The sequence below is a fragment of the Tasmannia lanceolata genome, unplaced genomic scaffold (genome assembly GCF_043159265.1).
Source record: "Tasmannia lanceolata isolate RefF3 unplaced genomic scaffold, GAP_Taslan_0.1 ptg000015l, whole genome shotgun sequence".
Taxonomy (NCBI): domain Eukaryota; kingdom Viridiplantae; phylum Streptophyta; class Magnoliopsida; order Canellales; family Winteraceae; genus Tasmannia; species Tasmannia lanceolata.
In genome coordinates, this window is record NW_027518692.1 from 23053115 (window position 1) to 23124882 (window position 71768).

General features: G+C 39.3%; 3 protein-coding genes across 11 annotated transcripts in view; 2 read left to right on the plus strand and 1 right to left on the minus strand.

The window, feature by feature from the left end:
* Positions 1–12060: 12060 nt before the first annotated feature.
* LOC143845467 (casein kinase 1-like protein HD16) lies at positions 12061–22491 on the plus strand. 4 transcript variants are annotated; one of them, XR_013234418.1, is made up of 18 exons: positions 12061–12604; positions 15325–15462; positions 15572–15645; positions 15775–15844; positions 15973–16028; positions 16139–16210; positions 16385–16479; positions 16572–16638; positions 18253–18382; positions 18468–18686; positions 18825–18967; positions 19057–19231; positions 19394–19484; positions 20155–20312; positions 20412–20600; positions 20690–20995; positions 21846–21998; positions 22125–22491. XR_013234418.1 is itself a non-coding variant. In XM_077353825.1 (16 exons), the coding sequence occupies exons 1-16, from the start codon at positions 12299–12301 to the stop codon at positions 20747–20749; spliced, it is 2043 nt and encodes a 680-aa protein (XP_077209940.1). In that variant the 5' UTR covers positions 12061–12298; the 3' UTR covers positions 20750–21265. The 4 variants fall into 4 exon arrangements, 2 of the variants coding, with proteins under 2 accessions (XP_077209940.1, XP_077209941.1); XR_013234419.1 differs by having other exon boundaries at positions 21955–21998; XM_077353825.1 differs by lacking the exons at positions 21846–21998; positions 22125–22491 and having other exon boundaries at positions 20690–21265.
* Positions 22492–32505: 10014 nt separating this feature from the next.
* LOC143846612 (protein SAWADEE HOMEODOMAIN HOMOLOG 1-like) lies at positions 32506–60404 on the minus strand. 5 transcript variants are annotated; one of them, XR_013234800.1, is made up of 12 exons: positions 59544–60101; positions 56222–56279; positions 55516–56145; positions 55290–55439; positions 54358–55193; positions 54120–54207; positions 53918–54013; positions 53618–53836; positions 53434–53531; positions 53215–53349; positions 43113–43198; positions 42909–42956 (listed from the first exon to the last, which is right to left on the minus strand). XR_013234800.1 is itself a non-coding variant. In XM_077355095.1 (10 exons), the coding sequence occupies exons 2-10, from the start codon at positions 53260–53262 to the stop codon at positions 32720–32722; spliced, it is 744 nt and encodes a 247-aa protein (XP_077211210.1). In that variant the 5' UTR covers positions 53263–53349; positions 53434–53521; the 3' UTR covers positions 32506–32719. The 5 variants fall into 5 exon arrangements, 3 of the variants coding, with proteins under 3 accessions (XP_077211210.1, XP_077211209.1, XP_077211211.1); XM_077355095.1 differs by lacking the exons at positions 53618–53836; positions 53918–54013; positions 54120–54207; ... (3 more) ...; positions 56222–56279; positions 59544–60101 and adding exons at positions 32506–32764; positions 33316–33435; positions 33511–33654; ... (1 more) ...; positions 42060–42123; positions 42646–42784 and having other exon boundaries at positions 42911–42956; positions 53434–53521; XM_077355094.1 differs by lacking the exons at positions 53215–53349; positions 53434–53531; positions 53618–53836; ... (5 more) ...; positions 56222–56279; positions 59544–60101 and adding exons at positions 32506–32764; positions 33316–33435; positions 33511–33654; ... (2 more) ...; positions 42646–42784; positions 60108–60404 and having other exon boundaries at positions 42911–42956.
* Positions 60405–67332: 6928 nt separating this feature from the next.
* Positions 67333–71768, plus strand: part of LOC143845474 (putative RNA-dependent RNA polymerase 5) — a 77740-nt gene continuing 73304 nt past the window's right edge. For both annotated transcript variants that reach the window (XM_077353835.1, XM_077353836.1), the window contains exons 1-4: positions 67333–67367; positions 67884–68191; positions 68485–68602; positions 69081–69210. In XM_077353835.1, the coding sequence (XP_077209950.1) occupies positions 67906–68191; positions 68485–68602; positions 69081–69210 (534 nt within the window). In that variant the 5' untranslated portion in view covers positions 67333–67367; positions 67884–67905. The remainder of the gene's footprint in view (positions 67368–67883; positions 68192–68484; positions 68603–69080; positions 69211–71768) is intronic.

Below are 71768 nucleotides of genomic sequence, written 5' to 3' on the forward strand. Positions count from 1 at the left end.
GGATGATGACTATTGGATTGTGTCTCTTCTACACAACGGTCAACTTCCTAAATGGTGCAATCTGCACCGTGGATGGAAGATCTAGCGGTTACGGAGTTGGAAGGGTTTTTAAATAAGCCAACGGTCACTCCAGGATTGATCTGAACTGTAGAGTTGCGATTAGACGCGATCTAACAGTCAGAATTCAAACCCGCTGAAAGGATGTTCAGAAAGGGTGTTTTCCAATGGGAAAGCCACCAGAAGCTCTATAAAAACAGTAGAAAATACTTATTCTATACAGAATTCGGATTTCCTACTTTGGTATACCCAAAATTACTATTTCCAGCACAATTCTCTCTCTAATCCCCTACAAAGGTTCTGTTTTACTGTTATTAGAAGTTTTGTTCAAGTGTTCTGTTTTCTGCAGAAACAGACACTTGTGTCTCAAATACTTGCAAAATTCAAAGGTGATTCAGGGCTTGATTCCGTTCAGTGCCGAACGTCGTCAAGCAATCGTTTGGAACCAGGCTTCATTGTATCTTGGAGGCGAGTTCGTGGTCCCCTTTGCACACTACTAGTGGGGCGAATATCGTCTTAAGGAGAGCGTTTACGCGCCTTGAAGCATCTTCCTATCTTCTTCTCAAGTACACAACACAGTTTATCTCCAACATTTTCAGCTTAAATTTTTCCTCTTGTGGTAGCATTGCATCCATTGTTACTATTCTTATATGTAATGACTGAAATTAGTGTTCAAATAAGGGGAAAATGACGAAAAAGACTCATTGATATGCATTTACAACAAGGCTATTTCATAGTCTGCCTATGTTAAATATGATACTCTTACCAAAGCCTCAACCATTTAAAGGCGTGTCTATATATATATATATATATATATATATATGCCCCTCTTTGAAATATGGCATTGTGGGTAAAGTTTTCATTCAATCTACTCTAAAAGGCGACATTTGAACTGCAGGAGAGACATTTGTTACTGAAATTGTTTCCTAGAATATTTTTTTAACTGTGGACCCCGATCCGAGGACGGCACGGGAACGGGTCCCTAACACCCTCTTCTGGATCTCCACAAAGTGAAGGAGAGCTCTGCCAAGGAACTCTCGAAACAGGTGCCACCCTCACAGCATAGCATGAGTGGCGATACAAAACGAATGAGATACATCCTGATCCGGAGCCATGGCTCGAAACCAAGATATATCTGAAAATAACTCAGAGTCGCCATCCATGGACATGCCATGGAACCAAAACAAATGCTCTGTTTGCAATGGATAACCAGAGATACAAAAGGTCCGTGCCTGATGACGAATGGAGAAGGTCCGAAGAGCGCCCCCAATTCGCCCCAGTGCGAACACTTGGTCTCTTATGCCATTTTTTATTAACCTCGAAGAGTTTCAAGCGAAAATCATATAAAATGGGAACACGCATCTCTGAGAAAACGTCTATCTAATCATGCATGTCTCGGAGATGAAAATAAACACACACAAAAGAACCGAAATAAATGCCACATAATGATAACTAGGTTATGAGTGACATGCCTAACTGGTGTCTAAGTTCTGGTGAACAAGCACATACATGCTACAGCTAAAGGTATAGGTCTGCACAGGAAAGTAAGAAAACACAATAAAATATAAAATATACAATATAACACAACAAATCCTAAGACTCTAAACGATTTAGCCCGAGTCCTTGGATGGTCTAATGTTCATCCAAAGAAGCCTACGTATCCCCGCCTCCACGAGAATCAAGGCAACGTAGTTCTTCACGCCTATTCTAAGCTATGATGCCTAAGACACCTAGCCCTCTATCCTAAACTCGATCTAAAAGACCGGACCAATTATTAAAGTTTATTGTACGATTATTTAAATTCCAGTGAATTATGAATTTTAGGACACCCTATATGCCCTAACTAAATGCAGGTTAGCCCTAAGCTAATGCAGGTGGTTCCTACAACCTACGTGTAACTAGGCTGTATGCCCTAAGGAAAACAATAGGATTGCTAACGTATCCATGACCTAGTCATCAGTCGGCGATGTGAATCGCCAACTGACCGGATGGAGGCGCTCCTAGCTAGGACAAACTCCTAACTCTAACACAAACACACAACAAGCACACAACAAAAGACAAACTCCTAACTCTAAAACAACACAAACGAGCACACAACAAATAAAAGACAAACTCCTAACTCTAAAACTCTCTATCTAGGACAAACTCCTAACTCTAGAGGAAGATCTTGTTGAAAACAAGGTTTTGAAGAAAAAAGGGTTAAAGCATTTATTTACAAAGTTTGGCTGGACTTGAGATAAGAATCTCAAGCTGCACTACGTACCTCGTGGAAGAGGATCAAGCCAACGTAGTTCGAAACGAACTCTCAAACTAAGCTTCTAAAAGGAACACTCACACTTCAGATTTTTTAAGGTTTTTTATATTTTCAAATGTTTTTTATATTTTTAAAGTTTTCAAATGTTTTTGAGTTTTAAATTTCTAATGTTTTTGCTGTTTTAAAGCTTTTCCAGTGCTCAGGACCTTTAAATGTTTTCAATCTTAAAGGGAACACGCAAGAACAACCACAAACTAGGGCAAAGCCCTAAATCCAAAAGGGGAAACCCCGAACAAGCAACTAACGCCTCAAAGAGACGAACCACAACAAGAAAGATAGTGCCCCAAGAACAGAGAAAACGATCCAAGATCCCAAGCTAGCAAAGCTCTAACAAGACTGAGTTAGTCTCTAATCAAAGTGAAGAAAAAGGTTATCAAGTAAACTCAGATTTCCATTCAATTATTATAAAAATAAATCAAGTGTTAAGCAAAGAAGAATTTTCAATTAAAAAATACACAACCTAATAGCAATCATAAAATGATAAACAACATAAATTAGTCCAGACCAGCCGCTGGATAGCCTAATAAAGCAAAAACAATATCAAACACTTCTATGCCCAACCACAAACACCACCCCAATATGGGGATGAAATCAGATGATGCTAAAGTAATCATCTGATATCATAATACACAAGATAATATTTCTAATCCCGCCTTGAAATCAGACGGTACTCATGTCGATAATATCGAATAGAGTAGTCATCTGATCTCCTTCTTTCCTAAAACAATTTATTTAAATAAAATTAAACAAATATGATAAGCTTCAAGATAATCTCACCTGAACAGTCCATTCATTATTGTCTTCACAACCTAACTCAATGCTTAAGATAAGAAGAGTATTAGAAATATCAAAAGATTATGATAATCCCAATTAGTAAAAATTTCAGTGCATACAGGGGACGTCAACTTGTGCAGATCCAAGTGCGAAGCGGTGAGCCACAAAACATAAAGACGGGCTCCAAGTAACCTTATCATTGCCCTCAAACCGCCAGTTAGCTGAAATCCCGTGCTCTTTTTTTTTTTTTTATCTTAGGAAAAACCAAATGAAGAACAAAGCAATTAATACTTTGCCACAGATTTGAAACTTCGAAATCTTGACCACCTAAGAGGTTACCAAAATGATTTGCAACGAAGGAAGCTCATCTACATCCTTAGAATCTCATTAATCAAGCCACCCTTATTACTCCTTCATATTTTTATCTTAACATTCATATGCAAAAAGAGAAAACTCCTGGACTTATTAAAGGAAGAAATTATTATCACGATAGCAGGTGCTAATGGTCGAGCATATAAAGAAAAATCAAGGGATTAAAATCAGCGAACCCGCAAAATGCAGAATCAATGGGAGGATAAACTGATATAAACAACTTCCAAAACTAATGAGCAGCTCTGTCAACTCAAACTTATGCTTCAAAAGAAAGAAAACTAAGACCAACCTGGAAGACTATCAAATCCGAAATTTCCAACACGAATTAAATCCAAAAAAGGAATTTCCAACACGAATTAAATCCAAAAAGGGAAAATTTAGCAATACCCAAGCCATTTGCATAAGGATCTCTACTCAAGACGAAAATAAAAATAAAATAAAATTGAATCCATATCAAAACATCAGAATAAGCTAAAATCTTCATAGCACACAGATCTCTGCAACTACTAAAAAAAAAAAGAAACCTTACCTTACTTAAGCTTTACGCTACCTTTCAGATGATTCCAATGCCAACAACGAGAATAGTATCGGCTTGAAACTCCAGAGCTCACTGAATTTTGGATCTAAGAAGAAGGCTGAGAGATGTCGATGGGATTTCCAAAGAAAATCTACAGATCTGAGGGTTTTTAAAGGTTTGATATGGGTTTGAAATAGTTCAGATCTATTTTAATGGGTATGAAAGAAAAGGGATTTGAGAGATGAGATGGGTTTTTGGAACGGGTTCTCAGATTTCATGGTGGTGACGATCGGAGAAGAGATGGTAGAGGAGAAGAAGAAGGTAGTGGTAGATAGGGAAGTGCGACCATGGAGGAGTGATTGGTCGGAGATGGTGGGTTTTCCAGAGTGGGGTTTGAGATGAGAAATGGCCAGGGAGATGGAAGAGGGTTCAGTGGCTTAGATGGGGTGGGAAGGAGATGGGAAGATGGGTGGAGGTGGAGATGGAGAAGTGGCGGTGGGGATGGGGATTCGTGACTTACCAGAGAAGAGGAACGGCCGGGGAGATGACAACTCCCTTTCCTCTCTCTGCAAATTTCTCTTCCCTTCTCTCTGCTACGGCCGGATTTACCGGAGGAAAAATAGAGAAAAAGGAAGAAGAAGATGGAGAAGAGGGTTTTGATGGTGGCTGACGGTGGAGATGAGGATGGTGGTGGATTCCGGTCGGAGGTGGCACGGCCGGAGTAGATGGAGGATTGGGGTTTTAGATTTAGGGCTGTGGTTAGTGAAAATGGGATAGAGTTAATGGCAGTGGTGATTGGGTATGGGGTGGTTGTGGTAGTGGAGGTGAAGATTGAAGTGGGTTTGAAGAGGTGGAGGTGATAGTGGCTCCGATGGCTTCGCCGGATTCCGGCAAGCCCACCGGAGAAGATGGGTGGTGGCTAGGAGAAGAAGAAGAAGAAGAAGAAGAAGAAGAAAGGGATTAAAAAGAATGGTGGCGCTGACCAGTGGTGGGGATGAGGCTTGCCGGAGAAGGGAGAAGAGAGAAATGGCCGAGCCTCTCTCTCTCTTTTCTCGGATTTTTCCAGAGAATGAACAGTAGCCCTAATTTTTTTTATTTTTCTTTATATATTGAATGGGGGAAGCCGATAATGGCACTACTGCCCTTTTGATGAGGCGCGCGGATTGATAGGCGCCCCCCACCCGCTTTGTCTTATTAAAAAAAAGACAAAATTCGGCCATTTTTCCAAAAGCACACCCCCTGTCCAGGATATATCACCCCTCTTTTGGATTTATACTACGACACTGACTCGGTCCGTTCGCAAAGCAAACCAACTCGGATTTCGACGAAATTTTACGGGGACTTGAGGGGGATCCTAACCTAGCTTAGGGTGAAATTAGGGACCCTGAAACACTCATCTGATGGAATTTTTATTCAAAATGATAGCTTGGGGTACGGTCAAAATGGGGTGTCTACATTAACTTTTCCATGATTTAGAGGGAAATGGTGTGGTTATGGTTTACTTACAGTGATCTCACTATAAATTGAAGGTCCCAGTAAATAAAACTTGAATTGTGGTGGTTCAAGATACTTTGTTCCATCTGCAATCAAACAAAGGAAAAGCATAAAATTCTAGAAAAGCTCTTCCTTTCGAAGAGTTTCCAAAAAAAATCATGAAATCCAAAACATGGTCTTAACAGAACTCCTTGCTTTTATAAGGAAAATTCATTCAATGTTGCAATCTTGTAATTAATGTCTTCTTAAAGTGGTCCACGTCCCTTTTCCTCTATATGAGCGTTTGAACCTCATGCAAAGTTTTAAGTTTCATTTTCAAAAAACGCAGCGATAAATCACTGCCCTTTCAAAAATTGGTCTTGATGTTCCTTTTATGGGACATATAATCATTCTCTCATGTTGTTTGGTTTGTCTAAACGTGAATAAAAACAAAAGGGATGTTATCAAGACCAAGATTTTATTAATTAAAATAAAATTTTAAAATGGGCGCTAATGTTTGCATTCAGTTTTGATAATAGTACGTAAGTTGTCTGGCATGTTAAAATTAATCATCAAAGGTCTTCAAAAACAAAATTAAATTAAGAGATTTGCTAGGCACCTTTGCAAGAGAGAACAACCGCATAGGCTCATTCATTTAATTCATTTAAACAACTTTGAATTAATAGCTTCTAAGTCACCATCTTGCACAGGTGGAATGAACTAGTCATTTCTGATTTATTTAAACGAAATGGCTATCTCAAAAACTTTGTGGATGTAAATCAATTCGATTAAAGTCTTCAGACAATGGAGAGAGAGAGAGAGAGAGAGTGCTCCCATTTTAAATTTGCTCCATCTAATAAGTAAGTTTGTTCAAGTAATAGGTAAGTTTGTTCCACATTTCCACTCCCTTTGACAGCATTCACACCTCCTTTTTATCTTTCTTTTCACTGGAAATAGCTGCATTTCCACCTCATTTTGTTTGTCTTTTCTTCGTTTTCAGGAATTGACAGACAAAAATAGGTGTGGGAATATCACGTCCTATGAACACCCGAAATTTTCACCCAATAATACCGTTATTTTAAAAGTTTCCGTCCACCCTTATTGGAGGGTGTTTTTGTCCTCTTGTATTCACTTAGGGTTAGGACTCCGTATTAGAAACTATAAATACCTCTTTAAGGTTCTGCAGAACATTATTTTAGCCCTAGTTTTCTCTACAGCCCAGGGAGGAGAAGAAGTCCGATTAGGAGTTAAGGAACCAAACTTCGATCCATCATCTGTGAATCGAGGTAAGACCTATGTCTTATGGTTATTTTGTGAGATTAAAAGACTCTAAAACTAGGATTTAATAAGACTTATTATTATGATGTAGATGGTTAAGTTTTGTGTAAACAATTGTATAAGAATTTATGGATCCCTAAGAAATTAAGAATTGAGTTTTGGAACTCTAAGAATCTAGGTTTGGGTTTATGCCCTAAAAGTCTAGATTAATTATGATAAATAAATTTGAGATCTTCAGAGCGTGAAGTTGGGTTTAATGGATTCCCCTCGTCGATACGAATCCAAGGGATCCAACCACGCGCGAATCGGAGGTCAAACGAGAAAGTTATGAACTGTTGAGGCTTTGATAAAATCGAGATAAATCTGGAATTTTCGTAGAAAACCAATCCGCAACCTTCGGACGTCCGATGAATAGTGTCGGACTTCTTAACCCTGAAAATTTGGAAGTATTTTTTTATTAGGGAGGTTTTAACCACTGCTTTGGCCACCATCCTAGGCCTATTTATTGATACGTATGACATTGTGTGGTTAGAAAGAGAAATATCTGCAGGGATACAACAATGTATTGGGCCTGAATATGCTGGCCCCTTGGGAGTTCTTCAAGCTCTAGCGGATGGGACCAAACTGCTTTTCAAAGAGGATCTTCTCCCATCTAGAGGAGATATTCGTTTATTCAGTATCAGGCCATCCATAGGGGTCATATCAATTCTACTAAGTTATTTAGTAATTCCTTTTGACTATCGCCTTGTTCTAGTCAATCTCAGTATAGGTGTTTTTTTATGGATCACCATTTCCAGTATTGCTCCTATTGGACTTCTTATGTCAGGATATGGATCGAATAATAAATAAATATTCCTTTTCTGGTGGTCTACGAGTTGCTGCTTAATCTATTAGTTATGAAATACCATTAACTACATGTGTTATCAATATCTCTACTTGTGATTCGTTGGAACATGAACTTTTATTTCTTTCCTTTATTTCTAAGAAAGAGGTTGAATGTATTGAATAGATATCTTGATTTTTTTATTCATCATTTGGGTCGATGAACTAAACCAGATAGTTATATGAGTGAAACAAAACAGTTTATGAATTCCCAGTAAGAAGATTGATTCTCATTCCCTATGTACAAGAGGAAAGTGGAAGTAAAGATAAGCAGTGGAAACTGTTTACCCCAAGATTGGTTGATTAGTCATCATGACTTGAGGCGGGTGCAAAATATCAACTGTATGGAGTTTCTACAATTGTTATTATATGCATTACCATACCGGGAATCAATAAAAAATGAGTGGACGGTTAGGAACTCCAACGTATACAAAGGATTCGTCATGTAAATAATGAAAGGTATCCAAAACCAAAGGGATATTTTTGCATAAAAGGAATCATAATGAGGGCTTTAAGTTGGTAGAAATGATCAAGCAGTACTTCCCCATGATTCCGATCCAGAGTATGCTCATATCCACTGATTAAAGAAATGAATATCAGGAATGAAGTAATCGTTTATTTTTTTTAGAATCCCATCTTCTGCGAAAGAAGAACAGAATGAAAGAAATGGAATGCAATAGGAAACATAAATATTAATAGATCTTTCTTTACTCTTTCTTTCCTCCATCCCATTCGTATTCATACAGATGGATTTCTTGTCATGATTCATGAAATGAACTAATGTAGTGTCTAATTCTTTTTCGTAATCGAAAGCTATGGGTCGAAATATCTATTGATACAACGAGTATTTTATTGAAAGATTAAGCTATTACTGAACAAACATGTGAACCTTTGAATAGAATTTCAGATCTTTACTTGGGTCTTGCATACTTAACCATTTTTAAGAATTGAACTCTATTGAATCTTGCTATTTGACACACACATATTGGATGTATTTCCTATAACTTGGAATCTTTGTGAAACCCTTGTGGAAAACTATGTGAACCACCACTATGAACACCTTTTTGGACTATGTGTTTTGGACACCTATTGGGAGGCTTAGGTGTATGTGAACTTTTGGGCCTACACCAATAGGGAAAGTACGTTGGCTTATATGGGGCTTGTCAGTGAGTTTACACGCTGACCCTATCGCCATGTATGCGAACCTAGGAACTAGTTTCAACACCGTGGGCGGTCGGTGTAAGCAATAACATGCTTTTTGGACTAAGCCGATGACCTCGGGTGGTATTGTACCCATTTTGATTACTTTCAGTGATCCCTCAGGATTTGCGATTTCCTTTTTGTTGTGACAAAATGAGACATATCCTTATTGATTTTGCTCCTCGCTATTGCACTTGTGCTAACCATTTGATGTGCAGCTTTGTACCCTTCTTAGTCACTTATTGACTTTGCTTTTTGTAGCATGTATGACCCCACTTTAGTAGTGTGTTTATTATGTATTGAGCTTTCAGCTAACTGTGGTTTAGTAATTTTTCAGCTTTTGAATCCTCATGGGATTCTCAAGGGCATGTAGTTGCATCATCAGCTATTGGAATCTGTTAAATATAGCATAGTGAGTATTGTGTGATAGTAAGACTTTGTTTTAAATTCATGTAAGGCAGTATTGTTTAGTTTACGTTATGAGTTGTTTTGATATTGTTTTGCTAGCCTTTTATACTTTTAGAGCTTACTTTGCAGGTATACAGCGCTGTCGTGTCCCCAGGTCTTGGGTGTGCGGCTTGGGGGCGTGACACTTCCCTTATATTTTGTTTGTTGTCTATGCTCTCCTCCATATCCATCAAAAGAAGAAAAGGTGAAACTCCCACAATTTCCTTATTAAGTGCATTATTTTTTCATGTTAAGCGCTTACATTGGGTTATGGGTGTCAATGGAGACACACAGTCTGATTGAACATATGAAACATCACTTATCCAAATAGGATAATTAGACACGTTACTAGGATCAAAGGACACATTTCGGAACCCTATCATAAGATTGTTGGTGTAGTCTTGTTCTGTCTAGAATACGTGTGTATGCGGGCTTGCCAGCCTCTCTCTCTCAGCAAGAAACTGGTCGAGGGGTGTGTTGATCGAAACCTTTTCATCCCCTAGGATTGGATTTCAGACGATCGAGAAGAAGAGGGGAACAACACTTCTTCCTTCGGTTCCTCTGCCTTTGCAAAGATGGAAAAGACATTTTAGGTGCAGAGAGCGACACTAAACGTAAGGAGGTGCCGACACGCATGGAGCGTGAGCAACATTCAGGGTCGATAAACAGTCCGACTCAAGCTACACGACAAAACAGACATAGATCAGACACCAGTGTGAGGGATAAACGAATTAAATAGACGGACTCACCTAAGAAGATGAATTCATTGCTTCCTTGATCCAGATACAGCTAAAGCTACAAAAAGTAAAGGCCACAAGTATTGGAAAAGTACAGATAAAATGCGAATACATGTTTGAATTTGGTTCTGGGACCTCTTTCTTAGAGACAGACACCTCCTTATATAGCTTTATTTGGGTAACCGTTCCCCATCACCCCACGTTCTTCTTGGAGGGAAACTTTTTGGTAACTACCCACAAAGGGTTCCCTTATTCTCATGTCCTCCATAGTCTAGGTGGCTATCAGTCACCTTCCCACGATTGGCAACAGATGTGATACATCTCTTTGAATCATCCCAAACAAATAGTATCTTGATAATCTTGTCTCATTCAACCGATTATCTCTTTAAGACGAACGTGCTTTGATAAGCTCTTCAATAATTGCCCATTCCTTTAGGTTCCGATGCATACACATTCTCTCACACGTCCATTCGGTGCCAGCACGTCATATAACTTAATTGACCCATTCCAAGTGGACTGTCACTTAATAACATAAGGTCCTGCTCATTCATAAAAATCATGAGGGAATGGAGTTTTACTTCCTTCCATGGGCTGCATTGTTTGCAAATATGAGAAAGAGATCAAGTTTTCCCTACCAATACAAGTTACCTTTGGAAATGCAAGCTTCACTTCAGAATTAGCTAGGCTCACAAGCTCGTCGAGTAAACAAAGAAATTAGGGATGAGTGGATCCCAATTCTTGCTTTTTTAGCAACCAAACGCGGCTCTCTCTCTCTCTCTCTCTCTCTCTCTCTCTCTCTCTCTCTCTCGTGGTGTGGGATGGCTAAATACATTCCTAAGTTGGAGGTAGATGGGGTCATGGGGTGGACCGACCGACCCTCTAATCGTCTCATTGCTTCTCTCGCGCGCCCCTTTGCTGGTTATATAGAAAAATGGAAAATACCTTATTATATTTTGAGTAATACTAAACTGAAGGCCCCAAAATCAGATCAGTTATAATTCCTTTAATTTTAAATATTTTTATTGACATTATAAATGTTGGGTTTTTTCGGTTTTTTTTTTTAAGGACACTCTTTACTTTAGCATTCTACGTGTGTTACCCACCCCATTTGGCATTGCGTCTCTACTAAAAAAGTCCTTTCCATCTCTGTGAAGGCAGAGGAGCTCACGTTCCCCTCTTCCTCTCAATCGCCTAAAGGGGACAGAAACCACAACCACTCGAATTGTTGCAACGTACACACTCCACAAGCGGTGCACTGACAAACCGCGCCGGAGCATTTTAGATCGGAACAAACCCTAAACCCTAACTATGTGCAATGTAAGTAGGAATTAGGTCACCTCAATGGACGGTCAGATTTGAAATGGATCGTGATCTATACTAAAAAGGAAATGATCTGAAAAGCACTTTGAAAAGGATCGTAACCAAAGACATAGGTGGATCGTGACCAAGACATATGTGAATCCAATGTGAACCGGATCTGATGCTCTTATCCCAAAACAAACCCTTCACTTACCCATCCTTCAAGCCGTACCCGGAACCAGTAAAGAAAATATAAATATGTTGTGCCCTGTATAGTCTAGTATTTTCCAGAAAGTACTGTAAGGGCCACACAATAGGATGATCCAAACCGTCCATTTGATGGGTCACAAAGTAATTAGGTTGTGGCCCTAAAAATCATTTTCATAGGATGATCCTAGCCCTCCTATCTGTAGAAATTTCTCGGAGGGCTAGGATCATCCTATGGAAATGATATTTTGGGCACAGCCTATTTACGTTCTGGCCAATCAAATGGACGGTTTGGATCATCCAAAGATGTGACCCGTACAGTTCTATTTTTTAAAATAACACCTCACTATACGGGCTTACACCATAAAAATCTCAAATAAACAGATACCATTTGCACGGAAAAAATCCATACCGTTGATTATCTCCATCATCGGACGGCTATTTCGGTCCGGATATTAAAAAAACAGCATACATGTTTTCGAATTTTCATATATACCCCTGTTTTCTCTTTCTACTCCAGACCCTGTTTCTCATCTACACCTGTACAGATCCCTCAAATCTCAATCTCCATCTCCAAAACCCTAAAATCTCTTGATTCAACGATCAGTGAAGAGAAACTTGATATTCTTTCATTCGATCAGATTTTATTTTTTTTACTAGTCTCTGTTGAAAAAGTTTCTAAAATCTATGATTTGGGGAGAAAAATTAGGGTTTTCAGGTATGAGGTTTAAAGGATGAAGGATGCCAGAACTGCGTAGTGGAGTGCGAAAGGGCAGAGCGCAAAAGCCGATTTTGCAGGAGAGATTGAAGCCGAAAACTCGAAGGAGGAGGAGTGGGAAGAACAAGGAACCTGTGGATGAGAATAATATAGTGAAGGAGGAGGAAGTTAGGGTTTTGGGAGGAGGGGGTGATTTTGTAGATTTGGTGGGGGAGGAAAAAGAAGAGGTTGGGGAGAAAAAGATGGAGGATTATGATAGTGGAGGAAGGAGTGCTGATAAGGTTCAGGGTGGAGAAGAGGAGGGGAGTACGGCGCCGATTCCTGAGAAGGTGAGGGTTTTTTTTTTTTGGTGGAGAGAGGGTTTGGGGTTTTTGATTTGTTTGTTTATTTGATTAGATTGGAAATGTTAGAGTTTTTTGGTTTTGTTTTAGTATTCTTATCAGGTGAACTTAGAAATAGGGTTTTAGTCTTTTGGGGTTTGTTATGCTTGTATACTTTTTTTGTGTGTTTTTGGTAGAGGAGGTTAGTTTTTTTTTTTTTTTTTGGGGGGGTATTTAGTTTGTATATTTGATTAAACTGCAAATGTTTTTGTTTTGTTTTACTCCTCTTATAATATGAACTGAGAAATAGTTTGTTAGTCTTTTGGGGTTTGTTAGCCTTTTATGTTTTTTGTAGTTAGTTTGCATTGTATAACTTTTTGGGGATTAGTAGAAAAGGTTAGGGTTTTATGTTTTTGGAGAGAGAATTTGCGTCTTTGATTTGTTTGTATATATTTGACGAAACTGCAAGTGTTTTTGTTTTGTTTTACTCCTCTTATCAGGTGAACTGGGAAATATTTTGCTAGTCTTTTGGAGTTTGTTTGCCTTGTATATTTATTTTGGTTTTGCTATGTGTGGGGAGAAATGCATGAAATTAGGAAATATTCCTTTTTTTTTTATTTCTGATGTTTTTAAAACTGCAAACGAGTGTTTTTATTGTAACAAACTACGAAATGGGAACCTTATTCTCCATATTAGAAGATAAGGACGGGAGAACAAGAATAATAAAGCGCATTATTATAGGGTATACTTCGTGTAGAAAGATGAATAGGTACACTTGCTTAGTTCTACATTCCTTGCACACTTATGAGGGGGAAATTCATGAAATTAGGAATTTTTTATTCAGTGCTTTTTATTTCTGCTGTTTCTAGAACTGCAAATGGGTGTTTTTTTAACGAAATGGATTTTGTTGATTTTTCTTCTGGATTTGGTGTACTTAGGAGAGAAACAACATATATGGAGATATTGTACTTGATTTCTCATTCTTTAAGTTGTTACTAGAACAGTAGAGGAGCCTTCTCTTTCCTTTATTAGGGGGAAGCTATGATTTGGCTGAGACTTTGAATTTCTTGTTGACATGCATGTCGTGTCGTGTCCGACACGACACCCGTGTCCACACGTGTCGACACTCCTTAGACACTTTAAATGTACTGCTTAAGTTTTAGTAACTTTATATGTATGCACGTGTATGACTGTGCCACTATTTCTAGATTTTTAAGGATTTCCATGTCAGATACCTCATATCCGTGTCAAAACTCGGCACACGAATCCGTATCCACAAATCATGATTGTATGTACTTTCTATTTTAGTTGTGTCCCCGTTTCTAAATGTTGGGAATTTGCCGTGTCCGACACTGCATGTCCGTGTCAACACGCGACACTCGTGTCCGTGTCCACAAATCATAGGGGGAAAGCTATGATTTGTGGACACGGACACGAGTGTCACATGTCGACACGGACACGGAGTGTCGAACACGGCGAACTCCCAAAATTTAGAAACGGGGACACGCCTAAAATAGAAAGTACATATAATCATTATTTGTGAACACGGATTCGTTTCCTGAGTTTCGACACGGATATGAGGTATCTAACATGGCAACCCCTGAAAATCTAAAAATAGTGTCACACTCATACACATAAATACATATAAAGTTACTGACACTTCTAGTAGTACACTTAAACGTGTCTAAAGGAGTGTGGACACGGGTGTCGTGTCGGACACGACACCTGTGTCGGCAATAAATTCAAAGTGTAGGCCAAATCATAGGGGGAAAGTCTACGTTGATCCGTGGACTAAGACTCTTCATCTCTCTGTCTTTTTGAATGTCCTTCTCTTTCCTTTATTAGGGGGAAGTCTACGTTGATCCATGGACTAAGACTCTTCATCTCTCTGTCTTTTTTAATGTTGTTGATGAACTTAAACTTTTCTGCATTAGGAAGGTTTGTTTTTATTTCGTTGTTTGATGACTATGGCTTTGTTATATTTTAATGTTTGGAATTCTTCACAATGATACCTTTGTTTGGAAAACCATTCCTCTGAATTGACCTTTACTAGGATTGTTGTAACTCTGGGAATAATAGAAAATGTCTAATACATAAACCAAATGATTCAAAACCTTGACAACTGGATCTTAAAGCTCTTGAAGTGATAATTTTTCCCAACACTTCTCTCGATTAGGATGGTGGAAAATTTAACGGAAAATTTGGGGAAAGTAGCCATCTTTTATTTTATTTTGAAACCCCTTTACTAGCTCCAGCAAAGTATGCAACATCAATTCCAAGAGCCCATTAAGCTAGTAGACCCAAAAGGAGAAAGAGATGTAAACTTATAATTCTGTAGTTGACAGTAAAAAACCGCATATATTGGAACTTTCTTCTTCTTCCTTTTTTTTTAGCTAGGCTTGTTAATATGAGCCTATAAAGATGATGATATAATTGATTTCAATGCAGATTTACCTGCTTATATGCATATCTCTTTTTTAGGTAATTGCGGATTTACCTGCTAATATTGGTGTCTCTTAGTTGTTTTTTAGTTTTGGCTTCATATTCTGAATGGATGATGAAATTCCCTCCCTTTTTTAGGAAATTCCTCTTGGTCAGAATTGTTTCTGCTTATAGTCCAAATAAAGATATCATTGGTGAACTTCCTTTTTTTTTTTTTTTCATAGTTTCATGTATTTTCTGTAGTTTCTTTTTGTCATGTATCTAGTTTTTGATTTTTTTGGCCACAGGTCCAGGTTGGTGGTTCACCAACGTACAGAATTGAAAGGAAGCTGGGGAAAGGAGGCTTTGGACAAGTTTATGTCGGTCGCCGTATTTCTGCTGCTCCTGGTGGTGTAGATAGGACTACTGGACCTACTGCTATAGAGGTATACCCTTTCTCCCTTGGGGTTGATTGTTTAGTTTAGTTGATCAATTACATCTCTTTTTAATAATAAAAAAACTCTTGTTAATGTGTTCTCCATCCCTGGCATTTAGGTGGCTTTAAAATTTGAGCATAGAAGCAGTAAAGGATGCAACTATGGCCCTCCGTATGAGTGGCAAGTCTACAAGTGCGTTTCAATTTTATTTTTATTTTTTTTTTTTGATATCTTTGTGAATCTTACATGATTTTTTATTGTTGAGGTTGGATTTTCAATACGGGATATTTCTTTGACCCACATTGTCTTGTGTTTGGACAGCACTCTTGGTGGCAGTCATGGAGTTCCTCGGGTCCATTTCAAGGGCCGACAAGGGGACTATTATGTCATGGTATTATTTTTTATTTTTCATTTACTGTCACTAATGTTCACGTTGTGATAGTTTCAATGCCTGCTATTTTGTTTGTTTGGTTTTGCATGGTCGCATGACATATTGTTATCACAACACAATGTATATAGGTCATGGACATGTTGGGGCCAAGTTTATGGGATGTTTGGAATAATAACTCTCATTCGTGAGTCTTCTGTTAAAACTTGGTTCTTGAAATCCTTTTTTTTTCTTTGGCAAAGCTTACTTGAAATCCCTTATTTTTTTCTTTTTCTTTTTTGTTTTGTTTTATTGCAGGATGTCCACTGAAATGGTTGCATGTATTGCTATTGAAGCAATCTCCATATTGGAGAAAATGCATTCTAAAGGGTCAGATTTTCTCTCTACGATATAAGCTCTGGTTATTTTCTTTGGTTTTGTTATATTGTTGGTCCATGTGATTCTGTTATGCTTCTCATGTATCATGTAATATGGGTTTTCTTACGTATATAGGTTTTAAATTGTAGTTATGTGCATAAACATGATTAGTATAACGTATTGCAGATATGTGCATGGGGATGTAAAACCCGAGAACTTTTTGCTTGGTCCACCAGGGACTTCTGAGGAGAAGAAACTATTTCTTGTTGATCTTGGATTAGGTATTTTTTATTGTTTTCTATGTTGAGCAGTTCACATCGCTGGGTAATATATCTTGAAGTGTCTCATATTGTTATTGTTGGTTTCTTTTCAGCCACTAAGTGGCGGGACAATTCAACAGGTCAGCATGTTGAATATGACCAACGTCCAGATGTTTTCAGGTATATTCATGAATCATCAGTTTTTTTTTTTTTTTTTAATGGTCAAGAATTGCATTAATAAAAGACTGAGATGGTCCAATAGAAATACAACGAAGAAAACAAACATAAAAGACAAACGGGAATCACAAGAAATAATAGAACAAAGAAAATAATAATCACAAGGAGGAAGGAAATCATAATTCTCCAAAGCCGCCAACTGAATTCCTCTACTTGCAAGATTATCCGCCACCCCCTTAGCTGATCTGCTAACATGGTGAAAGCAAATTAGCAGGGCTAACCAAGGACGGTTTTAGGGGTAGCCGAACCCTTTCGTACGTACCTCAAATATTTTCTAGATTTTTCTTAGGCCTATCTATTAGTTAAGGGGTGAGCTAGGATCAACAGGCTAGATAAAGGAAATTCAAGGCACCATTTCCCGTCTTCAACAATAGATGATACAAAAGCTAACTGATTTGGGCACAAGAACCTCTCACGAAAAATATTTACAAGAGTACCAACAACCAAGACTCTCAGCATGGGACACTCGCAGCCATCATCACTTTTCTAAGAGAAATAATAAAGGAGGCAAACGCGAAAGACCAAAATGTAATCATTGGGGTTTGATGGCAGGCTTGACCCGATTGAAGAGACGGTTACAATGTCGGGTGTATCATACATTGGTTGGACTTTCCGAGTTCGGCCCAGGGTTCGAAGAGAAACCCAAAAGTTTCCCAGTTTTCCTGCCAGGCCATACATCCGCCCAAGAAGACCCAATTTCACCATAATCTTACTAGAAGCATCTAGTGAAGTTGTGGCCTCCTTAGTAGGGTTTATCCCTAAACAAGATACCGATTCAAGCCCCTTGTATAGGTTGGGCGAGTGTCACAATGAAGGGATTCCTCGAAAGAAGCACGAGCTGAGCGTCTGAAAGCAGACACGCTTTGTTTGCGATGGGAATTGGTGAGATTAGTTGCTTTTCTATGTTGAGTGAATCGCTGTGGAAATGAAATGGAAGAAGTGACAAATGTTTAACAACCAATGAGTACACCAAACACATGAACTTTCACCCAAACGCATACAGTTGAGTCCACAGGTACCACGGGCATGGTACTAATGCCTGTTGGACCTTGCAAAACTTATTGCCTTACCTACTGGAGGAAGGAAAAAATCACTTAGCAACGATATCACGCATCTCATCAAAAAGCATAGGAAACCGCCATGGGCAAACTTTAGAACCACACAACCAATGGATCACATTAAGGGAGTCCCCTTCCACCACCACCTTATCCGAATTTTCTCCCACCAACAATTTTAGACCTTGGTGAACCGCACGCACCTCCGCCGCACTAGAGTCAGTCACGCCTAGGGGGCAGCAAATACCCATCTAACTGGACCCGAATAATCTCTGAGAACACCCCCAATCCCAGCCGGTCTGGGGTTGCCCAAACTAGATCCATCGAAATTGAGCTTCAAGAATCCCAAAGACGGAGGTTCCCAACTTTGCACAATCATCAATTTCTCTATTGCAATTTTTTTTAGTTAGGTAAGTTGATTATATAGGATTGGCACCCTATAACCTTATCTTTCATCGAACATCTTTTCTTTGTGTCATTTAAATTGATTGTAATCTTGCAGGGGAACAGTCCGTTATGCTAGTGTGCATGCTCACCTTGGAAGAACTGGAAGCAGGAGAGATGACTTGGAATCTCTTGCTTATACGCTTATTTTTCTTCTCCGTGGCCGTCTGCCTTGGCAAGGTTACCAGGTATGCCCATTTTAATCTCTATTATAAATCAATGTTACTGTCTTTCATCTACTCTATTCATAATTCTGGGTTGTTCTGCTTATAGGGCGAGAATAAAGGTTTCCTAGTATGCAAAAGGAAGATGGCTACATCTCCAGAGACTCTATGTTCCTTCTGCCCACAGCCATTCAGACAATTCATCGAGTATGTTGTAAATTTGAAATTCGATGAGGAACCTAACTATACAAAGTACATATCCCTCTTTGATGGGATAGTTGGCCCAAATCCAGATATTAGACCGATAAACACAGATGGCGCCCAGAAGGTATCTCTCTCTCTCTCTCTCTCTCTCTCTCTCTCTCTCTCTCTCTCTCTCTCTCTCTCTCTCTCTCTCAACTAATAATAGAGTTATTTCTCGTACAATGTTTAGAATACATCTAATGTATAGTTACATGTTGTAAAGCTTATATACCAGGTTGGTCATAAAAGGGGGAGGCTGACAATGGAGGAAGAGGACGACGAGCAACCAAAGAAGAAGGTTCGAATGGGGATGCCTGCAACACAATGGATTAGTGTTTACAATGCTCGCCGGCCTATGAAGCAAAGGTATATGCCTCACATAATTCTTACTGTTATATCCATATTCCAGATTGCAAAATAACAAGAAAAGTTCATGTTGCCCATTTCGGTTTCAGGTATCACTATAACGTTGCCGATGCAAGGCTTGCACAGCACATTGATAAAGGAAATGAAGATCGGCTATATATCAGCAGTGTTGCTTCATGTGCAAATCTATGGGCTCTGATCATGGACGCTGGCACTGGTTTCTCTGCCCAAGTTTATGAACTCTCACCCTTTTTTCTTCACAAAGTGAGGATTTAATTCGTTCTTCCGATTGTATTATATGTACTGTGGGCTATTATGCCACTTAAGTTGCAGATCCTGTATTGCAAGTGCTCTAAATGTTCATGCACACACTAATTTTATCATCTTTGAGTTGCTAATGTACATCTTTGTTTCTTCTATTTGAAGGAATGGATTATGGAGCAGTGGGAGAAAAACTATTATATTAGTGCAATAGCCGGGGCAAACAATGGGAGCTCTTTAGTAGTAATGTCTAAAGGTAATTTTTTTTTGAACGCCAGCAAATTTCATTCATAGCAAAAGGGTCGACTCAGGGAGTCAACCCAAAATGTACAATGAACTCAAAAAAGAAGAGAGCAATAGAAGAAAATACAACGAGAATCCCCAATCAAGGAGGTAAAAAAATCATACAACTCCAAACCCTGCTAATCTACTCCTTCCCTAGCTAGACGACCTGCAATCCCCATTGGCCGATCTTCTAACATGCAAGAAAAAGATTGACGAACCATCAGTTCTATCATGGATCTCATCAAAGAACTGAGCGAATCTCCAAGGGGGGACCGATGATCCTCCGAGCCATCGTATGACATTGAGAGAATCACCCTCCACTACCACATGGTCCAGGCTATCCCTCTCCAGATGAAAAATCCCCTGGTGAACAACTTGAACCTCCGCCTCACTAGCATCTGCTATCCCGATAGGCCTGAAAATGCCCAAATAACTTCAACCATGGAATCCCTTAGAATGCCTCATATGCCAGCTGGCCCAGGATTTCCCAACTAGAACCATCAAAGTTTAGTTTCAACAACCCAATAGATGTTTTTTTCTTTTTGAGATTTGTCTGAAGGTAATTTTCACATTGATATTTTTTATCGCGGCACTTTGTTTCGGAGGACTTCTCTGAAATGCAGTTGGATTGATGACTCCAGGTACACAGTATGCGCAGCAGTCTTACAAAGTTAGTGATTCTTTTCCATTCAAGTGGATAAACAAAAAATGGAGGGAGGGCTTCTACGTCACCTCCATGGCCACTGCAGGAAGTAGATGGGGAGTTGTCATGTCCCGCAGTGCAGGATTTTCAGATCAGGTTTTCCTTTTAATTTATGTAATTATGCTTCTTTCTCCGTTATCATAGAATTACAAAAAAGAATTATATTAGACTGAATTTATTATCTTTAACCTGCAGGTAGTTGAACTTGACTTTCTATATCCTAGTGAAGGTATTCATCGTAGGTGGGATAGTGGTTACCGTATTACTGCCACCGCTGCAACGTGGGACCAGGCTGCTTTTGTTCTGAGTGTACCAAGAAGAAAACCCGCAGACGAAACACAGGAGACACTAAGGACCTCTGCTTTTCCTAGCACACATGTGAAGGTGAGTTGGTCATGTGCCTTTATTTCATTTGCTTATATGTTTCAAAAAAATTTGATGAAATCTAAAAGTAATTTCCTGACTTCTCGCAGGAGAAATGGGCCAAAAATCTTTATCTTGCATCTGTTTGTTACGGCCGAACAGTTTCTTAATCCTCCCAAGTTTTTTTGGGTTTTCCCGACTTAAGTGGAGATGTTGAGGCTATAAAATTCTCATTTTGCAAAGCCAAACCGCTCATTGGGGAACATGAGCCATAGAAATTTTGATGTGCAAGCTTTACTTAATTTCTAGCAATCCTACATATCAGCCATGACTATCACCTTGTTCAGTGTCGCATTCAAGTGTGTGGAGAAGTTCTTGCACGGGTATCCATGATATGCCAAAAGTCAAATAGGATGGTGGGCATCCTTACTTATTGTTAAGCTTGTATAGACTATAGTGCTTAATAAATTATTACTTGATTAAAGGCATATATTGTATCTTGTTTTCAATGCGATGGTATTCTGAGCCTCGTGGACTTTGCGTTAATGTTGCATTCGTACACTGGTTGTCTGATCTGTCAGACTGGTGCCAGATTTCTTGAGCTATTCAATCTTTTGGTCTGGGATCTGATGCAATCTTACAAACATAAGTAGAAGTTGCTAATTTTTATGAAGCAATTCACTCTTTATGGCCATGTTTTATTATTTTTATTTATGTACTTCCTGAGTTTTATGATAGTCTGTATTTGCATGCATGTAGACCTGACCTGCTTGTGTGCTGGCTTGTTGCATGGGATGCATTCACAGAGATACCAAAGAACTATCAGTACAAGCACCATGCTTGTACTTAGTGATTTTCCCATACTTTCATGTGTTTGCATGACATTGCGAGAACCACGCTTTCACTTAATGATTTTCACATACTAGTATCTCATTTTCTTTTTGAAAGTAACAAAATTTATTGGTAATCCATACTCCTCTACATCGTGTACACACTTGGTTGATGGTTCCATCTTTAGGTCTGTGAATATAATTTGTTATTTTAAGAGAATGGAGTGATCCTGACTGGCAAGATGCATAATCTGCATATGGAGTGATTTTTAACGAAGGCCCATCAAACACGGGTCATGTTGAAGTGGTATATGTTGTATCACAATGTTACCAACAAAGCTTTCACCATCTATATTTCAACTTTCAGGCTGTAATCCCCTACTCAAACAAACATCTCAAAGTTTGATTGAATTTCCTGGCTTATGTTTTATTTTAGGATGTAGATATGGAAGGTTTCACTGCCAATTTGTAGTGTCTTAAATGTTACATGTTTCCCAACGACATACTGGAGGGGTAGAGATAAAAAATTGGTGGCACCTGTGCAGGTGTTTGATGTACCAATGTTATGAGGAGCTGACATTGTCACATGGTAAATTTTAAGCAGAATCTGTTTTTGGCTATTAATGGATAGCGATTAATTTATTATGATTGCAATTTTGTGAAAATTAGTCTAATTGTGGTTGTTATTTCTTGATTTTTTTTATTTTTTTTTCAGGACTCCAGATCCAATGATTTTTGGAGGCAAAGTAGAGTATATGCCTATAGTATATGCAAAGTAGAGTGTATGCTCACTTCAGTACTCAATTTATGTTGTTATTTCTAAGTTTTAGCAGTGACAAGAATGCAATGCATGTGTTTGTTTGTTTTTTAAGTGAATGCCCTACCTTCCTAGAAAGAGCACTTACAGCATTGAACAAAGGTGTCATGACTCTTATTTTAGAATTTCAAGCCACCACTGGAGAGAACTATTATTATTGCTGTCTACTCATTCATGTAACTAAACTACCTATACCTTGTTATTGGTTGAAAAGTAAAGGCGCCAACTCTGACCCAATATCATATTCCATTTGCTCTTGCATCTACACTGGCTTGGAGGACTGCATTTTCTTCATTTACCGATTGACAAAATGCATAAATGCTTCCAATCAGTTGCATGTCAAATTTATGCTGGAAAACTTAAGGTTTACCTAAAAGCCATTCACGGGCTCACCCACTAGGGCAGGTTTCCACTTACAATGAATTTTTCACATTCTGATTGGTGATGACTTAGAAAACCTAGTCAGTGTTTAAAAGCACAGATGCGACGCGGAACGCAGGCGAAGAAAAATCCTTGTCGACTCAGTGCGGACGCGACTAAGAACGCATTTGACGCGACTGAGTACTCGGATGACATGGTCATAATTCAGGAGAGTCAAAGGACTTTTTATTGACTCCGTAGGGCAAAACGCGGAACGCGGCCAAGGTAAAAGGGAGTCGACTCGGGGGAGCCAACACGGATGGGAGCTTGTTTTAAAACTATGAACCTAGTAAAAATGTTATGTTGTGTCTTGGAGTTTGAAAACATCTTAGTTGCTGCTGCTAAGCAAGAAATTAAATCACAAACAGACAACGGTGTGTTGTCACATGAGGAATTCTGCAGCATTTGCATATTGTAATATGAATCATAATTAAATCATAATGTTGGATTAGCAAGATTTTATAGATCAAGCAAGGGCATTGTTGACATTAAAACAATTTGTACTATTTCAAAATCCTGATACGCCTTCATATTATGGAAGCAGCATGTGCAACCATGCTTGGCTATTGCTTTGTTTTCAATCATTAGCTACCAGAAATGGCAGGAAACTGGAGCGGCAACAAACCCTAGATCAATCATTAGCTTCCGGAATTGACCGGAAGCTAGGAGAAGTGCAAAGGTTTCAGTTTTCGTAGTGGGACGCCAGAATGAGTTTGTTACCTTGGCCCTTTTAGTTGTCATTTCTTCGACTGGGAGGTACCTCAAGTTCCTTTACAGTTGGTTCGTTCCATCGCCGGCTTACTTTGACTAGTGACCTTGGCCTTTCGCTAGATTGTGCCATTGTGGCATATACTAGTGCCCCTAGTTTCCTGGCTTTCTGGTGGAATGCCAGCCTCCATTAGATCTTGCTGGTAACCACTACATTCATTAGTATGGAATCATCATCAGCCATTGCTCGATATGTATTGAAGACATAGAGTTGATGGATCATCTCTTGGTTCATTGCATATTTGTCTTGTGTGTGTAGAGATTTGTTAAACTCTTTGGGATTTAATGGGTTTTTCCAAGATCCACCGTTGAGGTGATTGATTCTTGCACTTTTTTTGGGATCTTCGAGAGGGAAGACTTGTTCTGACAACTTCCATTTGGTCCTTGTGGAAGGAGGGGAATAGTAGGGTGTTTTGAGGTGTGGTTAGACCAAGTAAGGCGATAATATTCAGCTTGGTACTATTGGGACTCGTCGTTGAGGCATGTTTGGATTTTTATTGGTGCACCTCGAAATGAGTTGATAGGTTGTCTCCTACATGGAGCCTCCCCTATCATGGATACTTTAGTTAACCTGAACTTTGATGGCTCTAGTTTAGGTAATCCCGGTTGGGGTAGTGGGGCTCATTTGGGATCATAGCAAGGCAACACGAGTGGCTTATTGAGGGCTGATTAGGGTTACTGACTCGAGCATTACTGAGATTTTGGCTCTAAGAGCTAGTGTTAAGGTGGAGGAACACCACATATGGCAGTTGGCAAAGGAGAGGGCTGATGTGCTTGCTAAGGAGGGAGTTCAGCACCCATTGCTGGTTACTTTTGATGATATACCATTGGACTAGGGTGCTTTTTTTCGTTTGGATTGTATTTGTCTTTGCAGGATCTCCTTGTTCTACCCATTAGGTGTTACATCCCTTAATCTTTTGAATATTTCTATTCTACTATTTAGAAAACCTAGAGTATGATGCAAAGAGTTTGAGTTGTACCTTTTGTAACAGACAACGAAATATCGCAAGCAGAATATAACTGTAACAATGGATTGATTGCTGCTTTTGTTTGTGACTTTTATTTGCTGTTATGAAACAAAAAATTGACCCTGGTCAAATGGAGTTGAAATGAGACCATATAAATGGGTTATTAAAAACAATGAAACTCATATAAATAGCACTTTGGGTGTAAGTTAATGATTTATGTTTGGATTTGTTTGTAGAACTTGAAGCATTGCGATTTTTATTTGCTTGAAGAAGTTGTTTTCCCATCAACATGGCATTTAGTCTTGTATCAATTCTAAGCATGATTGAAGCTTTAAAAAAAAGCAATGTTAAGCATGACTCTTCAATGCAGGATGATCGAAGGCAGAACTAATGCTTTGCTCGACGATCGAGGCAGAACTAATACTTTGCTATGATACCAAATCTGATTGAGGAAGGTATCTATGGAAGGGATTTTAGGGATGAAAATTAAGAGTTTGGGGTCCTAAAATAAGTGATTAGATTGGGAAAAATATTTCTTCTAGGTTTTGGGTAAGCTTAGAAGGGTACAAACTTATGCCGAGAAGGTGCAGACATATGCTGTGAAGCTGCAGATGTATTTTGGGAAGGTTCATGTATTCCAGGAAGGTGCAGGCAAGGATTTTGGAAAAGATTAAGGGAGATAGGATCCAAGATGAGATGGGATGGGTAAAACAGTAAAAAAAACAAATAGGGTTTTGAGATTTTAGGCGAGAGAAAGGAATATTTTCTGTTCTAGGTAGATTGTTTTTGTAGAGGAAATCAAGGAAAGAAAAAATATGAAAGAGATAAATAGGAAGATTAGAATCTCACCAACCAACACCCTGATCCAATGGGTTCCTAGGCATTGTACCGTAGGGAAAGTAGACTTCGCATCCATGATTTGCAAAAAAGCAAGAGAAAATGTTTTTCATTCATTCATCCATAGCAGAACATAGAATAAAAGAAAAGTGTCTTGAGGCTTACAATATATAAGAAGAAAGAAGAGAACTGGAAAGTTCTAAAACCCTAAAAAAAATACTTTTTGACCAAAATACCTTTTAATGACTTAAAAACTCTCACTCAACTCAACTCAACTCAATTAAGCCTTTGTCCCAAACTTAAAACTCTCTCTCCCACTTCTCCCACTTAAAATTCTTGCAATGCATATGTGGTGCCTATTTGAAACCCTCGTAACTTAAGAAACCAAGTGATATTAGTGGGAAAAGATTGTGGTACCACCCCTACTATAACTTAAGGGACTTAATGGAGAGCTAAAATTAAAATTTGGACCTTAGAGTGGTCCCCGCCACTCTTCCTATATTTTTTTTAAAGATGAGATGCACTAAATTTTTGATGTGATTTAGGATTAGGATTATTTGTTTCATAGACAGATTTATTCATTTTTATGTTATCAAAGCTTTATTTAGGCTTGCATTTCATATTTTACTAATCGTAAATGTGGGAGATATCCATATCAACTTAATGTCCACTTTAGTTGCTGATTACTTATGACCCACTGCCCTGTACACAAGCCCACTCCCACTTAGAGATTCTTATAACTGAGGTTGTAACTTGGGCCTGGTTTTACCGGACCCACATCGACCTAACCTGAAACTACCCTGGGTTGGGTTCCTAAATCATGAGTCACAGGTTGGGTCTGTTTTCTTGTTGAAGAGGAATTTTGTTGCATGCACAGGAAGAAAATTTGGGTTCAGGTGACCACCTATTTATATTAAGATTGAGACACAAAAACTAGGTGGACATGATCCCATGGAACCCATAGAAAACTCAACACGGTGGCACATCTATACAGTCACATTATGCTATTGAAATAATTTTATGCATGTTTTCCCGAACCCGGACCCGACCTGAGATAGTTTCTCAAGGTAGAGGGTTCTGGAAAATTCAACCCGCCCGACCGACCAGAGTTGCAACTCTACTTATAACCCTATTGATCCTCTACCATGGGCCACCACTTAAAATCTCCTAAACCTAATCCGCCAAAAACCTTCAAACCTCATCGGTTGCTCTCATGACCCCCCACTTATCAACCTAAAACCTTTAGACCCCATTCTTATAGTTGCCACCGCTATGGCCCGCCACTTATTTCACTTAACCCTGTTGTTTCTCCTTTCTTTTAGCCTACTACTTATCTCACTTAAGCATACACCCTCCTTACAGGGAGCAAGCTTCCTGCCCTCCTCTCAGTCCTTCTTTCGTCTTCTTATGGTCTCCCCACTCTCTTACTACTCGGTGTAGCTGTCCTCTTCACTCTCTTTACTCATCCCTTCTCTCTTTACTCATCCCTTTTTTTAATGGTATATTTTCTCACCCCTTATCTCTTCTTCCTCTTATATTTTTCTCTTTCCGTTCTTGGCCTTCTATAATTTCTTCTCTCAAGTCTTGTCTTCTACTATCCCTACCTTAAAAGTTGGGTTTCTAAGTTGCCCCTTTTACCCGTTCTTCTCTCTCTCAATCTTTACCTTGACTGTGAACAGCCCTTGTTACCCCCTCTGCCTAGCTTTCTGTCTTTCCCTTCCCGGTCATTACCTACAACGAACGATCAAGGCACAAAGGTCGATATGTCATCCCCAGCTACGGATTTCATTCATTTTTATTTCAGCAGCCTAACCCATATTACTTTACCCCTTGAATCATTCTCATCAGCCTTGCACTCATGGTTTGAAATTTCAGGTTCGGCATAAATTTCAGACCAAGCCGAAACCGAAATTTCAGCCGAAATTCAGTAAAGACACTCGAAATGTCGATTTTTTGCGCCGAAATTTTGGTAATTTCGGCTGAAATTTGGGGAAAGGAATAAAAGAATAATATTATTTTTTTTCCAAATTTCGGCCGAAATTTGGTACGTTTCGCCAATTTCGGTTTCGGAACGTTTCAGTTTAGGTCTCGACTGAAATCCGAAATTTAAAACCCATGCTTACACACTTATTTCACCCTAATCAACCCCATCCTGGTCTCACCATCACCCATCATATATTGCTACCCGTATTGGTCATCATATGGGTTATAGTTAGGTGAACTTGATAGATCCGATTTTTATGATAATTTTAGTTGAGAAACAATTTTATTTCACACGAGTTAGTTATTTCTTGTTGGTACTTATTGTATGGAACATGGTTTTGAAGAATTATTTTCTGTTCATTATTCATGTTATGTTTATGCTGATGTGTGGGGAATACATGTTACTGTTTTTATTGAATTAGAACCCTTTTATTGCTCCTAAATTCCCAGAAAATTACTTGCGAACCCTAGATTTGCATCAATTTTGCATACACACATGAATCCAGAGGGTTGAGAGCCCAAGTTCTCTTTGAAGAGGAGTTATATGGTCCTTGGGCGGGCAAAAATACATGTGAACGACTACTTGGTCACTTACCCACACTGTTCATTTGTTGAGACTATAGGTAGGCCATGCTCCAAAATCAAACTCCATGGGATGATGATCCTTAATTCCTTAAAATTCAATTTGTAGTGACACCCTCATTTGTCATTTTAAACTTTGCCAAGGGCTGGTGAAACTGAACCTTCTCTGTCTTGTAGCTGAATAATTCACAATTTTTCTGCACATGATTGTGTACAGCCTGATTCTCATTGATCAAACCCGTCTAAGGTTGATTGTGACTGCTATTGGTTGGTTCAGGATTAAAGCCTGAGACTTCCTTCACAAAAAGGGTTGCCCTCTACCACCTGAACTTGGCTTCCTCCTATGCTCTTAAGCAGTTGAGGAATTCCATTTCCACTGTTATTTCGATGACTGAATCCTTCCAAACAGATGCCACAATTCATTTCACACCATCTCAAATGTATACTAGTATTTACTCACTGTTTAAAAAACCAGACCTGTTGTCAACAGGAAGAGATCTTTCTTTGGTCCAAAGCTGCTCCGACTACGGGGCTGAACCACAATGCTATTAATAAATTGATTTTAATTTTTTACATACAATATTTAAAATAATTTAAAGAAATTGGAAATTGTTTGAAATAAATAAATAAACATGATTTTAGCTTAAATCCTAAAAAAAAAAAAAATTTTATTTTTTTTTATTATTATGACACCCCTTTAACTTCTACTTCAGAATGTTAAAAGAAAATTATGAAATCAATAACCTAAAATTAGACTTTCAGTTAATAAGATGATAAATGATAATGGTAATTGCAATTTTGCAAGTGTCTCCTACAGCCACCAGCACCTATAAAACCTCTTTGCATTCATCTCCGTTACATGTCTCTTTCGCCTTCACATCTTGATCTTGTGCATTTATTTTTCTCTGACCAACAGCCAACCTTTGCTTCCATGCCCAACTTTGTTGACTAGTTCTCAAGGTCCCAGCTACAAGTCTCAAAAGCCGTTAACGTCCTCGTTGTTTCTAAGACTATCACCTTAGAAGAGGTAAATTTGTCATTACCTTTTCTTCTTCTTCTTTTTTTTTTTTTTTTTTTTAGGAAAAATCCAAGGAAGCAGGATTCTTCCCTGGGAGCCTGCGATTCCCACTTTCGAATCCTACTCTTGCAGCCTTGAGTAGAATTCTTCCCTGGGAGCCTGCGATTCCCGCTTTCGAATCCTACTCTTGCAGCCTTGAGTAGGACTCTTCCCTGGGAGCCTTCGATTCCCGCTCTGGCAACCTTGGAAAAATCTCATTTCCCAAATTAGTGGGTTGATTTGGTGAACCAAACTATTCATCTGCTTCATTTTGCCCAGATATTTGCACCCCTTCTAATGTCTAGCAAAAATCACTACTTTTAAGGGAATAGGATTGTCAAGATGACTCCTTGCGCTTTTGCTTGCCTTTACTTTCTTTGGGGAAAATATGGTCCTCGAAGCATCTGAGTGTTGCAATTAACTTGTCTCTGCTTAACTAGATTAATATTTTCTGATAAAAGAAAAGGAGGTGATATATTTGCCTCTTATTTGATATATTCGCCCCCTGCAGTGTATTTATGGCTGCTCTTTTACGCAATAGGGGGGCTGTCCCAAGTAAAATAAGGGGTTAATATAGGATCGAACTGTATCTTTTACCACCCAAATTATAGCATAGGTAAGTACATTATTTCTAAAAATAATATAGAAATGCATATCCTATATTTCTGAAATGCAGTTCTTAAATTTCAAAAATTCATCTCTTCAGATTTAGTAAAATGTTTTCTTGAAAGGAAATGATTTCAGCGCTCCAATGTTTTGATAAACATGCGCTCCACTTGTTTGGTGTGTAGTATTTAAAGGGCTTTAAGAGCTTTTTGAGAACCGTAATATTCCTCTGACACTGACAGCCCTTTACATACTACACGACAAAAAATAGAGCGCATGTTTATCAAAACATTGGAGCGCAAAAATCATTTCCCTTCTTGAATTTTGCAACTTTCTTCATAATTTTTTTTTCTTTTTTAATTCAAGACATAGGAAAAAAAAAAAACTTCATAAAAGTACATTATCAACAAAAGAAACTTTTGCCCTATAAAAGGCCCAAAAAAATATTCCATATGGTAATTTTTATTTCTTGTTTTATGACTGAAAAAAGATTTCACGGAATATTTATGGGGCCAGGTGTGAGAGACAGGCTGGGAAATTGAGAGGGCGAAATGAGGGCATAAAAAAAGCTCCATGAAATCATGAAAACAAAAAACCAATTCTATGTGGGCCATTTTTTTTAATATTGCTTATGGATTGCTCATGCTTTCAGCTCCCACCCACTCAAGTCTCTCCCACCTTTCCTCACACACTTCAGCCTACATGGAAAACTTTGGTTTTAGGTTTGAAGGTTCGGCAATTTATAGCTTCAACCCAAGTTTAAGTTCCCAAAAAACATATATATGGAAACTTTTTCTTGAGTTTAAGACTGAAAAATGGTAAATGGAGAGAACAGTAACGGTGAAGGATGATGGGTACGTGTTTACTGTTTATATATGGCCCTTCATCATAAAATTTCTCATGGTATACGTAACTTTGGACCTATAAAACATGGAATTGAATTTCGTGGAAAGCCATTTCTTTGCAGGAGAGAACAGCCACATGGGCTCACTTTTTAGCAGATTCTGTCTTATTGATTTAATTCATCTGAGGTGACTGTTCTCTCATGCAAAAGCGACCCGCAAAATGGCTTTCTGCAGAATTGCCTAGCAAATCCCATAAAATGCTCAAGAAATGTTTGATATTTTTAAGTTTTCTCGTTATTTTTCTCATTGCTACATGAATATAGTGAATTAGAATAGCCAGTTGCAGTTCACCCATTGACCACCAAGCTTAAGGAACAAATTCATTTTAATCTTTTAAATCCAATGCCAATTGCAATTAACAAATCTTCTACTTATAAAGCCAAATTTTCGATTGATCTACATTTTATCCAACTTCTTGTGGTATAATCAAATTATTGAAAGCTCTTAGCTTCAACAACAAATAGAAGAAAACATGAATGTTGAATAGTGTTTAAAAAATATTTAAAGCTCTTAGCTTCAAACAACAAATAGGAAGACATGAATGTTTTACCTTTCTGATCTTCCTTTTAAAATTTTCATATCAATCTTAAAAAGTATCATGATAGTTTTTTATTAAGCTCTTACTCTATCCCTAGGTTGGTTCAAGTTATCTTCTTTTTTTCTTTTCATGTGTAAAAATAGGAGGAACTTTTAGAAATATTTTTCCTTTCCAAACTTTCCCAGGAAATTCCTGCAATCCAAACAGGGTATTAATGCATAAGTTACCTTTAAATGAGTAGCAAATGATGTGTGTCAGCCTTGATAGAATGAGATGGTCAGTCATCATCCATAGTTTATAATAATTTTACGTCTACAAGAAAACCAAAATACAATATATCTTCAACCATAGATTCCTTAATCATAAGCATAGTGTCTCCACAATGTGACCTGAGCAACCATATATTATTAATATTAGGAATTTGCTAAGCAATTTTGTGGAAATTCATTTAGAACAGCAATAAGACAAAACCTGTTAAAAAGTGTGCTTATCTGGCTATTCTCTCCTGCAAAAGTGCGCTGTGAAATGATTTTCTGTGAAATTGCCTAGCAAATCCCTTAATATATTATATAGAACACAAATCAACATATCAAAAACCAATGTGGGCTGTTAGCAAAACGGAAGTCCGTTTTGTATAAAAAAAAACAAAGCCCTGTGTTATGAGAGCCCGAATCCCCACCAAATGCCAAAAAAACCCCTGGAAATGACCAAATTGTGGACAATTTCACTTTTTAAAATGATGTCATCAAGATTATGAAGAGAGAAGAATGATCAGGTATCTCTCTTTAATCTGCAAAATCTGTCATTGGAAATTATAAAAATTCCCAAGTCCTTGGATACCGTAACAAACATTTTTAACGAAAATTCCCTTCAATTTATGATTTTATTTACCAAGAAATTTCTAGCAATGGGGTTTCTCATATTAAAAACGATTGCAGTTTCAAAGGATTCAAAAGCAAACAAAAAAAAAAAAAGGAAACTAATCATGCTATTAGAGTTACTTAAAGGGCATTCTTGCCCAAAAAAAAAATATTTATTATCTCCAGTATGTTAACAGAAGCAGTATTTAGGGACTAATTGTAAATAATTTTTGACTAATCAATTTACAAGTTAGGGATAACTTCCTTTTTATTTTCTTTTTGTTTCCATTTGGTTGCCTTTGCTCGGCAGAAAGGAAAGTGCAAGATGACAGGTTGTGGTTTCAGGATTTGCAATAATAATGAAACAAGAATCCATTTGAACGAAATTCCATGAAAAAAAGTCAAGGGAAGGTGAAATTATGAAAAGATATTATGCAAAATCTGTCCTTTTTCAGTATCCTTTGATTTGTGTAGATTACCATTTGACTGTCTGCCCAGTCATTCTCTATTCAAAACCTAGGCATGCAATTTATGTGGGGTTGGGTTAAGCTTTTGCTAAAAAAATGATTTGGATTCAACCCGAATCTGACCCCATTTTATGGTAAAAGCTCGACCAAAATTCCCAAAAATCAACTCTTAACTACATATTGACACGTAAAACTTGGTTGATTTAAAACTTTGTATGCATGAAGTGAATTTTCAGTTTTGTTTATGCTTAAAGTACTGATATAGATTAAGCATTTAATGCGCTTAGAAGATGCAATACATTAAACATATTGAACATGAGTGTCTAACAAAAAATTGAAGTATAATATAACAGTGATATGAAGACTTGGGATTGAGCCTCTAGCTCAATGCTCAAGGCTTTGTTCTTTCACCTAGAGGTTGGAGGTTCAATCCCAGCTTACCAACCAAAGACCATCTTGTCCATGTTCATGAAGAAAAACAAAAGAAACTTACTTGACAATATTAATACGATGGGCGGCGACAGATTCTTCTCAAATTAACTCTTTCCTGCCATCAACAAGAGAAATAAAAACCAGAGAATGAAGTGTTTTCCTTTCTCAGACAAGCAATTTAAGTCATAACATGCAATTATATAAGAAGAAAAGTTTGGGGCCAGTAGACATGACTCGCTGTCAAATGACTACAAAATTAATAGTCCATTGCAGTTAGTCCCACAATGATACTAGCCATTGATCCAAAGCATCCTTCTAGGGTTTTCCTAAGAAGAGTTTAGCCATCAATTTTTTACAGCCCTTTATCTAATGTCATTTAGCACGACAATTAGACCATTGCGTCACGTACTGGTTGGCCCATCAGATCAACGGTCAGATCATTCAATGTGTGCATTTTACATTGGGCAATGCCCGTCAAAATTTATTTGAATAGGTACTGTCCCTTTAGTCAAACTCAAATAGCAAACAGCGTAAGAAAGACAGTGAGTAATGCCAGTGCCATTTTGGTTTCATTAGCAAAAGAGATGTACCAATTCAAACCATATGAAGTCAGTTATGCAATACATAAGTTCAGGTGAGTTTGTAAGCGTATGAAATGGCAATTACCTCCAAATGATCATGATCATAGCGAATCAAGAAGAGGCACCTACATCCTCTTATGTCGTGTAATCTCCTTCTGACTTCCAAAACATGGGCATCAAAATAGGTGGCATCATCCATCCTCTCCTGGAATAACAGAAAGGATTTAGCTAATCCAATGGGATGAAACCAAAGGATGTATGGAGACTCAATGAAATTTACCCTGTAACAGAGGACAGGATCTCCAGCATCGACCTTCCGACATTCGGAAGGCTCTAGCGGAAGAGAACGCTCACGGACGGCCCTTTTGATGTTTACCCACTCATCCTCCTCAGCACCAAACCCTACAAATCTTACACGCACTTCCTGTAGTAAAACAAAAGATAAGTTGGGTAAATGCACATTACAGTGCCTTGCAGGATATTTTAGGACATGGTTTAACATAACGAGAACAAAAAATCAAAAGTAAACGTATTAATTTTGGTAAGCATACATTTCTTCTTTTTTTTAGTATAGATATTAATACTTTCCTTAGCCATAGTCAAACAAAAGCCTCCGTTCCACCATAAAACAGAAAATTTTGACTCTTAATGCAATCTAATCAGCATTATTTTTTAATTACAACTCACTTTATACATAGTTGGCAGGATGGTATCCTACTCGCACAGCTAGATCAACCCCAATGAGTGGGATCAAGATAACTATGTGGGGTTGAAAAGCCACTATAGTTCCTCAGTATATTAGGATGACATTTATAGCTTGGTGATGGACCAAGATAGGATGTCTCAAATGAATCAAAATGATCTAAGTGAGTCGATGAAGAATTATATTACGCGATGGGATTATTCAACAATTGCTTAGTTTGGGGATTGATATAAGATTTCCTTGTTTACACCACAATGTATGTATTATACAATTTTACACAAGCTAGAAACCACTGCCTAGAGTACATGTACAAGATTGATTCCCGGTTCTGTAACATGTAAGAAGTCGATCTTGTAAGTGACCGTTGTGCACTTAACAACCCTTCACTAGATTAGGAGGATAAGATTAAGTAATTGTTGCTTTGACATGTTTATTTATGGTCATGTGAAATGAGGCCAAAAGGGAAATTGTTGGAAAAGTAGCTTGCCAGAAGCCTAATACCGTGTGCATGGGAAAGACCCCTTGGGAATTTACAAAATGACTTTAATGTTTTGCTTGTTGAACGGATTCTCCGATCATTAGCACATGGTCATGGACACACTTACATTACTTATGAGCTCAATGGTATATTACGAGTGTTTGATGGTATATTTTGCAGATATTTTTTTCAAAGATAGTTATTTATATTATTTTATAAAAAATAGTTATTTATATATGGGCGCATCCATGCTAAGGTGAAAGTAAATAGACTCTTAGCTACAGACTCATGCAGGATTGGAGCTAATTCACTTTGATGTATGTCATGAGAATCTAGGACAGGCTACTAGAGATAGGATGTCATTGTGCTGATTAGATGGAGATTTAGTACAATGTGGAGAAAGGGATGGAGTCCCAAAGTTCTCATGCCATGGATCTTAGTATGCTAGATCGAGGCTAGATGATCAGGTCAGCGTATTTTGAGTATATACTTAAAATATTACATAATATTCTAAATATTATGAAGCTAGTGCATTTTGTAAATGTTAAGAGCATTATGTTTATTTATTTATTAATAGAAAACTTGAAAATGTTACAAGCGACGAGCAGATGGATAAGTGGATCATAACAAAAATAAGAGATTTTATGGGTACTTATTTGATTTCCAAAAGGTAACTATTGGATTTAGAAAATTAGATCATGGGCTATTACAAAAAAAAAACCATGTGGGCTCCCATTCTAAAGGAACTCTCTTTTAACTTTGGAGAGAACCCTAAAAATCTCTGTCTCCTCCATCCTTCTCCCTTCGCTTTTCCATGCAGATTGAACTACGATCCAAGGCATCATTTCATCTAGCCTTAGATCTAAGGGGTATAAAATTACAATCGCCCCTCATGATGCAGGTAGACAACCCCTCCATGGATTAATTCATCTCTAATGTTCCCAGGGTCTTGATTGTGGCAATTTGAAGTTGATTATCTGCTTGGTTCTAAGATCCAAGATCAAAAATATTTGAAGCTTGCTTCCGCACCAATTTACAGCAGTTGCATGCAGTTAAAAGAAAAATAACCAACATCAATTTTTTTGATCCATGTCCCAAAGTGTTATCTTATCCCTTTTCCAAACAAGTTTTCTTCATCTAGTTTAGCAATAAGGCTCCATTTGGGTTTTTCTGTCTCCTGCTAAGTCAGCTACACATAGGCAATAAAGCAGACGAAAGTGTTCTAAATATCCGTTCCTTTTGTCACTTGTGCTTCAAAGGCAACCACATGTTCATTCCACATCCCAAATACTCTTATCCCTTTTCCAAACAAGTTTTTCTTCACCTAGCTCAGCAATAAGGCTCCATTTGGGTTTTTTTGTCTCCTGTTAAGTCAGCTACACATAAGCAATCAAGCGGACGAAAGTGCTCTAAATATGCATTCTCTTTGTTGCTTGTGTTTCAAACTCCTTCATGAGAAGGCTGCAAGTTTTATCAGAGTAAGTTTTAAATTTTGAAGCTGGACTGACAGGATAAACTCAGTGAAATCAAGTTTTAGTGTGAAATCTCCAAAACTGCGTTGTCACAAAATTAGCAACGCATCATGATCTTGAGCCGCAGACCTTTCCTTTCAGGGTTATCTTGGGTCTATGAGCAAAATTAACTGTCAAAACGAAGTTCCACGACCACCTTTCCTTGGATCAATTATCAATATGGCATTAACAGCACAAATTTGATCAAACCAGCATATTCTTGAGTCTTGATAGAGATAGCAAGTGGGATTCAGATCACTACGCTCCCAAACTTGGAATAGAACCGATACAAAGTCATCGAAAGGACTCACTTGTACCAGATACAACATCCCCGAAATCTCAGATATAATATTTAGAAGTGATCAATATAAAAAAATTGAATAGCGTTTAAGGGCTCAATTACTAAATGCAATGTCTAGCATTGTTAAGATCTTCATTTGAAGAAATATGTACAAGTAAAGATAAGAGAATGCTTACTTGTTCGCCTGAACTAAGAACTCTGTGAGTGAGGAATGTAGCAACATCATACCTGCAAAACTAGAAAAATAAAGTTAGGGAAGATTGTCATAGAACCAGAACGAAAATGAAAAACCAAGATCAAGTTCAGAATATCATCAACATTTCTTGAACACCAACTTCCAACTTATATAAAATGAAAAAGACTAGCGCTGCAAATAAAGTCAAGCAAGCAACTACGGAAAATATTTGTCTGTTCACCAACCCAACAGGGAAACAGAAATCAAAGCATGATGTGGTATTGACTATCTGAGAAAGGAATAAGGGAAAACGAAAAGGCAACTGATGGCCCTGACATAGATAGGGTGTGCCCGAAAAATCGCCCCCATAGGATAATCCTAACCCTTCGATTTGTAGAGGTTAAAATGGACGGGTTTAAACATCCACAAACCGTCGACTTTAAACCTCCACAAATCTAAGGGCTAGGATGATCCTATGGAGATGATTTTTTGGGCACACCCTATCCATGTCAGGGCCCATCAGATGAATGGTTTGGATCACCTAAACAATGTGGGCCCACCCTATTTCTGGTTGACAGACCAGAAAATGTGAGCCTACATATACATACATATATGCACTCGAGCGCATATAAGCGCATATAAGCTCGAACTTCAAAAACACATGGGGCCCACATTTTTGGGATGATCCAAATCATTCATTTGAAAGGCCCTTACATAGATAGGGAAAATGGGTAGATTCACGGAGAAACAATGTCTGTCCATTTTAACCTCCACAAATGGACACCTAGGATGATCCTATGGAGCTGATTTTTGGTACACACCCTATCTATGTAAGGGCTTGTCAAATGAATGCTTTGGATCATGCTAAAAATGTGGGCCCCATGTGTTTTTGGCGCTCGAGCGCATATAAGCTATATGCACTCAAGCGCACAAACATCTCTCTCTCTCTCTCTCTCTCTCTCTCTCTCTCTCTCTCTCTCTCCATACACACACGCACGCGCACACACACATAGAGGAAAATGATTATGCGCTCGAGGGCACAAAACTCATGTGGGCCCACATTGTTAGGATGATCCAAAGCATTCATTTGAAAGGCCCTTACATAGATAGGGTGCGTACAAAAAATCAACTCCATAGGATCATCCTAACCATCCAAAAGTGAAGGGCAAAATGGACAAACATTGTTTATCCACAAATCTGCCCATTTTGCCCTCCACTTTTGGATGGGTTAGGATGATCCTATGGAGCTGATTTTTTGTACACACCCTATCTATGTAAGGGCCTTGCAAATGAATGGTTTGGATCACCACAAAAAATGTGGGACCCATGTGTTTGGGCCCTCGAGCGCATATAAGCTTATATGCGCTCGAGCGCACAATCATTTTCCTCATATATATATACATACTAAAAAGTTTTTCTAGTCGATCGACCAGATATCTAGTCTGGTTCGTCGATCAGATATAGAGCGGGGCCCACATTGTTTGGGTGATGCAAACCATTCATCTAATGGGCCCTGACATAGATAGGGTATGCCCAAGAAATCGTCTCCATAGGATCATCCTAACCCCTTGATTTGTGGACGTGCAAAATGGACGGCTATGAAATCTGTCCATTTTGCACCTCCACAAATCGAGGGGTTAGGATGATCCTATGGAGATGATTTTTGGGCACACCATATCTGTGTCAGGGCCCATCAAATGAATGTTTTGGATCACCCAAACAGTGTGGGCCCGCTGTGTTTCTAGCCAATGGACCAGATAACTAATCTGGACCAGATAAATATAGCTCATACATAAACAGTTCCTGAGGTGGCGGTGGCGCTACCTTATATGAGGTGGCGCTCACAAAACATAGGGGGGACACTTTGTTTGGATGATCCAAAGCATTCATTTGATAGGCCCTCACATAGATAAGATGCCCACAAAAAATCAGGTCCATAGGATCATCCTAACCCTTCCATTTGTGGAGGTTTAGATTTATGGAGGTTTATACCCATCCATTTTAACCTCCACAAATGGAAGGGTTAGGATGATCCTATGAAGTTGATTTTTTGTGGGCACCGTATCTATGTGAGGGCCTATCAAATGAATGCTTTGGATCATCCAATCAAAGTGAGCCCCCTATGTTTTGTGAGCGCTACCTCATATAAGGTAGCACCACCGCCACCTCAGGAACCCTTTTCTCATATATATATATATATATATATATATATATATATATATATATATATGAGAAAAGTGTAGCTACATATACGTGTAGCTAACTTAGCTACACCGACGCCTTAAAATACAGTGGGCCCCACATTGTTTCGGTGATGCAAACCATTCATTTGATGGGCCCTCACATAGATAGGGTGTGCCCAAAAAATCAGCTCCATAGGATCATCCCAACCCTACGATTTGTTGAGGCAAAAATGGACGTGTAAAAACCTTCACAAATCTGTCCATTTTTGCCTCCACAGTTTGAAGGGTTGGGATCATCCAATGGAGCTTATTTTTTGGGCACACCCTATCAATGTGAGGGCCTATCAAATGAATGGTTTGGATCACCCAAACAATGTGGGCCCAGTGCATTTTAAGCCGTCGGTGTAGCTAAGTCATACGTGTAGCTTCACTTATATATATATATATATATGACTCAACTAAGCCTTTGTCCCAAACTAGTTGGGGTCAGCTAATGAATCCTTTAGAAAATTTTCATGAAGGTGAAAGGATCTACCCAACTCAAATTGACTAAGTCTAATCCAGACACTAGTTGGGTTCCTCTACATGGATCAATTTCTTCCATTCTATCCTATCCAAGGTCATGTTCATTCCTAACCCTCAAGTATTTCCTCACTGTTCCTACCGAAGTTGCTTTCGATCTTCCCCTACGTCTTTTACTCCATCAACTTGGCACGAGTCACTTCTTCCCATTGGAGCATCCAAAGGCCTACGTTGGATATGCCCAAACCATCTTAAGCGGTGCTCTCTCATCTTCTCCTCAATTGGTGCTACCCCCACCTTTTTACGGATGTCTTCATTTTTAATTCGATCTAACCTTGTGTGGTCGCACATCCATCTACGCATTCGTATCTCCACTACACTCATCTTATGCACATGCTGCTTCATGGTGGCCCAACATTCTGAGCCGTACAGCATGGCTGGCCTCACAGTTGTCTTATAAAACTCTCTTATGAAGCATGCTTCCACTTCAACCAACCTGCCCTTATTATGTGGTTAACATCCTCTTCAATCTCTCCTTTCTTATGTAGGATGGAACCAAGATAGAGAAAGATATCCCTCTTAGGTACCTCCTGTCCAGTCATATTTACTACATCCTCGCCCTGCCTCTTTACATTACTAAAGTTGCACTCCATATACTCTATCTTAGTCCTGCTCAGTCTAAAACCTTTGGATGCCAAAGTAGTTCTCCATAACTCTAACTTAGCATTAACTCCTGCTTTGGTTTCGTCAATTAATACTATGTCATCTGCAAATAACATGCACCACGGCACCTCACCATGGATACCTTCCGTAAGTTCGTGTGTGTGTGTGTGCGTGTGTGATATTCTTTTAAACACAACTCACTGATTGCACAGCAGAGGGGTTGATGATTCTGCAATCAGCATTCAGCATCGATTCTTGAGAAAACTTCATAAGCTTCAAAACCAAGCTGTAAGAAATGGTTCATCGGAAGAGCATGACTCAAGAAGATGTGAAGAAACATTATACAAGCTTCAAAAATAGTTTTATGATTTTCACCTTTGAGAACAAGGTTGTTTACTAAGATTGAGATACTGAAAACCTAATTCCAAAGAGTAGATATAGGGAGGGATAGTTTTGCCGATTCTGTGTGGCTGATTAATTTGTATCCATACAAAGAATTTGAAGTTTGAAATTTGAATTTAAATTCTACAGATGGATAGGGCTTCTAATTTTGTGGTACATGTTGAATTATAAATAAGGGAATGGAAAGTTAAGGGGTATGCCTGATGAAGATTATTGAATCGATGTGAGTCTGTCTTCCCCTTTGGGATAGTCATTCTGTCCTTTAATTCTTTTGGTTTGCTTTTGCCAGCAACTCCTTGAAGTTATCTGCTTGAATTTACCGTGAAGGCAATTTTTCTTTCTCCGATTATTTGTTGAATTCATAACACTGAAATTGGCATTGACACCAGATTTAGGCGCACCGCGGTTATTTAGCATTTTTTCTCAATGAAATTATTTAATTGGAACATTTTTGAGATAAGTTCAATATGTTGGTTCAGTTGGTCAAGCAAGGCAATAAAGTGAATATGCATGTCTAGGTAATATGTAACCAAATCAAAAAACACATGCCTATAGGAATTAAACAGAACTTTAGAATAAAATGAGAGTTACAGGAGGATGAAAAAGTTGGAGGGAATGAAGAATTTAGAACCAGATCTTTGTGTGTGTGTGTTTAATATATATATACCGTCCATTTTAACCTCCACAAATCAAGGGTCAAGGGTTGGGATGATCCTATGGAGCTGAATTTTTGGGTACACCCTATCTATGTCAGGCCCCATCAAATGAATGGTTTGCATCACCCAAACAATGTGCTCCCACTGTACTTATGGCCAACTGAGCAGATAATGTTATCTGCTCGACCGAGCAGAAACATTTTTTGGGCACACCCTATATATGGGAGTAATGTTTCTCGTCCGTGTTTGGGTGAGATGCAATACCATCCATTTTTAACCCCCACAAATCGATGCGTTGGGATGATCCTATGGAGCTGATTTTTGGGGCACACCCTATCTATATCAGGGCCCACCAAATGAATGGTTTGCATCACCCAAACAATGTGGGCCCCCACTGTATTTTTGGCCGAAGGACTAGATAACGTATCTAGTCGGTCGACTAGAGACACTTTTCCCTACACACACACACACACACAGGGATTTGCTAGGGTCCATCGCAAAAGGCATTTCGCAGCTGGTCTGATGCATTTTAGACCAGCCACCTCGTGAATGAAGACAGTAGATTTTGTCTCCATTCACGAGGTGGGTGGTCTGAATGCGACAGACCAGCCGCGAAATGCCTTTTGCGATGGACGCTAGCAATTCCTATATATATATATAATTCAAGGAAATATAAAGTGGCTTTGGAAAATTCTTCTAAATTATAAGAGAGTACGTGAATACTTTTCTAGGAAGGAAACTGAGTCTCATCAAAGGAGAAAGGAGGTCAAAGCATACTAAAGCATTAAGCAGCTACAACAACACAATAACAATATAATGGATGATATGTCTTCTTTCAGGGCGTTCTCAGATATCATGGAAAGGAGAAAGAAAGAAAGCTCCTCAAGAAGGAGAAAATTGGTGCTCCTGAAATCATGTGCATGAGTATAAAAATTAAAGCCAAAGCAGCACTAGTATAGCAAGGTCATCTGTGAAAAAATGTAATACAGGTGAAAGTCATTAAGAAAAAAGGCATTGGGAACTATGTAGTGTATTTCAACTCAAAATTCAAGGGCAAATTGATGTTTCCTTAATAAGGTCTATTCTGGCTTGCTTTTGCAAGACATAATAAAAAGAGAAATGCATTCTTCAAGTTAATGACTAAATTGTTCTAAAAATTGCAATGTTCTAAAGAAATAGATCTCATGTATGTATAAGTCCAGTTCCGTAATAATAGTGGATACATCCATGCTTACCATGCCCCATCTTTTGATGATCTAGCCTCAAATTCCAACTCAGATAGATCTGGAGCTTTCACACCTGCGTCCGAGTTAAGAATGAGTATACTGGGCTACAGAATTAATATTGGCAAATTATATTAAAATTTGACTGCATCAAATTATCACGAGATGGAGAAGGAAACATCGATTGCGCGCGTGCGACGCAAACATAATATACGATAGACAAATAGATTGATGGGTGTACATATACCACAAATTTGTGGAAATTTTTTGTTCAAATAGAAAGGTCAAATAACATCAAAAATAACAAAAGATAAGGGCAACGCCCCAAGAGAAAAGGAGAGATGATGGGAGATGCCGTTTTTTTAACAAATTAACTACAAAACTATAACAACTAGACAATAATATAATTAAGGTCCCCAACAAACCATTTTCATGCAAAGAATTACTCCTCGGAATCAATAAATGAGCACAAGAACATAAACAATGATGCAGCTTCATAAACCTAACACATGTACAGAAAATAAATTGGCATCAACTCGCTTGAATGTATCATTGTTACACCCAAATGTAAATTGAACTAATATTAGCACATAAGCACCTTCAGGAATGTCAGAAGAACTTTCAGGAGCGCTGTTTGAAGGAGAAGCATCTGGAAGAACAACTATTTCTTTTGATACAATGGGTGGAGAAACTTTGACTGTGCTGACTTGTTGCTTACATTGGAACCAATTTTGTACCTGAAAAATGGCATACGCAAGAATAGTAGAGATATGTGAAAGAATTCCTACGACAACAACATAAAGAAGTTACCATTCAAAAAAAACCCACATAAAAAAGTCTAGTTCTAGTCAGAAATAAAAGACCTGTTTCCACTGTACAGCAGTCTTTGCAGCCCGATCTGAAGCAAGGCTGCCATGCCAATCCGCATAAAAAACAAGAACAGAATTATTGATCAGACGCTATAAACATTTATTGTCTATAATAAAGTATTATCTTGTATTGAACTCCTAACCAAATGATTCACCAATGTAGACTATAGTTACATAAGCCTGGGACTGAGCTCACTTGAATTTTTTTGTAACTTTTTCACAGAAATTCTGATTCAAATACGGGTCTTCTGCTTTCTCAAATAACTTTTCCATTTGCTCAATCTGTTGAAATGTGAAAGAAAATTCAAATCAATGTTGTACTTGCTCTAAATGAGAAAATTATGATAAAGGAATTAGTTTTAACAGTGGCAGATGATATCCAAAACAACGACCATACATAAAAAAAAAATACAATCTTTATACGATCATTAAGTTCTCAGCCACTGACCTTCCTTTTTTCTTTTTCGTTTGTTTTTTTTTTATATTATTGTTATTATTATTCCCCTCCCCGCCTCCCACGCACCCACAACACACACACACGGGGGGGGGGGGGGGAGAGATGTGTGTGTGTGTGTTAGGCGGGGGGGTTGATGTAGGCACAAATTAATGTTCACTTGCACTTTCAGGTCAGTCCCAAACAAACATTCCCTTCCTAAGTGCCGATAATTATGTGGAAGTTTAAAACCCACCATAAATAACCCTTGCCATATTTCGAAGGGAAAAAGTTAAACAAAAGTTAACTAAATACACAAGCTATTAAACAACTATATGGGACAACACTAATAGGAATTGAAGAGATCCCTTGATATGTTGTTTCAATGAGGAGGCCCTTGATCAATGACTGAAGAAGTGGATGAGTCATGTAGGCACTTATCAATTTTCTTTGAGACCAAGAAATGTCTGGTATAAATCCTCAGGGATAAATGGCAACCAAGTCAAGCCGATTTTAGGAGGGCTCACCAATGATCATATTTTCTTATGCCTAAGCCACTTGGAATTGCTAACGCTATTGATGTCAAGGTCAATGTATTATAAACTGGCATTTACCCTCTAGCAGAGGCGGCATTATGGATCTCTGGATCAGCAGGACTCGTAAAATCTTATTATGGCTAAAGAACTCCCCCACCTTGGATCATGTAAATTTTCTAGTAATGTGATCAGATTTTGTCATTCTTTACAGTTAGTCCAATCATTCATTTTTTTTATGAAAAAAAAAATCATTCATATTCGCTCATGAACTCCCCTGAGTCGACTACCTTTAACCTTGGCCGCGTTCCGTGTTTTGCCCCACGGAGTCAATAAAACTCCTTCAACTCTCCTGAATTATGACCGCGTCAACCGTGTTCTTCGCCGTGTCCACGCCCAGTCAACAAGGATTTTTCTTTGAACGCGTTCCGTGTTGCATCCGCATTTTTAAACACTGTTATAGACTAAACTTTGTCTCCAAGATATACAATAGCTGTAAATAAGTTTTTATCCACAAACCTACCCAAGTAATTTTGTTGCTTTTAGATTATATAATCCTAATCAAAACTAAGGCCCTGTTTGTTTGAGATTATGCCAACCGATTGTGAGTCCAAAACCAATTATTGGACTCAAATTATTGGGCGTAAAGAACAGCTTAATTGGGGATTCCAATATCCCGTCCACCAAGTCACAACATTTTGGTTTTGTACGTAGAAGAAGAGAGGCATATTCCATGGCTACAATTTAGAGAACAATAAAGTACCATTTTCACATCATGCATTCGTGCGTTACATCGCTTGCATGAAGATGAATGCTAGAAAGCAGATGGAAAAGCAACTACACCCATTGAATACCCAGTTGCTTAACAGTTTTCTATACAAGAAATATAGAAATAACTCAATAAAACATTTCCTGACAGAAGGGAAAAAAAAAACCAAAAAAAATATTGACACCCACAATCCTAACTTGTCCACAAATATCAAACACCATTAAAAGAGTATACCAGTAAGGAAAAATTGTTAGAAAAATGAAGTTTTCATTATATTGTGAAAAAAGGGTAGTCATTTCAAATTTATAAAAAAGGGGCTGTCAGGGTACGAAAATAGGCCTTTAGGACAAATATACCCCTTACTTTTTCCCACCAACTTTATAAGCTCGTTTCCCTAAGCTATTTGACCTACCACCTTCTCTTTTTCTTTCTTCTTCCCCAACCAACTTCCAACGTGAAAAACAACCATTGTTGGATACCTTGGTAGCTCATCCAACGTGAATAACAGCCATAGTCTTTTGGGAAAAAAACACCATTACTTGTTTCTTCTTGGTTGATAAACATAGCTCCAAGTATGGCCATTCTCCTCTACTTGAATAGGGTTTACATATTCTTTTCATGTTTTCATGATTTCTTGGGTTTTCATGTTTTTCATGTTATTTGTGTGTTGTTTTCATGTTTTCATGGTCTACCAGCCTCTTTGTTTGGATATTACCATGTTTATCTCTCTCTCTCTCTCTCTCTCTCTCTCTCTCTCTCTCTCTCTAACTCTCTCTCTCTAACTCTCTCTCTATCCTCTCTCTCTGTGTATAGAGAGAAGCCTGATTGGACATCGTATGTATACTTGGACTCTTAGAACCATTAGTTAGGCTTCGGAACCACAATTTAGTGGTTCCTCGGAGGTTAAATAGTGGTTTATTACTGTAAATTATGGTTCCCAAGTGGTTGGTACATTGAAATACTACTTTATTGCTTATGAAAGGGATCATGACTGTATCATTAGTGTTTGGAACATATTGGAACCATTACGTAGGCCTTGGAACCACAATTTAGTGGTTTCGAGAGGTTACATAGTGGCTCTAAGACTCAAAATTGTAGTTTCAAGAGTCCAACTAATGTTTGGTATATTATTACAGTATTTTAGTGGTTTTAAAAGTCATCATAGACGTATCATTAGTGTTTAAAACCTATTGGAACCATTACTTAGACCTCGGAAACACAATTTAGTGGTTCGAAGACATTTTTTACTGCTGAACATGTGGTTCCCTAGTGGTTCCGGGATATAAAATGTGGTTCCGTAGTGGTTCTGAGGTATAAAATGTGGTTCCCTAGTGGTTCTGGGGTATAAAATGTGGTTCCTTAGTGATTCAGGGGTATAAAATGTTGCTCCCTAGTGGTTCCGGAGTATAAAATGTGGTTCCCTAGTGGTTCCAGGGTAGAAAATGTGGTTCCGTAGTGGTTCTGAGGTATAAAATGTGGTTCCCTAGTGGTTCTGGGGTATTAAATGTAGAAAATGTGGTTCCGTAGTGGTTCCAGGGTAGAAAATGTGGTTCCCTAGTGGTTCCGGGCTATAAAATGTGGTTCCCTAGTGGTTCCGAGGTATAAAATGTGGTTCCCTAGTGGTTCTGGGGTATAAATGGTGGTTCCCTAGTGGTTCCTGGGTATAAAATGTGGTTCCATAGTGGTTCCGGGGTATAAAATGTGGTTCCATAGTGGTTCCAGGGTATAAAATGTGGTTCCCTAGTGGTTCCGAGGTATAAAATATGGTTCCCTAGTGGTTCCGGGGTGAAAATTGTGGTTCCCTAATGGTTTCGAGCTATAAAATGTGGTTCCATAATGGTTCCGCGGTAGAAAATGTGGTTCCGTAGTGGTTTCGACTTATAAAATGTGGTTCCCTAGTGGTTCCGGGGTAGAAAATATGGTTCCCTAGTGGTTCTGAGGTATAAAATGTGGTTCCCTAGTGGTTCCGGGGTATAAAATGTGGTTCCCTAGTGGTTCCGAGGTATAGAATGTTGTTCCCGAGTGGTTCCGGTGTATAGAATGTGGTTCCGTAGTGGTTCCGAGGTATAAAATGTGGTTCCCTAGTGGTTCCGGGGTATAAAATTTTGTTCCGTAGTGGTTCTGGGGTAGAAAATGTGGTTCCCTAGTGGTTGCGGGGTCAAAATTGTGGTTCCCTAATGGTTCCGAGCTATAAAATGTGGTTCCCTAATGGTTCCTTGGTAGAAAATGTGGTTCCGTAGTGGTTTGGACTTATAAAATGTGGTTCCCTAGTGGTTCCGGGATAAAAAATGTGGTTCCCTAGTGGTTCCGAGGTATAAAATGTGGTTCCTAATGGTTCCGGGGTTGAAAATGTGATTCCCTAGTGGTTCCGGGGTGGAAATTGTGGTTTCCTAGTGCTTCCGAGCTATAAAATGTGGTTCCCTAGTGGTTCTGGGGTATAAAATGTGGTTCCCTAGTGGTTCCGGGGTATAAAATGTGGTTCCCTAGTGGTTTCGACTTATAAAATGTGGTTCCCTAGTAGTTCCGGGGTAGAAAATATGGTTCCCTAGTGGTTCCGAGGTATAAAATGTGGTTCCTAGTGGTTCCTGGGTATAAAATGTGGTTCCCTAGTGGTTCCGAGGTATAGAATGTTGTTCCCGAGTAGTTCGGGTGTATAGAATGTGGTTCCGTAGTGGTTCTGAGGTATAAAATGTGGTTCCCTAGTGGTTCCGGGGTAGAAAATGTGGTTCCCTAGTGGTTCCGGGGTCAAAATTGTGGTTCCCTAATAGTTCCGAGCTATAAAATGTGGTTCCCTAATGGTTCCTTGGTAGAAAATGTGGTTCCGTAGTGGTTTGGACTTATAAAATGTGGTTCCCTAGTGGTTCCGGGATAAAAAATGTGGTTCCCTAGTGGTTCTGAGGTATCAAATGTGGTTCCCTAATGGTTCCGGGATTGAAGATGTGGTTCCCTAGTGGTTCCGGGGTGGAAATTGTGGTTCCCTAGTGGTTCCGGGGTATAAAATGTGGTTCCGGGGTATAAAATGTGGTTCCGTAGTGGTTCCGGGGTATAAAATGTGGTTCCCTAGTGGTTCCGGGGTATAAAATGTGGTTCCCTAGTTCTTCCGGGGTATAAAATGTGATTTCGTAGTGGTTCCGGGGTGTAAATGGGGTTCCCTAGTGGTTCCGAGGTATAAATGGTGGTTCCATAGTGGTTCCAGGATATAAAATCTGGTTCCCTAGTGGTTCCGAGGTATAAAATGTGGTTCCAAGAGTGTAAATAGTGCTTCCAATAGTTTTAAATATAGTTCCAATAGTGTAAATAGGGGTTCATGCTTTGTAAAAGTGGTGTAATACACTGGGAACCATAATTTAGTAGTTCGAAGAGTGTAAGTAGTGGTTCCAAGAGTGTAAACTATGGTTCCAAGCGTGTAAATAGACTTTCATGTACTTTATAAGTGCTTCCACGAGTGTAAATTAAGGTTCGAAGAGAGTAAATAGGGGTTCATGCTTTGTAAAAGTGGTTTAATACATTGGGAACCATTATTTAGACCTTGGAACCACAACTTAGTGGTTCCAAGAGTGTAAGTAGTGGTTTCAAGAGTGTAAATAGACTTTCATGCACTTTATAAGTGATCATGAGTGTATTGATAGTGATTAAGGTACTCATACTCAGTATGTATATAATCGGACCATTATGAACACCTTCGAACCATAATTTAGTGGTTCCAAAAGTGTAATAGTATTGTTTTGGTCCAAAAGTGATCATTAGTGTACTAATAATGGTTCGTATCGAAACACGGTGTGCAAAAATGGTGGAAAAAATGGCTTCTTTTATGTTACACGTTGATGGGTACTTGAAGGATGAAGTATCATTCCAATATATTGGCGGGACGAAAATGTGTTTAACTGTGAATCGCCATATAAAATTTTTGGAATTTCAGTCTCTAATTCACCAAAGGATTGGGACCACAGGAATCAGCGTGTCATTATCTATAAAATGTCGATATGTCGTGGATCCATATCAAATCGTGTTATACGACATTCGAAATGATGATGAGCTAGGTATGGTGATGATGCTTTTTGAGAATAGCCTCTTTAATTCTATCAGCCTGTACATAACTAAAGAGTACAGAGTTGGAGAAATTATATCTGCACCCATCCCCATGAAGAGGTAAAATATTAACTCAGCTGGACTTTGGCATTCTTTAAATTCTCATTCCATTAGAATATTATCTCATGTGGAAATTTTCATTGCTCAGAAATGTAGTTGATATAAATGAACATTATGAAACTTCTACTCCAATCGAACCTGCTTTGAGTCCCAAAAATAATTTCGTTCGTGCAGTGTCAGCAACACCTATTCCATCTGAAGCTCCCAGCAAACGAATACAACATAGCGAATGGCATACCAACCATAGGTACTATCCGTGTATGAAGTTGTGATTCCATTGATAAAATTGTCATTCCATTATTGTTAGTCTAATGTTGATCGGGTCGGCAGATATTCAGTAGACTTGGATGAAGATTATGAGGATCCAATTTTTAATGAGACAGAGGAAGATACAACTGAACATAAGACCACTTCCATGTAATAAATTATAGAAATTATATTTAGTTGGGAGGTTATATTTTTGTCTCATTGGATTTCATTCTAACCTAGTCCTTACCATACAGGCACGATGCACGATTCAGTAGGGATTTTCATAGTGATATGCATGTTAATGATGCCATTTGCGAGGATGGTGATGAGGACTTTGATGAGGACAATGAGGACTTTGATAAGGACGAAGACTTTGATAAGGACGATGACAGCCAAGGTATAGAGCAGGATGGTGTAGATGATCAGGATAGTGTACATAACATTATCGGAGACCAGGATGGTGTACATAACATTATCGGCGACCCGTTCGGTAATACGTATACAAGGGAGCCGATGGAAGTAGATGAAATGGTTGTGGATGAATTAAATGTGGGGAGAATAGGACTTGAGGAGTTGAAGGTGGGGGGAATCTTCCCGAATTTAAAAGTATTTAAGAACAAAGTTAGAGAGTATACAATTGATAGGCGTTTTGTATTCGTCCCAGTAGACTCAAAACCTACAAAGTATGCTGTTAGATGCAAGAATGGAAGTTGTCCTTTCAGAATCAGTGGGGCAAATTACCTGGATTGTGTTAGGGTGAACAGGTTTGTGCCAGAGCATACATGCTCAAGTACGAGGAGTGGTAATGATCATCCCCTTGCCACAGCATCTTGGGCAGCTGAAACCTGCCTAGGGTTATTTCCCCGTCCAGGAGACGTGACACCTAGTTTGATAAGAGCATACGTCAAGGATAAGTGGAGTCTAACCTTAAGCTATACGAAGGCTTTCAATGCGAAGGTCATTATACACGAAATTATGTGTGGAAATGCGGAGGCTTCTTACCACATCCTTCCTGCATATGCTCAGGAGATGGAGAGATGTAATCCTGGCACCATTATGCGTGTATACCGAACCCGGCAGCTATGGGGTAGTGGAGATGACACATTTGGTCATTTATTTTGGTCATTCAGCCCAAGCATCCGTGTGTTCAGTCGAACAGTTAGACCCCTGATACTAATTGATGGGACACATTTGCGAGGGAAATATAAAGGAATCTTATTGGCTGCGACAACTCTAGATGGTGATGGTGGATTATTTCCGTTAGCTTTTGCTGTGGTTGAGAACGAGAACTTTGACAGTTGGCTATGGTTTCTTCTTTTACTCCGCCAGAGGGTGATGCCAGTAGACAAAAACAACAATGAATTTACGATTTCCTCCGATCGGATGAAAGGTCTGCTTAGAACTGTTGCTGAAGCATTACCGGGATCATACCATAGCTACTGTATTCGTCACCTCAATGGCAATCTGTTGAAGACCTTTAAGAGTTAAAAACTTTGTAAACTATTTTCGAGAGCGGCATATGCCTTAAGGGAGAGTGACCATAAGGAGGCGATGGAACTCATAAAAGCAAAGAATGAAAAAGCAGAGAAATAGATATCTGAGATTCCTAAAGAAAATTGAGCTAATGTACATTTTAAAGGGGCCAGGTGGAATGTGCTCACCACTAATGCAGCAGAGTGCTTCAACAACGTATTGAAGGACACAAGCGAGTTGCTGATTGCTGCTCTAGTCGATCACACTAGATGAAAAGTACAAGACTTCTTCCAGTTTCGCCGGAAAGCTGGGGCTACATGGAAAACGCATTTAACTCGTAGAGCAGAAAAGTGGTTAGATAGATCATGTTCGTTTGGCAGTAAGTTTCTACCCCGCACGTGTAGTTGGAATGAATATGAAATGCTCTCATCCACTCATACGGATAGTGTGGATTTAGAGAAGAAAACATGTACGTGTGATCTTTTCCAAACGATGGGATTGCCGTGTGGGCATGCCATAGCAGCTATGGGATTAAATAAGCTTGACCGATATAAGTACTGCCAGGATTGGTTTTTGGCTTCAACATATCGGAGTACATATGAGGAGGTGATTCATCCAACTTTAAATCGAACACAATGGCCCGAGCCATCCCATGATTTACTAGTACTATTGCCACCGCGAGTAAGACGACAGCCCGGACGACCCAAAAAAGTACGAATAGAGAGAGGGCTGCAATTTGGACAACATCACAACTGCAAATCATGTGGGAAACCTGGACATAACAAAAGAACGTGTAAAAATCCTCCCCTCGTAAATCATCAGTTAAATATGACTCCCATCGGTCCATCCGCACCTACACATAACAGGTATGTTTCATTATTACGCACTCGATATGATTTTCATATTAAACCCATCATTTTATTGATTGTAGCAACTTTCTCTTGTAGGTCCGGAGTGTCCTTCGCACCTCCTTTCTTTACTTAGGGATGGAGTTGTTGGTTTTTCTGTACAAAGTGGCAATGATTTTGGGAACCTTGTTACTACACATGATACTTACTCACACGGAAATTGTAAAAATTAAACGTTGTTGTAGCCACTAGTTGGCCGGAACTGTACATTTTTTGGAACCACAATTTTGGAACAACTGGTTGAACAATTTTGTTTGGAACCACAATTTTAATTGCTATTGGATACACCATGTTCATATTGGAACAACTGTTTGAACATTTTTGTTTCGTTATTGCCATGTTTATCTTGACCTCTCTCTCTCTCTATAACTCTCTCTGTGTGTGTGTGTGTGTGTATACAGTTAGTCTCCAATCTGAGTTTATTCGGGAGTCCGAAAGAACCTTCGGAAGTCTTATCCGGAAGTCCGACAATTAATTCGGACTCCCGAATTAATGCCAGTAGAATTGGCCTCCAATCTGGGCATCCGTCGGGAGTCCTCATGACGCTTCGGACTTCCGATGGTTCATTCGGACTCCCGATGGACTTACAGTAATTTTGGGCTCCTACTGGGCATCATCGGGAGTCCGAACGCAGCTTCGAACTTCCTAATCGGAATTCCGAAGCTTCATCCGGACTCCCGATGGACTTCCAGTAGTTTTGAGTTCCTACTGGGCATCATTCGGGAGTCCGAATGAATCTTCGGACTTCCGACTCGGAATTCCGAAGGTTCATTCAGACTCCCGATGGACTTACAGTAATTTTGGGTTCCTACTGGGCATCATCGGGAGTCCAAAGGAAGCTTCGGACTTCCTAATCGAAATTCAGAAGCTTCATCCGGACTCCCGATGGACTTCCAGTAGTTTTGGGTTCCTACTGGGCATCATTCGGGAGTCCGAATGAATCTTCAGACTTCCGAATTGGAATTCTGAAGGTTCATTCGGACTCCCGATGGACTTCCAGTAGTTTTGGGTTCCCCCTGGGCATCATTCGGGAGTCCGAATGAAACGTTTGGAATTCCGTTTCGGAAGTCCGAAGATTCATTCGGACTCCCGATGTAGTTCCAGTAGTTTTGGGTTCCCCCTGGGCATCATTCGGGAGTCCGAATGAATATTCGAACTTCCGAATCGGAATTCCGAAGGTTCATTCAGACTCTCGATGGACTTCCAGTAGTTTTGGGTTCCCCCTGGGCATCATTCGGGAGTCCGAATGAAACGTTCGGAATTCTGTTTCGGAAGTCCGAAGATTCATTCGGACTCCCGATGTAGTTCCAATAGTTTTGGGTTCCTACTGGGCATCATTCGGGAATCGGAATGAAACGTTCAGAAATCCATTTCGGAACTTGGAAGATTCAATTGGCGGCTCGGGGGTACACCATATGATTCGACTGTGATTTTAAGCCTGTTGCATAGATGGTGAGAATGATGAGGCTATTTGGGTGTTTCTCAATTACCAAATCCTGGTAAACAATTCATTTGTTTCCCCACAAAATGTCTTCTTATAAAATGTTGGTTATATATAATTTTTCCAGCCATTTCCATTACAAAACTCACAAATTAAACCTGGAGACATCGATATGCATCGCTATGTATCAAGCACAAAATAAACACAAAATAACTGAAACAACAATTACATAACAAATCATGCCCACGAAACAAGACACTATTACAAATCATGCCAACGAAACAAAACAACAATTACATTACAAAGTTACAACATGACTTCCTCCCAAAAGTTAAATGGATACCTTCCCATACACCCCATTTAACATTTCAGAAAGTAGAGAAGTTCGCATAGCCGTAATATCTTTCTGGGTGAAATCCAAACTAGCGTCACGGCTGAGGATTCCATCTCTTTCAAAACGAACAGCCCACAATCGTGGCTGCAAAACATGAAGAATATGCAACAATAAGAATTAATCGTTTACGTAGGTTTCCCTAACTCAAGTAATTGGAAGTTACATCACCTGTTATTTTGTATGGGCCGAACAACCACTTCATCAATGGGGAATGCACTTATATCAATGTCTTTCACCCTTTTGAACCATTGAACAAGGTAATCAACCTACAAATCAATAATTCAGTACGTTATGCCAGTAGTCAGCATAAATTAATATTTGGCCTACGAAACAAGTTTAGGGTAGTACTCACAAGGGGTTGCACCCTTTTAAGATCCGTGCGAGCGACTAGAGAGTCGTAAAGAGCGAAAGTACACTGACCCATATCCAAGACTAGAAGAACCCAATGAACCAAATCTATGTTGATTGGAATGAGTAGTTTTCTTAGCTCTTTAAGTGGGATATTCTCTAGACGCTTTACGAATCGGGAACATGCTTCGGGATTTTCACATCTATCGGATATTATAAGTTGCTGCAACCACGAAAACAAATGTTAGAATTGCCGGCAGCTTCAAATACAAAAATCATTACTTGTAAGTCACTTTAATCTCACAGCTAGATGGGTAGTAAGGCAAATGCATGCTCCCTTTTGTTCTTTTCGCAAACATTCGTCCCGCAAGTTCAAGTAGTCGGTATATACATTAATGATCTACATAACAGACCATTGGTCAACGAGAAGGAACTTAATAAGAAATGTGTGCTCACTCTTTACGTTACTCAATGAACCATATCTAACAAATAACATAAAATCTTACCGGAGATGATAACCACCCTCTACGATCGCTTAGTAGAAGCAAGTCTTCTTTACACATGTAGTACCCATCACTTTCAATGACTTTGTCACTGCAAATCCAGTAAAAAGTCATCTCCCTCTATGGACCTTAGCTCAGATCATTCTACTAAAACAACCTATCTATGAATTTAATCGGACAAGATAGAGTTCCAAAAAATGAAACGGGCTTTCCAACACAATCTAAGTTATAAGGAATTTACCAAGGTTGCAGCGCTGCCAATGCATCCACCTTGCTCGCTGCAGGCCCGGTGACTTTGCCAAGAGCATCCTTGAATTTCCGCTGGCCTATGTAATATAGTGATCTCATTGCTCTACTAGGTCTTGTTCGCCTTTGAAGTTGCTTTACATTGTTTTCAATGCTCCATTGTTTACTCTTCATTTCGAGAGTGTCAAGCAAGATAGCAACTATATTAGCTGCAGCCTCCCGGTCATCCTCTTTAATTTGACTATTAATATAAATCTGGTCTATTGGATCAACAACCACATCTTTCCCAACATCATACCCAAACTCTACAATATCCATCGTCTTCGGATCTTCTACTAATCCACCCTCCCAACGTCCCTTATCACTCCCTATCCCAACGTCACCATCTTTCTTTTCAATATGTCTTGTTTTATACACTTGTTCATCTTCATTTGTTTGCTTCTTCTTTGTTCGAGCATCTTTCTTTTTATCCTTCACTACCTTCTCCTCCTCACCCGATAACTGTACACCTTTCTTCTTCAATGAATCTGTCCCTTTCAACTGACTTTTTAGCTCCCTCACTTCACGTTCAAGTTTCACTATCCTCTCCAACAAACAACTATGAGATGGGGATTCCTCTACTTCTTTCAGAAGTCCCTCTCTTACTTTCATCCCTCTCCTTCGTTCTCTCCCCTTACATGCCACAATTGGCCCGATCGCATCCCCCACTGTAGGCACAATTGCCCCAATCGAATCCCCCACTAAATCCTCTACAACACCAACAACGTCGTCCTGAACCTGGGCGAGCAGTAGGGCTTCCTCCCTCGCCATAGCTTCAACCATCATAAGCACCTGAAATAAATGTCATATTTTTTTATTACAAATACGAATGTAAGAAAACAACACGCAAGACATACATACAACGACCAATTAACATTAATCTCTCACCTCTGTTGCTTTCACCATCCCATCACCAACACGGTCAATCAACTTTCTATGCTCCGTCTTCTTGGTATCCTCACCGATCCACTTAAATAGACGTGGATAAGCATCAGGGTAATCAGGTACCCAGAACGTGGTATGCTCAAATAGCCATACCTGAAATCACGCTACATTATTTATGCACTCCTATAATTTAGAAACAAGTAACTATAAGGCATGAATGGAAAATTACCTGTAAAATGATAGAGCAACCCAATATATGCCCCTTCCTACCAAGTGCAGCATGTGAATTTAAGGACCTGACCAAGAATTCATGAACGAGATAAGCCCACGCAACATCTCCTATAGTCCCCAAATCAATATAAGGGAACAGGCAAGAACATGCCTTGTGATCCCTCTGTGCGAACAAGACAGTACTGCAGAATAACAAGATCACATGTTTCACTGTCGACTTTATCGACTCTTCTTCATTTGAATCCATTTCCGCATGAATAACATTTACGACCTCTTCGAAGGTGGCTGTTGGAAGCCCAAACCTCCAACCATCCACCCTTGTCATGCTATCCCAATCTAGTTGCAGCCTCTTCCCTCTCATAGTTAAGCCTAATATTTTGGCTACATCACTAACTAGAAAAGGAACTACAATGCTCCCCAATCTAAATGCTTTCCGCTTCGGATCCCACTTTCTCACCAATGTCGTCAAAATCCTCTTGCGCAACTCGACATCCTCGAGGTTCTTGTGTAGAAGCAAATCTCTGAATGGGGTCTCATTTATCAAATTCTTATGCGCATCATGTAACCGAAACGTTTTTAAGGACTCCTGGAAGCGGGAAGGACAGCATCTAGATAAGACATATTTGGCCTGCAAAAAAAGCTATTAGGAAACAGTTGAGGTAGAAACTTAAGGAGATGCAAATGGAAATGAAGAAGTTAATCACCATGACGAAGCTGCAACGAAGGAAATGGGAACCTTTCTATCCTTAACTTAAACACAATCTGTAGAAAGCAGCGACAACCACTTGAAACACAGTGTTAGTCCCATGCACAGGTAAAGAGAATCAAAATTATCCATAAAAGCCTGACAAATATCCCCAACTCACTTTAGAGTTGTACCATTCATTGGATTAGTAGGACCATTGCTATTCATAACAACCATGAAAACATACCATCCATCCAAGACAGATAAATAGAACAACCATAATAACATATCATCCATCCATCCATCCATAATAACATATCAAACCCAAATATAACATACCATCCATCCATCCATAATATCAACCATAATAACATATCACTTCATAACAACCATAATAACATACCATCCATATACATGCCAGAAACACTAAACCAAAAGGTAAATAACTGCATAGGGATCATGTACAGCTCTCATCGGCAGCAACAACCTAATGATCTAGGGGCAGCAGGCGGCGGACCAACTCGCTGAATGAAGAAACCTGCTCAGTGGGGGAGGTGAATGACGTCCCATACTCCTGCCGGAGGGTGGAGACCTCGGTGCGTAGGGCGCTCACAGCCTGCTGTGTCGCGACATGGTCCTCATGATGAGATGCAAGGAGCTGAGAAAGAGCAGTAAACTTCTCGTCAAAGTACTGACGATGTGCAACGAGCTCCCCTGCCGATACACGCTGAGCCTGCGGACGAGGTGGTGGAACGGGCCTCTGCTCATCAAGTCGCATTGCCTTTATAGTTGTACGATTCATTGGATTAGAAGGACGAACGCGTTCTTCGCTACCTTGGATCAGCTTCTCATGTTGGAAGATACGTGTCAGAAGCATCCCAAATGGTAGACTAGCCAAGGCCTTTGTCCTCGTGTCCTCCATGAAGCTAAGTATGATATAGCCAAGGTGAAGGGGCTGGCCCTTTAGAAGTCGATACATAATAAACGCCTCAAAAGGCCGGACCATGTCCCTATTGCCTCCGCGAGGCGTGATATTGCTGGTCAGAATCTTGTGTAGGACTTTGCACCTACGGCTAAGGGAATTGTAGGACACGTTGGTTGACCCGTCATTAGGTGGGGGTCTGCAACCAAGGTCCCCATAAGCGGTGACAAGATCAACCATATAACGATCAAAGTCATCCATGGTACCGGGCCAGAAGAAAATCTCGTCGCCTGTGATGGGAAGAGAGGCGACTTCACAAAACTTCTCCATGGTCATGCGAAAGGTTTTATTATTGACTGTGGAGTGGAAGAACTTATAATCTTCGTCGAATCTATAATTGGCATAGAATTGTTTGATAAGAGTCGGGTATGAATCGCAGTGTACTCCGAGAAAATTGACCCATCCAAAGGCCACAAAAAGGGATCGAACATCATATGCGGCAAGATCTTCAAAGACGATTTTCCTACCTCGAAATATGCCCTTCCTTTCTATACGACGGACGGAGGATGCCGCCTTTACAAAGCCGACCTCGACATCCTCCTCTCCTTCGCCCATATATTCGGCTTCCTCGGAGGGAGGTGTGGGAGGGGAGGGCTCACGGACAGCCTTCCCATTCCGTTTGCGGCTGGAAGAGCCTTCGGGCACAGTGACAGTCTTCTTCGCGTTCTTTGTGCGCGGCATGATCTCTATATGGAGTTTTGGCTTACGTTTTTAGGGGGTTGCAAATACGAAAAAGGAAACTACTTCCACTTCTTATCTGCAAAAACCAAGACAAGATACTTGAACGAAAAGAAACTTCAAACACACTATTATATTCCATTCACAAAACTACGATGCAGTATAACACACTTCAAACCACATTTAATTACTATTAGACACATGGAACACTATATAGATACTTGAATTTAAAAACATTTACAGACTTCAAACAAAACCACTCTTTACAGACTCCGAACCACTTCAAACCACTGTCACAGGATCCTCGGAACCACTAAAACAACATTTGGAATCACATATTATGAAATTGAAATTAGTATTTACTGCAGAGAAGATCCATTCATACCATTGAAACCACTCAAAACCATTGAAACCCCAAGTGATAGCCTTCAAAGCATTGAATGAAACCCTTTCACACCGAAAATGAAAAATGCTGAAATACCAAGTAAAATGAAACCCTTTGGAACAACAATTTCGACAGTTGGAACCACATATTGGACTGTTGGAACAGATTACTGATTAGAGGATCCAGAGAACCTTAAATTAGACAGTTGGAACCAATATTACTAGATAGAGGATCCATCGAATACTGCTTCCAACTTTCTAATATGTGGTTCCATGGATCCAACTTCCATGGAATACTGGTTCCAACTTTCTAAGCCCTAAATGAAACACTTTCAAACCCTAACAAACCAATGCAACCATTGAAACCCTAAATGAATCCTTCAAATCATTAAATCCATTAAAACCCTATATGAAACACTAAATGAAACCATAAATGCAACCATAAACCATTGAAACCTTTTCAAACCTTAAATGAAACCCAATGAACTAGAGTGAAATCCAACATGAAATATGCCGAAACCATTGAAAACCTAAATGAAACCTTTTGAAACCATTGAAACCCATTCAAATCCTAACTGAAACCCCTAAAACCATTGCAACCATTGAAACCCTAAATGAAAGAATTGAAACCCCAACTAAAACCCTAACTGAAACCATTGATAACTATTGAAATCCTAAAGAATGCCTAAATTAAGCCCTAAACCATTGAAATACTTTGAAACCCTAAATGAAAATAATGAAACCCTACATGAAACCCTTTCAATCCCAAAATGTTGTTTCAAACCCTAAATAAAACTATTGAAATCCTAAATAAAACCCTTTGAAACCCTCTGAACCTTTGAAACCATTGAAAACCAAACCCTAAATTAACCCATTCAAACCACTGAAACCCTAAATTAAAGCATTGAAAAACCCTACATGAAACATTAAACCATTCAAACTCATTGAAACCCTAAATGAGATCATTGAAACCATTTAAAGCCCTAAATGAAACCCTTTCAAACCCAAAATCAAAGCCCAACCATTGAAAACCTAGAAACCCTATATCAAAATATTTTGTTTCTAACAATTAATGGTTCCAGCCCATTGAAACCCTAAAAATTCGAAAACCATCCAAATGAAACCCCTTCCAAAGCATTTCAAAGCCTTAAAAAATACATACTAATGCAAATCTGTTTCACACACTAGTAAAGAGGCACTTAAAAGAGGTTCACATTGTTGGAAGTGTGTGAGATCCAACCCCTCAAGAAAAAAACCCAAAATAAACAAAACCCTAGATGAAATATTTCAAAATTACCTTCGTATAGGGGAGGAAACAGATTTCCGGCGAGAGGGGATGGTTTCCGCCGAGTAGGTCGTGCTTCCGGCGAGTAGAACGTGCTTCGGGAGCGACGTACAAGGTCGACGGCAAGAAAGTTCGTTTCTCCGGCGAGATGAAAGGCTCGTTTATGGGAAGAGAGAATGGTAGAAGTGAGAAAATGGTGAAAAATAATGGGTTAAAAGTAAAAGTAAAAAACTAAAGAGGGGTATTTTCGTCAAATTCACTGTCCGACCGTACCTGACAACCCCTTTTTTACAATTTCTCCAACTCTACCCTTGCTTCACAGTATAATGAAAACTTTGCATTTTTCTAACAATTTTTCCTAACAGTAATCATTCTCATACAAGGAAAACAAAAACCCAAAAAAGAAAAAGCAAAAATAAATATGAAAGCAATATTCCCTGCTAACTGGTGAGTGAAAGATTTATAATCACATATACATACGCAATCAAATTTTGCATAGCGTAAATAAACAAAGAAATATATTACAAGCCCATATGAAATAAGTGAACAAAATGGAATAAGATGTAGAGATATTACCTCAGACAGGGTAAAACATGAATCTTGGTTTATTTTAGGCTGAGGCCGACCCATCTCCCCAAAAAAATGTAAAAATCGGATACTAAGGAGAGCTAGGGTTTCCCTCTCAAAAACAGACCTGAGGATTAAAAGCCCCAAACCATACTCAGAAGAGAATTGAGAAAAGAGAAGGTTTTTTTTTACTGTTTGTTTGGGGAAGAAAGAATATATGAGAATTGGGGGCGAAATTTGAAAGAGGAAAGGCTTTGATCTAATCAGACCTTGATGTAATGCCGGGTAGCTTATTCGAGAAAGGAAATAATGTTTTAAATAAAATAAAAAGGGAGGTGGTTTTTCACCCTCTCTGTAGGAATATGCGCCCCGCTTTTGACGTGATTTTAGCGCAAACAGCGTAAAAGTGTGTCCGCAATTCCGTTAAGAGGGGTGCGCATAATCCTACAGGGGTGAAAAATCATTCCCTTCCTTTTTGGAGGTATTCGTCTTAAAGTGTACAACATTCGTGTTGGGGCCACTGTACGGGTGCAACTTGGGTCGGGCTCAACAAGAACCCGACGGGTTCAACCTGATTTTGGCTCGGGTTGGGTTGGCATTTTCTCGGACTGGGTTGGGTAAAGCCAACCCAATTTAAATTCCGGTTGGGTTAGGGTTGAGGCCTTGGCAACCCGAACCGACTGGAACCCGACCTCCATCTTCTAATTTTATCATGATTTTCTCAGGAGCATGTTTTTCTTTCTTGTTATTGAATAATAACATGTTGTAGGGTAGTTTAGTCATTACCTCTAGTATAGAGGGTATTATAGTCTCTGTACTCACTTGTCCTATTTGGGCCTATACATACATTGTATGTGTGTAGAGCGCTCCCCAGTGGAAACTCTCCATCATCAATGCTCATCTTCTTCTTCCTCTCTCTCTCTCTAACCCTAGCTCATTTCTAATACTTGTATTTTTCTGTTTGGTCGTAGATGAACCCAATCCCAACCCGACCCGATTTGGAGGCGAGTTGGGTTAGGGTTGACCATCCTCAACCCGAGGTTAGGGTTGAGGGAATGCTATCTCGGGTTGGGTTAAGGTTGGCCTTGACCCGAGTTGCACCCCTAGTTGGGGGATGATATATGCCCCCTTTTGTTTCATGTGCCAGCCCCTTTGTAGTCTAAAAAGTTGCCATAAATAAGCTAGAGGGGATGCCCAAAGAAAGAAAAGGGGAAAAATATTGATGTCCCTTCGTTTTTTGGTAGATTCTAGATAGTTGTTTGGTTGCACAATAACCAAGCACCAAGCAGTGGTCTCACTTTTTAGGGATTTGGGATGCCATGTCATCCTAAGCCACCATTTGGTTGCCAATAAACTACTGAAACGCAATAAAACTCTCCACAATGTTGTGTCTTGGTCAGTCAACGTGGCATTCATGTCAGCTCCCTACGGATGCCTCCAAGATCTAAGGTATTTTGCATGTTTGGTCAATCGGAGTTGCATTCATGTCAACTATGTGTGGATGTCTCCAAAATCCATGATATTTTGCATGTAAAACCCCGAAATTAGCTATAACGACCTGATTTATTTTTTTTTAGGAAATCCGGATGGCTATCTATAGCACCCTATTTGTCAAGGTCATGCTAATGATAGGTTGTCGCGAGGACGTATCTTATGATGAGTCCCGGAGCTTTTCTAATCTTGCTCCCAACCTCTCTCTAGTTTTCGGAGTGAAAATATTTCATTAAAACAAATTTGTTTCAAAGATAAAATAAAGCCCTTCTCCGCAAGGCACCCACCTTTTACGGCACCTCCAAAAAGCTCGTTTTTACATGGCATTGAACCAAAAACTTACTTTTTGAGCAAAAAATTGCTTCTCGAGAACTGAGAATCACTCTTGTGAGCCAAGAATCAATTATGGGAACTAGAAAACCACTTTTTTGAAGTAAAAAACCCATCTATGATCTTCTAAAAATTCAAAATTGTGCTTTTGGGGAATCGCAACTTGCAATTTCACTCCCCCCGCAAGTCCTGCGATTTGCTTGCCAACCTGACACCAGTGTCAGAGCAAATCGCAAGTTGCGATCAAGATCCTTTAGATTTCAAATCGCAACCTGCGATTTCCAACTTTTCCCCTATATATAGAGTTGAAAAACTAGTTTAAAATCAGATCAGAAACAGATCAAGATCCTCTAGATTTTGATTTCCATCCTTAGCTTTTCCTAATAATTAGTTTATTTCGAAATTTCTAGTTTCCTTTTGAAGAGAGAGAAGTACTAGAGATGCTTCTGAGATTTCCCTATAAACTGGTATATAGTCATATATGACTATCCAGTTTCTTCCGAAATTTCTTACAAACCTCGGGCGTCGGCACTCTACCGAAATTCTGAGGATTCAGAGTGACATCACACTATTGCAAGCTCTAGAACGCCGGCACTCCGCCGAAATTCCGAGAGCAACATCACTTGCGTGCTACGTATATTTACTAGCTTTCTATATTTAATTTACAAAGCTTAGAAGTGGGTGGCTATAGGGTTTGGGGATCCTTTGGCCCCAAACCCTTAGCATGAATCCTTTCCTTCTCCCTATTTTTCTAAACGAAGGCTATTTCATTAATTCAGGTTATTTATATGCAACAGAACAATCTGATTAACTATAGACCGTTCTTCTCTGTATTCGTCAGCAATGCGGGAAAATATGGGCTTCGACCCCCCCCCCCCCCCTCCCGATGTCCGGAATCTAGAACAACCTCTATCCCAATCATTTAGTATTGTTGTTTATAAACACAATACATTAAAGAAATTCCCTTCATTAAACCATTTTCGTTCTTCATAAAGATTTTCTCAAATTCTCAGTCTTAGCCGTCGGTAATCAACTAGCCTTCTAGGTGCTCATTTGACTTATTCAAGAGGGCTTGCGCCTAAGAAGTAGATTTAGGGGCGATCTTAATCCCGTGAGCATTACCGTTCATCGAAGATTGAATTAAAGAAAACCCTTTACTTTTTCTGCATTCAATCAAACAACAAAAGACCTACCTTCCTTACTATTTTTACCCTCTCTCTTGTTTGAAATCCAATCGGAGAATAAGCTTATTCATAATAAAGGTTTACAACTAATTTTTGCTAAGTTTTCTCAAGCCTGCCAAGTTAAGTCAAGAGACCGGGTTTACCTGGGCATGAGGAATGCTTAATACCTTCTATGAATACAACCATACCCCTTACGTAGATTTCTGTCAAGACCATGCCTAAAAACAGAGTTAAATACGGGTTATAGGCCCTAACCTAGATTGTAAAGTTCATTTAATACACCATACACAACACCTCAATACAAAAAATAGATGCAGGATGGACAATCTTAAGTTAATCTCTTGATATATCAATCAAGTACATACAAAAGAGTAGGAGCACTGCATAGAAGGATGTTGTGAGGAATATGCATGGAAGGAGAAAAATAGATGGGGAAGGAAATGAAAGTTGCCGCATCCAAGGGCGCATTGCTAATGGAGGGGATGGTTGATGAATGTAGAGAATGCTCACTGCAGCTTCTTCCAAGAGTTCGATATATAGAGGGGGTGCTCACTGCACCTTTACCATGTAGGAGATGCACTAACTCACCGCCATGGTCGGATACACTAGCCAGATTAACTTCAATACATAGAGGCGCACACAAGGGGTGCCCCTATCATTTCAATACCATGGTGAAATAGTCCAAAGTGTGTCCATATCATATCCTCTTTGAATGCTATATGACCCTTGGCCCAACGCCCCAGAGATGGACTCCCACTCCATTGGCCTCACAAGTGGGCCACATCCACATGATTCGACCCCATGAGTGATGTCCAATCACAACAAGAGGCCCCACACGGCCCAATCCTTGCATTTCCATCCTGTCCATAATACTCGATCATTGTTCTTAAAAAGGATCACTACATATATGAATCTCCTTACTAGCTAGGTAGGTACTTTTAAACGGTAGATGATCCAATCATATCATAAACTATAATATCACTTCGAAATATAATATCATCTTATTCTTCTAACTTTTCTTTTCTCAAAATCATTACAGCTAGGTAGGTACTTTTAAACGGCAGATGATCCAATCAGATCATAAACTATAATATCACTTCGAAATATAATATCATCTTATTCTTCTTACTTTACTTTTCTCAAAATCCTCACAATTCCATCATGTCCATAATACTCGATCAATGTTCTTAAAAGGATCACTACATACATGAATCTCCTTACTAGCTAGGTACTTTTACACGGTAGATGGTCCAACCAGATCATAAACTATAATATCACTTCGAAATATGTTGTCATCTTATTCTTCTAACTTTACTTTTCTCAAAATCATTACATGCATTATAAATTTTAGTGCAATTACATACTGAAAATGATATCAACACAACCATGTTTTGATATCTGCACTAACTCATCTTGTTTTTATCATTTAAAGAGCTGGACAAGGGTATTAAAGTTCTTTAAAAGCTCCGACAAGCCAATTAAAAAAGAAAAGACTAGCTGGGCTCGTGCAATTATTAAAACATGATTGTGCTGATATCATTTCCCTCGTACGCTCATGCTCTTCCCACACAGTTATTATTCTTATGCATGTTGCACACGTTGTAGAAAGCTCTATAGATTAGATGGTGAGGATCATCTTAGGGAGATGATCTATGCAGTATAGCCTATTTACGATGTGGCCAACAAATGAACGTTTCGGATCATTCTGTGGAGTGGGCCCCACTGTACTTTCTGAAAAGCCATCCACGATGGGCCCACGGGTAAAGGACTGAGACTCACCTCTTTTAGCTGACCCAATCACACGGCGTATGCTTTCTAAAAAGAAATCTCACTTATTTTATCAGACCCAATCGCATGGCGTATGCTTTCTAAAAGACAAATAAAAAGAAATTTCGACCTCTGACACGACACGAAAGGCAATCCAAAGTGTGATTCTCCATCAGGCCCGTATCATCCATGACGAGGCGCATTGCTCTATCCTAAGATCTCTTTAAAAAAATATCTCACTGTAAGTGAGAATTATATCCAATAAAAAAAATGGGAACTTTATTTTGATGATCGCACTCCTTGCTTTATTAAAATTACGGTATGGCCTGCACAGTAGGATGATCCAAACCGTCCATTAGATGGGCCACAGCCTAAATAGGTTGTGCCCTAAAATGATCTAAATGTTAACAGAGGCTTAGGATCAACCTATGTAAACGAGTTTTGTGGCACAACCTATTTAAGCTTTGGCCCATCTAACGAATGGTTTGGATAATCCTATGGTGTGGGCCATACTGTACTTTTAATAAAGTGAGAGTGCGATAATCAAAATACAGCAGTGCTGATAACATTTCCCTGAAAAAAAGTAGGGGTGCAACTCGGGTCGGGTTCAACCCGAATTTGGGTTGGGTCAGATTAAGCTTTTTTCGCAAATCGGGTTGGGATGGGTTGGAAAAAATTAACCTGAATTGGAAATCGGGTTGGATCAGGTGGGGGTGTCGGGCAACCTGACTCAACCCGAAACCCGAATTTGGGTTCCATATGAAGAAGTACTGTATGACCAACAGGAAAACCCACATGGGTTGTCTGAAAAAAAATGCAGGCTTTTAAGCTTTTAAAAATTCCCACTAACTCCACTGCATTTCCTCATGAGTTTCTTAGTCATAGAAGCACTAAAATCCAAAAAAGAAACCTATTTTTTTAAGGGTTTTTGCTAACAACTGCCCTAAGGAGCATTAAGAGCTCTCTTTTTTCCTCGCTTTTAGATAGTAGCGCCTCTTTACTCATGTTCATTAAATGCCCACCACTTCCGTCAAAAGCCTATCATTAGCATAGCTAAATAGTAAGAATAATTGTTTTGATATCGACACTCCTCAAAAGCCTCTCTTTTGATATCTCATCTTCTCTATTTTAACCTAGAAACACAAACTACAAATCAGAGATTGGAAACCGGGTTGGGTTGGAAAAATGGGTTCCTCGGGTTGGCTTCAAGCCGACCCAACCCGACCCGAGTTGCACCCCTAAAAAAAGGGAAGTGATATATCTTCCCCTTTTGATTACTTGGAACACCTACCAACAGTGTATCAATGACTGCGGAGGGGATGATATACTTCATGTCAGAAGGAATCAATGGGAGATAATTTTTTGAGTCAAATTTACATTGCGTGCCAACAAATAAACGGTTTGGATATTTGAACAAAGTGAGCCCAATTTGGGTATACTACTAGGGGCGATTTTATCAGTCCCCTGTAGAATCTCCCAAATTGCTCTGACCATGGTGTAGATTTAAAGCCAATAAGCCATCAATGGGCCAAAAGTTAAAAACACTTTAGATCTCTCATAACTCATTTACCAATTCCCACTATACTTCCAATCACATCGCTTTAACTTTCTGTCTTTGACACGACAAAAGGCCAAACAATAGTGAGATTCGCGATCAGGCCGATTTATATCCATGACAAGGAGGGACACTGCTCTCCGTACACAGATTCCCTCTCTACCTTCCACTACAAGCAAACACACTCTTATAAATCACAAATCCCTCCCTAGATTACTCGTCATACGGATATTTCTCTCCACATACGTCTCTGTTATATTGTTTCAGTAGGTAAGCTGCCTTCATTCTTTTCTAATACTTTGCACCATTCACAGTGCCTGCTCTCTTTCTTTCGACATAAGATTAGCAGGAACTTTGACTCATTTTCCATGGTCTGATATTTGGTTTTTTTAAAGACTAAACACACATCTTTGGTTTTGTTGGAAAACATTAAAATATACTGAAAGCAGGAGGTGTGGCAATATCAATTCCATGGTCTGATATTTTCACACCTTACGTTTGATATTTCCACACCCCCCTGCTTTCTCTTTATTTTAGTGGCGTCGCGCAGCCAAGTTTTGTTTTTAAAAATGGGGCTTCCTTCAGCAAATAAAAGCAATGATGGTTGATGACTAAAATACCCTTGTTCAAGTTTTAAATTTCCAAATAAATTTCCACGTGTTAATTTCCATCTAACAATAGTTGCACTGGCTGTTTACGTATTATCATTTATCACTAGTTGGAAATTGTAACTAATGAGAGAAGTTTTGAGTCTTTGAGAAGAATGGGAGTGTATATATCAAAAGAAGGGGATGTAATTATTAACAAATGTGGGAATTTTGAAATCTATTAAAAGCCAAATTTCTGGTGTCTCTCACTCTCAGAGTCTCAGTCAATTTGCAACTGAAGCGCGGGAATTCCTTTTGAAACATCAGAAATAACTGGAGAGGTGTTCCTTCGAAGGTATTTGAACAAATCAAAACCCTAACATTATTCAAAACACGAAACAAGTTCTCCGCAAATTAGCAGGAACTTTGACTCAATTTTATCTCACCATCTTCAAATCTTTCTTCATTTGAAAATCTCAAAACCCTAGCTCCAACAGTCTCAACTCTTTTGCAGGCCTAATTACAAGGCCTGATCATGGGTTCTTCTAGTTTATACTCGAAAACACAGATTCTGAGTTCTCCTTAAATCAGCAGAAACTTGCACTCAGTTTTCTCTCTCCATCTTCAAATCTTTCTTCTTTGAAAATCTCAAAACTCTAGCTCTAACAGTCTCAACTCTTTTGCAGGCCTAATTACAAGGCCTGATCATGGTTTCTTCTAGTTTGGAGCTCAAATCAAAACCCTAATATACTAAAAAACACGATTCTGAGTTCTCCTTAAATCAGCAGCTCAATTTTCTCTCTCCATCTTCAAATCTTTCTTCTTTGAAAATCTCAAAACCCTAGATCCAACCATTTCAACGCTTTTGCAGAGATTGTAAGGCTGATTTGATCATGGATTCTTCTTACCTCGACGTCGTTCTTCCTCCTTCTGTGGAAGAAATGTTGCGAAAAATCTGCCAAGAACAATCATTTCCTTGGCCTGACATCAAAGTCAGGAAGAAGCTCGTTTCTATTGGAGAATTGGCAGCTTTGGATCTGTTACGCGATATCCAGACATGGCGCATTCGAAATCTGAATGCGTCTATAATGTACAAGGCGAACAGAGTGGTTACTATCTCTGATCAAGAGAGCGTATGTTCTCCCGGGCCTCAAGCCTCTAGTTCAAGTTCTCGACAAGGTAATGGATCACATTATTTTATCGTTTGATTGAATTATAGCTTTATTTGCTTCGTAACGATTTTCATATCAGGTATGTAATATGCTTTGTTGATTTGACTTTTAACTGTGTAAATCTTTTTGGCATTATATTTTTTTTTTGCCTTTTCTTTAGATTTCATCACATTTTGGAGTTGCATTTTAAGTTTATTTCCAGGTTTTAGTGACAAACTCTGAAGAATTAGCATTTTAAGTGTCCACAGTGATGTAAGGTGTTTCTAGTATATTTTGATTGAATTACATTAAGTATGACAGAGGAATGGGTGCTTCTATCAAGTCCGATTCGCCCCGTTACAGAGGCAAGTCCCCATCTACTAGCTTTGGGAGAGCTTGAGTTCAAGAAGGCTTTTTTGATACTTAGCTACATTGGAAGGTGAGTTTCTTCGTTTCCTTTAGGCCATTAATTCACTCATATAGGAAAATATGAAAATGACTGTTCCTACCAGCCACTTTTTGGGTCCCATGTGTACCATATATCCAAGATCGGTTTTGTTGATCCAACTGGCCACCACAACCCCTGCCCATTGGCATTGACCCCACGTTGATTGGATGATCCTATCCCCTTGATTTATCAAGCCTCGTTTAGCATTTCCTCCAAGAAAAGCTAAACCACTGATATATGTAGTCCTTTATCTTACGGATGGCATGTCCCTTGTGGAACTCAAAAATTGGTCACCATGGTGACTATCTGCCTAGTCAGAGGTGAATCATAGAACACCAAAAGCTGTGGTATCTTATATCTATATATATATTTTCTTTCATTAAATTTGTAGACATATATCGCATACTGACAGATGTGCAGTAATTAGTTGATTGATTGAACTTCGGGGTTCTTTTTATTTTGGGTTCAGGAAGAAGCTTGAAGAAGTAATGCCTGTAGACAAAATTCAAGAGTTAAAATACTTGCCAATGCATACCTTCGAGCCCGAAGCTTGGAAAGTTGCTGGCCAACAATGTATTTCTCATAATGATAGAATAAAGGTGAACCTTATAATTTGATACTCACCATTATCATATACATGTTGCATCTTCTTCAATTCTAATGTAGAAGCCAATCAATCTCCAAAGTATTACATTCTTCGTAAGGGAGGACCTTATGATTTTGTTTTGGTGTTTTTTTGCTAATAACAATGTTTGAAAACTAGCACATTCCCACTCCCCCCACCCGCAGCCGTACTTATCCCGGATCGGATGGTACCATAACGCCTCCTTCTCCACGCCATAGTGCCATAGCCACTTACCCAGTAAGGCCCTGTTTCTAAGTATGATTTTCCAGTTCCTAACCCGCCTTTTCTGCGCACTTTACAAACCTTCTCCCACTTCAGCAGATGTTTTCATCTTTTACTCAGCTCCTTACCATCGCATAAGAAATCCCTTTGAAGTTTCTCGATTCTCTTTGCGACTTTAGCAAGTGTTTTGAAAAGGGACATAAAAAGTATACGGGCATATTCGATAGGGCCGCTTTGATAAAGAGTAATTTGGCCCGGAAAGGATAGATACTGCTTATTCCATGTTGCCAATTTGCGCTCAATACGTTTGTTAACAGAATCCCATTGCGAGGCTTTTGGAATTCCATATCCGAGTGGAAGCCCCAGATAACAGCTATGTAATTCAGTGTCCAAGCATCCCAACGCCACAGCGTGATCCAACACAGCGTATGTTTCAAGGTTGATTCCTGCCGCAATACTTTTACAGAAATTGATTCTAAGTCCCGACACAATCTCGAACCACAAGAACATACGCTTGATATTTTTCACCCTGGCGACATCTTCTTCGAGTGAAAGAATAGTTTCGTTAGCAAATTGCAGATGAGAGAGAGAGTATCAGAATTTTGGCTCGATTTGAGTCCCGTTATATACCCCTTGTGTCGGCCTTGGAAAGGAGGAGGCTTGGAGCTTCTACCACCATAATAAAGAGACTGGGTGACAGAGGGTCCCTCTGTCGAATTCCACAAGAGTTGCAAAAATACCCAGCTGGAGAGCCATTTATGAGAATAGAAAAAGGTCGCCGTCAATCAGCATGCCCTCATTTATCCCCTCCACCGATCACTGAAACCCATCCGTACAAGAATGTAGTCAAGAAATTGCCAATCAACGTGGTCATAAGCTTTTTCCAGGTTCATTCTACCAATAATGCCCCGCTTCCCTTCTCTTTTGGGGTACCGAGGACCTCGTTCGCACTAAGGATTCCGTCCAAAATCTGGCGTTTATTGACAAAAGCGCCCTGGTAGTTATGATATCGCCCATAATCGTGGACAGTCTACTAGCTAGAATCTTAGCCAAGAGCTTATGCATGCTACTTACGAGGCTAATGGGTCGGTAGTCCTTAAGTTCCGCCGCACCTTCCTTCTTCGGTAACAGGGTAATAAACGTCGAGTTTCCTTCTTTGTTAATTACACCCCTCTCGTGAAATTCGTTCATATATCCCATGACAGCATCCTTGATCACATCCCAATAACAATGGTAGAAATATATGGGTAACCCGTCCGGTCCCGGAGCCTTGTCTTTCTTCATAGAGTGCAGTGCCTCCTCAATTTCTTCCATGGAGAATCTTCTTTCCAACCACTCTTTTCTATCACAGGTGATCTATTTAAATTCTAACCCCTCAACTTTAGGCCGCCATTTATGATTTTGTGCATAAAGGTTTCGATAGTACTCCACCGCATTGTCCCTGATGCACGTTTTGTCCTCCACAAGCACATTATTCACCAAATGACTACTAATATTGTTGATCTGTCTGCGTGCGTTGGCCATTTTGTGGAAAAACCTTGTGTTGTTATCGCCTTCTTTGTGCCATGTAACACATGATTTCTGACGCCAACTGATCTCTTCTGTACGGATGATTTCTTCATATTCTACTTTCAATTCCATACGTCTCTGATTTTCCTCCCCCCCCAGTGGTTGGTCCTCTTCCAGTTTATCCAGCTCGCTTAACTTCATCAAAGTCTCAGCTTTAAGTTGTTCTCCTGAAATGCGCTCCTGCTTTGACCATTCATGGATTTTAATCTTTAGGTGCTTTAGTTTCTGGCCGAAAATAAACCCTTTCCATCCAGTGAACTGCCTCTTGTTCCACCATTCCTTAATCAGTGATCCAAACTTTGGTGACTCCTGCTTTGACCATTCATGGATTTTAATCTTTAGGTGCTTTAGTTTCTGGCCGAAAATAAACCCTTTCCATCCAGTGAACTGCATCTTGTTCCACCATTCCTTAATCAGTGATCCAAACTTTGGTGACTCGCACATCGCCTTGTCCAATTTGAAAGGGCAAGGCCCACCCGAATATTCCGAGAGATCAAGCAATATTGGATTGTGATAAGAGATAGGTTGCTGCAGCGCATGTTGGCAGATCATAGGGAATAACTCCTCTCATTCCCTAGATATAAGGATGCGGTCCAGCCTACTGAGAACTAGGTGTCCTTGTTTGTTAGTCCATGTAGATTTGGCACCCTCCAATGGAAGATCAATCAGTTCATTGTCAAGGATAAAATCAGAGAATTTTTGCATGCTAGTTGTAATTCTCCCCACTGAATTCTTCTCTTA

Excerpts from the sequence above, each read along its gene's own strand:
- LOC143845467 (XM_077353825.1), top strand. The coding sequence starts at position 12,299 with ATGCCAGAACTGCGTAGTGGAGTGCGAAAGGGCAGAGCGCAAAAGCCG. Across the intron at positions 15,646-15,774 it reads TATGAGTGGCAAGTCTACAA|CACTCTTGGTGGCAGTCATG; the intron begins GTGCGTTTCAAT and ends GTGTTTGGACAG. Across the intron at positions 20,601-20,689 it reads TTCCTAGCACACATGTGAAG|GAGAAATGGGCCAAAAATCT; the intron begins GTGAGTTGGTCA and ends GACTTCTCGCAG.
- LOC143846612 (XM_077355094.1), bottom strand. The coding sequence starts at position 60,161 with ATGGGTCGGCCTCAGCCTAAAATAAACCAAGATTCATGTTTTACCCTG. Across the intron at positions 42,957-43,112 it reads AAAGTTACAAAAAAATTCAA|CCTTGCTTCAGATCGGGCTG; the intron begins GTGAGCTCAGTC and ends TTGGCATGGCAG. Across the intron at positions 42,785-42,910 it reads CTGCTGTACAGTGGAAACAG|GTACAAAATTGGTTCCAATG; the intron begins GTCTTTTATTTC and ends GCCATTTTTCAG.